General features: G+C 43.7%; 1 protein-coding gene across 2 annotated transcripts; it reads left to right on the top strand.

Annotated features, from left to right (window-relative positions):
- Positions 1 to 20,050: 20,050 nt before the first annotated feature.
- Positions 20,051 to 59,885, top strand: LOC147465464 (D111/G-patch domain-containing protein). 2 transcript variants are annotated; one of them, XM_086520317.1, is made up of 4 exons: positions 20,051 to 20,271; positions 20,345 to 20,923; positions 59,250 to 59,315; positions 59,396 to 59,885. In XM_086520317.1, exons 1-4 carry the CDS (start codon positions 20,185 to 20,187, stop codon positions 59,453 to 59,455), a joined length of 792 nt encoding a protein of 263 aa, XP_086376443.1. In that variant the 5' UTR covers positions 20,051 to 20,184; the 3' UTR covers positions 59,456 to 59,885. The 2 variants fall into 2 exon arrangements, with proteins under 2 accessions (XP_086376443.1, XP_086376435.1); XM_086520309.1 differs by having other exon boundaries at positions 20,105 to 20,923.
- Positions 59,886 to 61,574: the final 1,689 nt, after the last annotated feature.

Below are 61,574 nucleotides of genomic sequence, written 5' to 3' on the forward strand. Positions count from 1 at the left end.
CCACATGTATATGGTAACAAATCCCCTCTGGAGTGATGCGGTGAACGAGAGCTTGCACATGAGTAAAGGGAAGTTACATGCCCTAAGGACAAAGGGGAGTAACCCCAAAGCTTTGCGGAAAGCTTCAAGCTTCTCACAAGACAATGCCTTTGTGAAAAGATCTGCAAGGTTGTCCTGTGTTGGCACATAAGCCAAGCTGATCTCTCCTGCTGAGAGCCTCTCCCTGACATAGTGGTAATGCACCTCAATGTGCTTTGTGCGAGCATGAAAAACTTGGTTCCTCGCAACTGCCAATGCGCTCTGACTGTCAGTGTAGATAGTGTTGGCAGTGTCCTGTCCAACACCCAAATCAGCCATAAGGCGTTTGAGCCATACACACTCAACCGTAGTTGTGAAGACTGCCCTGTACTCAGCCTCACAAGTCGAAGTGGCCACAGTAGGTTGCTTCTTACTCAACCATGATATACATAAACTGCCAAGCATGAAACAAAAACCACTTGTGGACACTCGCGTGTCAAAATAACCAGCCCAATCTGAGTCCGAAAAAGAATTTAAGTCTAGCGGAAATGATCCCCCCTTGGGATAAAACGAGCCGAGATGTAAAGTCCCACTAAGGTAGCGAAAAATCCTCTTGACAGCCTGCCAATGCTTAGACCTTGAGCTATGCATAAATCTGCTGACCTGTGAGACTGCAAACTGAATATCTGGCCTCATGTTGCATACATAAATGAGGCAGCCAACAGCAGTTTGGTAAAGAGTGACATCAGTAAGATCGCCAGCATCATGTAGACTCAACTTCAAACCTGTTTCCATGGGAGTGGCAATAGGTTTGCAATCCTCAAGTCCAAACTTACATAGCAATGTCTCTATGTAACTTTTCTGACACAAGGCAATACCACCATTACACTGCTTAAACTGTATATCCAAGTAATGATGCAACAGCCCCAAATCTTTCATCTTGAAAGTAGCATTCAAATCAGCCTTAAATTCAGCAATATGTCTTTCATTTGGTCCAGTGATCAGCAAATCATCCACATAAAGAACCACAATGAGAAGTACATCACCCTCACGCTTTACATACAATGTGCTTTCTGTTGGGTTGTTACGAAACCCTCGTTGAACCAAATGAGTGTCAGCTTTCTCATACCAAGCACGAGGAGATTGCTTCAACCCATACAAAGCCTTCTTACATCTGCACACTTTGTCCTCTTGTCCTTTTATGACAAAACCGCGAGGCTGCGTTACATAAACTTCCTCAAATATGTCACCATTTAAGAAAGCAGTAACAATGTCTGATTGATGTACATCCCAACCAAAATGAGCTGCCAATACACATAGAAAACACACAATAGTCATACGACAAGTGGGAGCAAAAGTCTCTTCATAATCTATGCCGTTTTGTTGTGCATAACCCTTTGCAACAAGTCGAGCCTAATGGCGATCAATCTCACCATCCGGCTTGCGTTTCTACTTGTAAACCCACTTTGTGCCAATGGCCTTTTTGCCAAGAGGCAAATCACATAAAGTCCATGTGTCATTTTCTATAAGTGCATCATATTCTGATTGCATGGCAGCCATCCAATTTTCTGAATTCTGTGCTTCATCAAAAGACAGAGGCTCCTCAACATCATGTAAGCTAGACACAGCCAAAGCATAACAATCTGATGCATAAGATGCATGGCGAGAGCCTGAACGAGTACGGCTAGTCAAAGGTGCATCCAATTTACTGTCACGCAAAGTGTGCACCAGCCATTTTGGCATACCTCTAGCCTGCTCATTTTCAGTTCTTTCCTCATCAAGTACATCATGTACATTTGCATCAGTAATAGGCTGATCTAAAACATTTTCAGAAACCCCCATAGGTTGTACATTTGCCTCATTGGAACTGACATTCGTATTTCCACCACTGAAAAGAGGCAACAAAGTGTCATAAATGTCCTGTGAGCTTACATTATTGTCTCTAGTACATGACAGCAAGGGCTGAACAGAATCTTCCACAAACACTACATCCCGAGAAACCAGAATACGTTTTGTTTGCGGATGATAGAACCTGTAACCTTTGCTTCAGCACTATAACCAACAAAAATACATTTGACAGCCTTATCATCCAATTTTCTGCGCTGCACTTGTGGCACCAAAGCATATGCCAAACAACCAAAAACACGCATGTGCTCAATAGAAGTCTTTCTATCATGCCATGCTTCATATGGAGTAATAGACTGTAAAGCTTTCGCAGGACACCTGTTAAGTACATAAGTGGCACACATGATGGCCTCAAGCCAAAAAGAATGCGGCAAAGCTTGACTTTTGACCATACATCGTGCCATTTCCGTCAGTGACCTGTTTTTCCTCTCATTAACACCATTTTGTTGAGGTGTATAAGGCACTATACATTGTTGTTTTATCCCACGACTAGCCAGAAATGCATTAAATTCATGAGACATATACTCCCCCCCTCGATCGAAAAGGAGGGTGCCCATAGTACATTTCGAGACATTTTCAGCCGTAGCCAGAATCTGTTTGAAGCACAAAAAAACTTCAGACTTCGCTTTTAGCGGGAATACCCATGCATGCCTGGAGTATTCATCAATGAAATTCACGAAGTAAAGGTAATTTCCCAAGGACGGAGTTTGCATGGGCCCACAAACATCACTATGCACAAGCTGCAACCTGCATGTGGCCCGAACTGAACCATCCTTTGGAAACTTAGAACGCTGCATCTTACCCAAAATACAGCCTTCACAAACATGTTTGATAGGTGCTTCAAGAGGCGGCAAAGAAGCAACCATATCAGATTTCTGCAAACGCAGCAAACTGGCAAAATTCAGATGACCAAAACTTGCATGCCAAAGTTTTGCATCTGAAATAGCCCTTGAATCTGCAATAGCATTTGCAAAATTTTGTCCACACTTGTCATACAAAGTGAGCTTATACATCCCACGGCACAAAAGCTCAGATGCAACAATTTCATCACCAAAACTGAGATCATGAACTGTACATCTGTCATCCACAAATTTGACTACAAGTCCAAGTCTAGCAAGTGTGGATACAGACAAGAGATTCTTCTTGATCCTAGGTACATAAAGTGCATCAACAAGTGTGAAAGAACTGCCATTAGCAGTAATAAGCACAATCTTTCCAACTCCCTGAACTGGATAAGAGGCATTGTTGGCACAAGTGACTGAATTCCCATGAGGGACAGACTCGAGAGAGGTAAACAATTCACGATGTGAGGTAATGTGCTTTGTAGCACCTTTGTCGAAATACCACACATGTGAATTTGCAGCAACTGACAAGCATGCATCATGGACAGCAGGATTGTAAGTGCACTCTGCGCTGAAATCCCATTTTGCATCAACATCAGCATTACAGTCTCCTTTCATAGAAGACTCAACAATGGCTGCATTTGTAGTGGAACCACCCTCTTTCTTCTTAGCCTCTTTGGCCTTCAACTTAGGACACGACTTGATCAAGTGATCATTAGCTTTACAATAATGGAAACGCATCTTCTTTTTGCCCTTATCACCAAAATTGCCAGACGAAGTGTTGCCAGCAGAAGCATTAGGAACATAAGTTTTGCCACTCGCAGCAGAACCATAAGAAGTGGCTGCATTGCTGTTACCACCCTTTCTTTCAGAAGCAATAAAAGCCTGTTCAACTGCACGCTGTCTAGTCCTGTTTTTTCTGGAAAGTGACTTTTGCAACAACAATGTGCATAATGCATCAAACTTGACAACTTCTGGATTTCCTTGGGTCATAAGTCTCCAAGTACTAGCAAAAGTCTAATAGGAATCTAGTAAGGAATCAAGAACAATCTGCACAAGGGAACTGTCTGAATGACTTCACCTGCAGAAATAAGCTGCTCATTAATATCCTTGACACTAGCAAGGAAAGTGTCCATATCATCTTCCTCATGCATAATCTTCGACTCTAGCTCTTTACGTAGCAAAGAAATTTTAGCCTCATTGCGGTTTGCATAAAGACCTGCTAGAATATCCCAAGCTTGTTTTGCAGATTTTGTTGAACGGATGTGAGGAACAATGGTGCACTTCACAGACAACACAATCAGTGCATGAGCCTGTGCATCCTTAACATCCCAACGAGCTTGTTCCACCGTAGGCAAAACAACTCTAACAGCAGCAATCCTTGCAACAAGACCTGCAACATCCTCAACATCGCCTACATCCTCAGAACCAGGACATACATCAATGCCCTGCACAATGTTCCAGACGCCCTTTGACACAAGAACATGTTGCATCATATAAGCCCACATAGGGTAATTGTCCCCATCCAACCTGTCCTCAGCAGCAAACATCTTGAACACATCTGTGTTGTTGTTGTCAGCCATGGTAAATGCTACACCTGATTTGAAAACTGCTCGAAAATAGGAGAAATGGAGCGGGAACAACACGTGCTATATAGCACAAACCGTACAAAACTGTAAGGCACATGTTATGCAGAAAACGGCACTAACAGAAATTCTTTACAAAATGAGGAAATAGCCTGTGCAGTACTGCCTGTAGTGGAAACGGAGGCCGAAATGAGCCAAATCGAAAATCTGAGCAGACCAAGCTCTTCGAGCTTACCCGAAGTATTTGTCGACCTATGACGCTCGCCAAAGCTCACTGAAATCGGAGAAAGTGAGCAGGCGTGTACTGGAGCACCTGGCGACTAAGCCCGGAAGGATGCAACCTGCTCTGATACCAATTGTTGGAATTAGGGTTGCAGAGAAACACACACAGCTTGGAGAAGACGAAGGAAGCTCAAGGCACACAATAGAGAGTGTATAACTTAGTGTGCAATGGAAAGATAGATAGCCCTAGAATGATGGGCGTATATACAATGCACGGGGTAAAAAACCTCCTAAAGACGGAAAAAATGCACTGGTGGTCCTAGTGTGTTCACACACATCACTACCACATGTATATGGTAACAGAATTTAATGCATTTCTCGCTAGTCGTGGGATAAAACACCAATGTACAGTGCCTTATACACCTCCGCAAAATGGTGTTAGTGAGAGGAAAAACAGGTCACTGACGGAAATGGCACGATGTATGGTCAAGAGTCAAGCTTTGCCGCATTCTTTTTAGCTTCAGGCAATCATGTGTGCCACTTATGTACTTAACAGGTGTCCTACGAAAGCTTTGCAGTCTACAACTCCATATGAAGCATGGCATGATAGAAAGCATTCTATTGAGCACATGCGTGTTTTTGGCTGTTTGGCATATGCTTTGGTGCCACAAGTGCAACGCAGAAAATTGGATGATAAGGCTGTCAAATGTGTTTTTGTTGGTTATAGTGTTGAAAGCAAAGGTTACAGGTTCTATCATCCGCAAACAAAACGTATTCTGGTTTCTCGGGATGTAGTGTTTGTGGAAGATTCTGTTCAGCCCTTGCTGTCATGTACTAGAGACAGTAATGTAAGCTCACAGGACATTTATGACACTTTGTTGCCTCTTTTCAGTGGTGGAAATACCAATGTAAGTTCCAATGAGGCAAATGTACAGCCTATGGGGGTTTCTAAAAATGTTTTAGATCAGCCTATTACTGATGCAAATGTACATGAGGTACTTGATGAGGAAAGGGCTGAAAATGAGCAGGCTAGAGGTATGCCAAAATGGCTGGTGCAGACTTTGCGTGACACTAAATTGGATGCACCTTTGACCAGTCGTACTCGTTCAGGCTCTCGCCATGCATCTTATGCATCAGATTGTTATGCTTTGGCTGTGTCTAGCTTACATGATGTTGAGGAGCCTCTGTCTTTTGATGAAGCACAGAATTCAGAAAATTGGATGGCTGCCATGCAATCAGAATATGATGCACTTATAGAAAATGACACATGGACTTTATGTGATTTGCCTCCTGGCAAAAAGGCCATTGGTACAAAGTGGGTTTACAAGTTGAAACGCAAGCCGGATGGTGAGATTGATCGCCATAAGGCTCGACTTGTTGCAAAGGGTTATGCACAACAAAAAGGCATAGATTATGAAGAGATTTTTGCTCCCACTTGTCGTATGACTACTGTGCGTTTTCTATGTGAATTGGCAGCTCATTTTGGTTGGGATGTACATCAATCAGACATTGTTACTGCTTTCTTGAATGGTGACATATTTGAGGAAGTTTATGTAACGCAGCCTCGCGGTTTTGTCATAAAAGGACAAGAGGACAAAGTGTGCAGATGTAAGAAGGCTTTGTATGGATTGAAGCAATCTCCTCGTGCTTGGTATGAGAAAGCTGACACTCATTTGGTTAAACGAGGCTTTTGTAACAGTCCAACAAAAAGCACATTGTATGTAAAGCGTGAGGATGATGTATTTCTCATTGTGGTTCTTTATGTCGATGATTTGCTGATCACTGGACCAAATGAGAGACATATTGTTGAATTTAAGGCTGATTTGAATGCTACTTTCATGATGAAAGATTTGGGGCTGTTGCATCATTACTTGGGTATACAGTTTAAGCAGTGTGATGGTGGTATTGCCTTGTATGTAAGTTTGGACTTGAGGATTGCAAACCTATTGCCACTCCCATGGAAACAGGTTTGAAGTTGAGTCTACATGATGCTGGCGATCCTGCTGATGTCACTCTTTACCAAACTGCTGTTGGCTGCCTCATTTATGTATGCAACATGAGGCCAGATATTCAGTTTGCAGTCTCACAGGTCAGCAGATTTATGCATAGCCCAGGGTCTAAGCATTGGCAGGCTGTCAAGAGGATTTCCCGCTACCTTAGTAGCACTTTACATCTTGGCTTGTTTTATCCCAAGGGGGGATCATTGTCGCCAGACTTACATGCTTTTTCGGACTCAGATTGGGCTGGATATTTTGACACGTGAGTGTCCACAAGTGGTTTTTGTTTCATGCTTGGCAGTTCATGTATATCATGGTTGATCAAGAAGTAACCTAGTGTGGCCACTTCGAGTTGTGAGGCTGAGTACAAGGAAGTCTTCATAGCTACGGTTGAGTGTGTATGGCTCAGACGCCTTATGGCTGATTTGGGTGTTGGACAGGACACTATCAATACTATCTACACTGATAGTCAGAGCGCATTGGCAGTTGCGAGGAACCCAGTTTTCATGCTCGCACAAAGCACATTGAGGTGAATTACCATTATGTCAGGGAGAGGCTCTCAGGAGGAGAGATCGGCTTGGCTTATGTGCCAACACAGGATAGCCTTGCAGATCTTTTCACAAAGGCATTGTCTCGTGAGAAGCTTGAAACTTTTCGCAAAGCTTTGGGCTTACTCCCTTTGTGGATTGATCATGTCCTTAGGGCATGGCACTTCCCTTTACTCATGTGCTAGCTCTCGTTCACCGCATCACTCTAGGGGGGATTTGTTACCATATACATGTGGTAGTGATGTGTGTGAACACACTAGGACCGTCGGGGCAGTTTTTCCCTCTTTAGGAGGTTTTTTCCCCCGTGCATTGTATATACGCCCATCACTCTAGGGCTATCGATCTTTCCATTACACACTAAGTAACACACTCTCTATTGTGTGCCTTGAGCTTCCTTCGTCTTCTCCAAGCTGTGTGTGTTTCTATGCGACCCTAATTCCAACATGGACTACCATGAATTTGTCAAGGAGGCTTTCAATGACGTCGTTTAAAAAGTATGTTCCCCTATCGCTCACTATTTTGATAGGTAGTCCATATCTCGTAAAGACGTTTTCAAAAATGAATTGAGCTGTAGTTCTTGCATCATTTTTTTGGGTCGCTTTTGCTTGCGCCCATTCCGTCATGTAGTCTGTCATTGGCCTCAGTGGCATTTCATCTCTCCGTTGGGGTGGTTTTGTGCGTTGACATTCATCACATCGTTTGACATATGTCTCTACATCCATAAACAGGGTTGGCCATCATATGCCTGAGTGTAGCACGAGCTTTGCCGTTTTATCAGCAGAGAAATGTCCCCCTGGCTGTCTTGAGTGTGCTTGATCTAGGATAACGTAATATTCTCTTTCTGTAGCACACAGCCGTAGTTGTTTGTCCTTTCCCCGCCTATACAATTGGTTAGCAACTAGCAGATAGTCTTTGGCCTCTTCTTCTACAGTTTTCATTCTTGCTTTGCCCCATTTCTTTGGAAAGGTTTTGTGTTTTAAGTACTCAAGTATGTGAGTACCCCATTTGGGTGCTTGTACTACTCTAAACAGGGTGGCATGTTCTACTGGAGGTTGTTTTGTACAGCTATCGTAGGATTTTACATATGTATGTACGTTGTGTTCCATGTTTGGCTAGTAGACTCCCAGTCTCTTTAGCCGTTGGCCTGTCTGTGTTTCTCCATTGTGAAATCCTGTATTTTGTATATGAGCCTATATTGAGGTAGTAGGTGGATTCTTCGGGCTGTGCACATAGTCTCAATATCCCATCCTTACCATGTTTGTACAGCCGTCCTGCTAAAAGTTGGAGATTTCATGTTTGATGTATAATTGATGGTTGTCTTTCTATTTGTAATGAGCTGATTGTGAGTAGAGGAATGACATCTTCACTCCATCTCGGTACCATTTCAATGTTAAACAGATACGAATCTGGAAGATCATCATCGACACCCTCAGGTGCTTTTTCATGAAACAATCTTCAAAGATGATCTGCTCATGTGTGTGTAGTCCCCTTTTTCACAACTACCATGAAGTCAAACTCAAGCAATAGTATAAACCAGCGGACAATTCTTCAAGTGTTGCAAGGTTTGTTTACTAAATATAGCAGTGCTTGGTGATCCACGAAGAAAACAAACTTGTTTGCTAGAAGGTAGTGTCTAAATGTTTTGACAGCGTATATCATCCCCAAACCTTCTCTTTTCATAGTGGTATAATTTTTCTCTGCGTTGTTTAGCTGTTGACTAGAGTAGCAAATGGGGAAATCCATTTTCTTCTCTCCTGGCTGGGCTAATATGCACCCGATGGCATACGTTGATGCATCCACATGAGCATGGAAGATTTTGCTCCAGTCAGGGGCTTGCAAAATTGGAGCAAAAATTAATTGCTGCTTCAAGTTTTGGAAAGCCTGCTCGCATTCCTCCGTCCATTTGAACTTAGCAATGAGGGCGTACAACGGCTTAGCTATTACAACATACATATATATGAAACGTCTGTAGTACCTGCAATGTCCCATAAATGCTTGCACTTTTTTCATCTTCGTTGGTCTCGGTAGTGCATCAATTATTTGTACCTTCTCTTGATCCATTGAAATTCCGTTTTTGGACACAATGTGGCCCAAAATTTTACCTTGTCTTACCATGAAGATGCATTTTTCTGGGTTTAAGCAAATACGATACGTTCTGCACTTTTCAAAGACTTTTTTTGAATGAGTGATATGGTCACTTCTTTGATGAGAATGAACACAAAGATCATCTATGTAAAAATCTCCAAAAATTGTCTGAGATATTCTTTGAATGCGTGGCTCATTAGTCTTTGAAATGTAGCAAGGGCATTGGTCAGCAGGCCGAAAGGCATTACCCTGTAGGAAAATACATCCCACTCTGTCGCAAAAGCTATCTTATGCCGATCTTCCACTTTAATTGTCAATTGGTTGTAGCTTGAGAACCCATCCAAGAAACTATAGGCCTCTTTCCTTGCTATCCTCTCAATAGCATGATATCCGTTATTGGTAGTGGATAGTTATCCATGATGGTGGTTGCATTTACCTATTTGAGATTTACACAGACATGCAGTTTGCCATTCTTTTTGGGTACCACCACAATAGGGGACACCCAATCCGTGTGTTCAATCTCGTAGATAAACTCCGCATCCTTCAGTTTTTTAATCTCTTCCTTAATTTTCTTGGCAAAAGTCTCATTGTACGTGTAAGGACGTTGTCTGTGTGGTTTGGCATCACTCTTAAGGGGTATCGTGTGTTGACAAATCTCAGGATCTATCCCCTTGAGATCTTTGTATGACCATGCAAAGACATCTTTGTATCGTCTGAGCGTATCGACTAGAAGTTTCTCTTCTTCGTTAGTAAGGTCCGTGGCGATGTATGCTGGTTTAGGCTCCTTGCCTGGTTCTACTAAGTTGATGCATTTGGCTTTTTCAGGCCCATCATATGAAGTTCCTGATCTTTGGGATCTCGTTTGGGTTTCTGTACCACGATTTTCCTATCCTGAATGGTATACTTCTTATAGTGGGAAGGTGGATCGAATTTATCATCATTCGGTTCCTCGTCAGTTTCCATTTCTGTTGTCCAAACTTCCTTCAAGGCTCGTTTTAGTTCATTGTATTTGATTTTGCACTCCATTTTGGACAACTTTATTGATTTTTTGAAATTGCTCTCTTTTTTGGGTTTTTGTGTGTTTGCCTTTTTTGATTTTGTTTTGGTTGAGTCAGGTTTCATGTATCTCTTTAATATCCCATCCTTGAGGCAATCCATTGCTTGACTAACCTTAAGTACTATGTTTTGTCAGTTAACAGAGGTACTAAGTCCTCTTTGTGCTTATTTCGGTTGTTTCTACGTTTATCTTGATATCTACGTTGTCTTTGAGGATTTTGGTTTGGAAAATCATAGTAGATCACCTGTCGATCCTTCCGTTTGATGCTCTGACTTGAGTTACTAGACAGCTCATCATCTGCGTTATCCTCTATTAACTTATCAGTCGAGTCTTGGAAATCTTCTTCGTCCCTTAGGTCAAGGTCTCTTACTGAGATTTCATCCACTATGCGTTGGCACTCGGCAACCCTCTCCTTGTTAGTGACGTCCCTCTCTAACTTCGGATTTAGGCTAACACCCAGCGTCTGGAATGGAATGATATCATATCCTTCCTCATCGCAGAATTTGGTGAGGTTCACCTCGTTTACAAAAACATCAAGAGTGGCTAATATCTGCTGCCATCCAAAAGGTTTGAACATTTCTTTTGGAAAAGGCTCTGGTATACAGGCCTCGTCTTGTGCAGTCCTATCAAGAATGCAATTTTCCTTTTTTAAACTTCCACCTTCGGAAGCTTCTCCTGTCCACTGGTGAGATTTGTTCTGTAGCCAAGCCGGTAATCCTCCTTCCTGGTCAATTGTGGGGTTCTAGTCTTCTCTTGGGGTTCGTTCTACATCTCTATAGCTATGGTCTGCGACACTAATTTTTGTAGTGACATCCTTGTTCCTTAGATAGATATAGTCGTAGCCCCAATCTTGCACCATTTTGAGCTGACGCATGAATGGTCTGCCCAATATGATATTGAAGTTTCTGCTCTCATCGAAATTCATAAAAGCAAAAGTGTGTTCATATACAACTCCACAAGAGGTTACCACAATCTTCTCCAAGATGCCTATGGGTCTTTCCAGATACCCATCTGCCAATTGAAGTTTCATTCTAGTCTTTCTGAGAGCAGTTTTTTCCCATTTTTCCCACATTGCTTTGGTAGCTATGGCTATTCCAACCCCACTATCCAAAATTGCTATCGACTTGACGTCTTTGTACTCCACCGGTAGGGTAGTATTTCCTTGTTCACCTTCACAATAATCCCCTACCTTGTTTACTGGTACTGGCTCTTGTTTAGTTTGTTTCGAGGATTGTGTCTTTAGCGTGTTTGGAGAATCATTGGGTAGCGGATTACCAACCCTATTTTTTCCAAATTTTTCGCGACCTCATCCCAAAGATTCGGTCTGATGTGCAATAATTCTGACAGAGTAAGTGTACAACGGATAGGGGATGACATCAACTCGTGAAGAGTTTTAGTATCCATCATCTTAGGATTGGCTTTCCATTGAGACCGTAGTTTCTTCACCTCCAATCGAGTTTCATGGTTACCAATAAATGAAGGTAAAGTCTTCAACAACTGCGGTTACTGTCTTTCAATATCGTTGTACCTGCATCATCATACAATGATCTGATGTCATTTGGGTAGAGCTCATGCTCCAAGTGGATCTCTGGGATGGGAGCTGACAAAAGTGTAGCACTTCCATCTTTTCTACTCCTGATCTGCTCCCATAGCTCTTGAGGCCATTGTTCTTCCACTTCCGGAATTGGCAGTGGTACTTGAGAATGTATTCCATCTGTTGTATTGGCTGCCACCCTCGTATCCAATGGTGTTTCGTCTACAAAATCTGGTCGATTTTTGTTTTCAATTCCCCGCCCCTCTAACTCTTGAATCTTTTATTAATACCTCAATTTTTGGAGTAGTAGGAAGTGATGGTTCCATAAGTGCTTGAGCGGCTTGGATGAGCTCCTTGCACATCTTTAGCCTCTCTTTCTCATAGTCCGGATGAGGGTATGCTAACCACCTATCCTCTTGGGTTTGGTTAGGCTTTAGCCTTGCCTCGTAAGATTTCAAAATTGCGTCCAAAGGTTCGAACACCTTGTCTACCAAGACAGATCCTCCCGATGGTATATCCGATGGTTTTTTTATCTCGTTGTTTCCCTTAAGGTCTCTTTCCCTTTGCAATTTTTTCTCTGTTTTCAGTAATTTGGTTTCCAATGCCGTTTTTTCCTTTTCTCTTTTGGCTTTCATCTTGTTTTGTTTTGCCTTCCCGGATTTCCTAGGGGTTCGGACAAATAAATTTTCTATCTTTGTTTGGTTGGCTGGGCTGTTCCTTGCTGCCTCATGTGCTTGAGCTCTAATGACCGCGTTTATCAGAATGTTCAGTCTGTTTTTGATCCACTTGAGCTTGGCACAATCCCCATTTTGTTCATGGTTGCTTTCCCTTTGTTGTCAGGGTTTTTTGGACAGTGTGGAATGAAATGGTAGGTTGTACATCCATCACAGAATCCAAAAAGTTTTACCCCTTCTCCTTTGTTTGGACAAACTCTTGCCCAATGATCACCGCCACATTCATAGCATGGTCCTATAAGTGGTGGAGAAGCTTGTGGAGCCCCCATCAATTGTCTTGCTCTAGGAGGATACCCCCTAGGTTTATAGCCCTGATTTGCCATGAACATAAGCATATTCTCATCGACCAAGTAATGGTTTTTAGTTGGTTGTGCGATGTATGAGGGCTTGGACATCTCCTCAGGAATTATCCATGGATTGTGTCCCTCCGAAGCATATGCATTCCCATCAAATCCCCTTTCGTAAGTATTGTCTGATTCTTCCCGATACGAGACTACTTGGACCATACTCGGTCAGAAGGTGGTTCTATGGGTTGAGAAATCCTTACCATAGCCCTATTTTCCTGGGGTAAGAGAGGTTGATGTCCTAACACAGGTTGAGGTTTTTCCTACCCTAAGATTGCGTTATTTGGCCCTGCTTGGTACCTTGGAGGGGGTGGAAATTTTTGCCCTCGATGTGGTCCATATTGTCTCTCTCTAACATAGTTCCGATTATAGAAACATTTGTGAGTTTCATGGTTTGTCCATTTTTGTTCGGAAGCCCACCACTTCAGTACTCGCTGTGTATTTACTCCTGGACTTTGTTGAAGGTTGCACCACTAGTGGGACGATCTCTTTCACAAGTGTCACATTTTTGGATGGGCGGTTGTCGTGTGTTTGGGTTCGTTCTGTTTCCTTGGTTTATCCTTCTGATCACTTCCTAGATTATTTGATCAACGTCCGGCACAATTGGGTTTTGCCCTTCCAATTTTGTCGTGGACTCACTAGTGGTTGAAGAGGTGCTACTCATCCCCTAATCTGTGTCTTCAATCACCTCCACATATGCCTTGCATTTATCTACCATATACAACGCCTCTTTTGTGACTTGCTCAAAAGTTACACATGCCTTCAAGTGCAAATACTTTTTGAGCGTGTCATTTTGCAATCCTTCTATGAAAAGGACTAATAGTCTTTCATCCTGAGGTAGTTATCGAGCAGGGAATATTTCTATGTACTGCTTGAAACGAACGATGCTTCCTCCACTTTCTCTCTCTCCTTTTGCCTAAATGCATAGATATGGGAGACAGTGTAATGCTTGATCCCTCTCTTTGAGAATTCCTCAGCGAACTCTTGCAGAAGTTGCTCGATACTTGGGAATTCCAAGCTGATTAATGGTTGGAACCAAATCAAAGCAGTCCCTTCTAATGTCAACCCAAAACCTTCATATTATGGAAATCAGTTACCTGTTCCATCCTCAACACTTTTTTGAAGATTGAAACATGGGCATATGGATCTCCAGATCCATTATACTTTTTGGGTATGCATTTTGCCACCCGAGATGGTCGCATACGGTTGGCCTCTACAATCATTCTAACAACACCAGGTCCGCCTGGGGTGGCTTCTCTAGGTTTGTAATCTCCTCTTGGTACTATCAGTGGTATCCTATCCACTATACGTTCATCAAGTCGATCTTGTATAATAGTCAGAGGGATTCTAGTGATGTAAGTGACATCAGGAACATTACTGCTCCTATGTGTGTTCATGGAAGCCCTAGACATCGTTGATCCTAAAGGCCCTGTGTTTGGGACTTGTTCATGTCTAAAAGACTCCTCCACTCTGGTTCTCACTGGGCTCACATGTACAGTCTCAGGTCTTGTGTAAGTAGTCGTGGTTTTTACCTCTTCCGGATTTACATAGTATTGGTGGAGTGGTCCTCCAAAATATGTATATCTCTCTAATTACTTACGATCCATTGGAGAGTACTTTCGGCCATACTTGTCTATTATGACCACTTGAATACTTCTCCCCTCCGTGTACATGTAAACATACAAGTTTTTTTTTATCAGTCAATTCCTTGATGCGGGGCTCATCACATCTGTAATAGAGTGTTTGTTCTCCATTATTGAACTTATAAAGTCCCACATACTTGTTGTCTTTATTAAGACTCTCTGTCTCATTGTTTCGTCTGAGTACCGTGTTCTGTTTCTCCATTTTGGGTGGTTCATCGGCCAGCTCATTATCTACCTTGTCCTTAGTGTAAGTCATTCCCCATTTATCCACAATAAAAGGGTTATGAACCACTAGATATATCATTCTCTCTCGGTTGAAATATCTATCCCCGTCATAATCAACATCTATAAGGTCTTTGAACCCACTCGCCTTATTTTTCAGCTTAACACAATAGAGGTCCATTCCATCCTTATAGATTTTGGCCTTAAGCACATTTTCAAATTGAAACTTCAAATACAACAATTTTACATCAGATGCAAGTTGAGAAGGACCTGCACCCATCAAAGCTGTTCCCTTAGGGTTTGACTTGTTAGAATTTTCAGCCATGAGGCTGTATGATCTCTATGACAAAGTGCCAGAGAAGCTCTCCTCTAAAATGTGTTCCAAAGGCGGCAATGGTCTCTGATTCACACTTTCTTCCGTCAAGTGATTGCTCCCTTGGTCAAAGATGCTGGGATTCCTATTCTGGTACAATCTTCCTGCTCGCAAATTCATGAAAAATTTGGTAATACAAAATCCAAACTGAGCTACCTCATTAAATAGTTTAAATCTCTCGTTTGATCTTGCTTGCTGGGTAGTATCCTCTAGTACTTGCACCCTGTCAAAAATTTGCTTGATAGCTATGAGCTTACAACCGTTCTTGTTAGTTCTTGCTTTTAATCGACAAAATTTAGCTAGGTTTCTCAGTAGCACACAATTCCTCACACACCATCAACAATATAGGTCCAATTTCAATTTTGATAAAATCCACTAGGGTACTGTGGACTAGCTCTTTGTGTGGTGAAATTTTGTTTCTGTTCTGACTCAGAGGTACATGGATCGCGATCCATGTTGGGAAGCCAAATGAGCTTTTGTTGATACCATCAGGTTCAACACGATTATGAGGTCTTATGGTATCAAATTTTTTAGTAATGACCGTCTGGATTGGAAGCTAGGTTGATTCTGTCACTTTGTCTGAGCTTCTGCCAGTTTTGGACTTTTGGGATGGTTTTTTGCATCCATATTCAATTTTGGAAGGACCACTAGACTCTCTGTGATGCCCTCTAGCTAAGGTGCCAGTTTGATATCAAAAGGTGTTAAGGGAACATGGATCGCGATCCATGTTCCTTAGTGTCAATATGCACTGAAACTTGGCCCACAGCTAGTTCTTGGCCTAATGAGGTTGGTTATATGGTTTTTGAATGTTTGAAGTTTTTTAGGTCAGCCAAAAGTCAATTTTAGGGTTTGTTTCAATGGTTTCCCCCTTGATCTAATTTTTGCCCCCTTTTGCCCTCTTTTTGAACTTTTCTGATAAGGGTCCTTTGGGTGAAAGTGCTTCAATTGTTATCACTTTTCTGCTTGCCCATTATCAGCTTAAAATTCCAGAAAGATACATGGATCATGATCCATGTTTGACAAGATTTTGGACTGATACTTTGTGAGTTGGTGACACAAGGTATGGTGATGCTATTCCCCAAATCTTTTTGGATTTGATCTATTTTTTTCAAGTCAAAATTAAGATTTTGTGTCTGTTTTGCGGTTTTTTGCAAACAACTCCTTTTTCATATTTTGGTCAGGTTTTTTTTCACTTTTTGTCTACGGCTCCTTTTGGAAAAGTTGTCTAACTAGTAATCAGTACACTAGTCAAATCTTACTGTCAGATGTCTACCTGGAACATGGATCGCGATCCATGTTGGGAAGCATCTGGACTGGATTTTTGGTTATGTTGGTTCTCTGCTTTTAGTTGATCCCAATTCTCTTCCCTTTTTGAATTTGGACAAGTAAAAGTTCAGTTTTTCCCTATTTTCCTCAATTCCAAAGGTTTTGCTCTGTTCACCCCAATTTCTTGATTTAAATTGGCATATGAAAATTGATTCTTTACTATGCTGGATTGATACTTTATGATCTACAAAATTTATTGAAATATATAGTCTATAATGTTTAACATTTTTTTAACTAGAATATATTTTTGTATTTCAAACTCAAAAGTGATAAAAGATATTAAAAGACAATGTCTTGCACATTATGTGTGGCATGATAATCCTCTTGGTATACAAACTTTTCCCATTCCAAAGGATAAAAAGATAAGTAGTGTCATGTTTGAAGTACAAGCTTCAAATATACAAGGAGCCGATTATCAGTTTTTTGTGCATACACCTCTTCAAAAGGGTATGACTATTCTCCATTATGGTGGTGATTATTTCCAAGAGACTTGGAAGAAGTTGTATATCTCCAAGGGCAGCTAGGCACTCACTTTTGGAGGATCCAAATGTCAACTATATGGATGATGAAGGTATATTGGTAGTGATGTAGAAGATGGAACTTTGGCAGGATATATAAGTAGTGCTCATGGTCTGAATATGAGCCCAAATATATGTTATACTTTTGATCTCAATTTTCACCATGGCATAAATCCACCACAACAAACATTAGCTTGGAGAAATGTGGCTATGTTTGTGCTGAAACCTTACACCGCATAGAAAGTGGTGAATAACTTCTTATAAAATATGAATTTACATGACATTACTTGAATCTCATGATAAACTCCCTTACATGAAAGTTATTGATAATTTTTTTGAGACCGACTCATTATTGAGTATGTATCATGATAGACACTATAAATTGTAACGGTCTTACCATGTTATGCTATGAAAATTTAATTTGATACACACATATGTTCCTAGAGTGATGTCTCTTGAATTTCATAATAATCTTTGAGCTAGCAAAATAGTTCTCTATTTCAAGGTTTATGTATCAAGATGGACATACTCCATACAGACATGTGTATTTCATCGTATAGATTTTATCAGAGCATATACTTATGCATTAGTATTCCCTGACTATTGGATATGCATTATCTTTGTCATAGGGACAATATTTCATCCTATTGTTGCCACCATACTTGAAATAAGGATCAATTTCTTTAGGTCCTTGGGGTTGAAGTCTTTGGAGCATGGGAAATCGAGTCCTCATAGGGTTCGTGATCATGACAAGTAGAGGACAATCACTAGTATATTCATAATAGCTACTCGTCTCCCCAAGATCCCTATGCAAATATGAAAGATCATTCTCCCCATCATAGTAGCTAGCTGTAGGAACCAGACTTATAGTCTTGTTACCCTTGTCTTCAAGCACTACATCCACGTACCTTAGAGTAATAGCTCTAGGGAGAGGTGGTTGTGCCCTAAGAGATGACAAGAGTGGGTTGAGTTGTTGAGCTCCCTCCCCCCCCCCCCCCCCCCCCTTCCCCCCCAAACTTGTTTAGCACCACGCCCTTGGTCTCGCACCTGGTCTTATCTCTTACTAAGGTCATTTTCCTACATACTTCACATCAGCACCTTGAGATGTTCATTCGTGTTTTGCAACTCCCCATGGTGTGGTTATCTACACAAATTTCGTAGACATATGCTCTTGGGTATGGGGCTTGATTCCTCATATAATAGCTTTGTACCCTGGTTTCTTGCGGCATTCTCTCTAGCACGTGGTCCACTCTAACTTTGAATTGACATGTTTAGACTCTCATCCTTACCTTGGCAAAATCTACATCCAGAATTTCCTAAGGTGTATCAAGTTTATGGCTTGTCTATCCAGTTTCCCTCATTGTGGTGGATAGTCCCTCGAGTCATGTGAAGGACTTGGAGGGATTATGATTATGTGTCTTGTGGACCCAATGTGGCTTGTCCTCATACAAAATGGAATAGGGGTAGTCAACATATACCCTCCTCACCGACATCTCCCCAATTAAGGTTGGTAGAAGGGGTGAAGGAGGAGGAGGTGGCATGGGAGTGACTTTAGGCCCTTGTTCGTACTCTTTGTGGGTTTGAATCCAAACAATGAGAGTGCAAAACATTCTAAGCTCCCAAATAGATACTGATGGAGATGCCACCGTAGATGTGGAAGCAATTCTGGTGCCATATCTTAGATGTGTGAAGTGCTTCAAAGTTCCCTAGTCCTCTTTTCTCTTGCCCTGAGGTAAAAAGAATTGTGTTTCTTTTTAGGATTTTGAAGGATTTTCTTGGGTTTTTATGGATGCTCAAATATGGGTCGATATTTACTTTGGGTGCTCAAAATATGCTTGTTACAGTCCTTGGACGGAGGTCAAACTTTCTTGCTATGACTCAGGTCATTTTGGGCTGTAATCAGGTGCTCAGATCGTTTTGGGGCACCAATAGCAGCTCAAATCCCTTTGTGGACATAGTTTTTCATCACTAGTATGTTCTAGACCTTGAGAGGAGAGCCCAAAAGGCACAATGAACCAAAATTTTGCTAGAAAACTCTGATTGCCATGGTAAGAAATTGCAAGGTTGAAGGCCTCCATGTACTAATTCACTAGATCCTAGATATTGCTCATATTTTTTTTAGAACTATAGTTTAAATGAGGCTTTGAGCATACATATGTGTCTCCAAAGGTCCAAAGGCAACACTAACTAACTTTAGGTCCAAAATCTCCCCTATTGCCCAAAACGATCACAACACAACATAGTTGATTCTAGTGCTATTATCCTATTTTTTATGAAAAAAATTCTCTTTAGAACTGAGTTTAGTTTTGATGAAGACAACTAACCACTTGTTTTTGAATTTGGAAGTGCAAAAACAAGAAAAGTTAGTTTTTGACCCATTTTCTTTAAAACTTTGTGCAAAAATATGAAAAGGCAAAATTTTTTGAACACTATTTCCTATGCACTTAAATAATCGAAAAATTATTTACATTCAAACCTAGACCGATCCTTCTCAACCTAACCTAATTGGTGGAAGAAGATCTGAACCACACGCGTTTTTTAGGGTTTGTGAGCCTCCCACAACTCAAAAACCACAATTAATCATAAATCTTAATCTAACCTAATCTCATGAATGATGATTCAACCCAATAAGCATGCAATGCAAGCAACCATGCATCATCCTAGGCTTTGTTCTTTTTTCATTCCCGATAATGGTGCCAAAAGAAGGTTTTGCAGTCGTGGTATAATAGCGGTGCACCAACGTAACCGACTAAATTGTTGATTCAATGAACTTGGAAGTTGACCCTAGATTAGTCTAGTGCAAAAGCTATCTACACACGACACTAGATTAGATTTCTGGAAAGATGCATCTAGACAACATTGCAAGCTTAATTGCACCTACTCCACTTTTCATGGTATAGGGCACCTTGTAGCTGTTGGAGTGATATGGGGTGCTTCTAATAGAGTTCGAGCGCAGTCCTAAGCCACCTTTGGAGGGCCTTTGGGAAGAACTCTAACAAGCTGATGAACTACAGAGTCCACTCATGCTGCGTCTTTGATTTAGTTCGAATGCTCTAGACCAAAGACCTTTTTCGGCAAAAGGGCTCTACAGGCCTTGAGGATTTAAATTACCCTTCCGTCTACTAAGTGATTGGCTACGGTGCTCATGCGTGAGAGGTTCCGTGCATTTCGAACCCAACGGTTCGAGAAGGAAAAATTACGACGTCAGAGAAAAACTCTGTAACGCGAAGATGGCCAACAACGACGACGACGACTACATGGGCGATCTCTCGCGCTTTCTACAGCCTCATGAGCTATTGCCGTCTGTGGATAATCATGTTAGTAGCCTTCTCACCCGGAGAGAGAGAGAGAGAGAGAGCGAGAGAGCGACCTCATCCACCTTTTGAGCAGGTTCAAAAACGATCTTTTGATACGTCCGAGCTGAGCAAGCAACAAAGAAAGAAGCTACGGCTTGCACAACAGCAAAAGGAAGAAGACCAGAACCGTTCAGAAGGATTGGGATCCGCCATCTCTTCTTCCAATAAAGGCTTCAAAATGATGCAGCAAATGGGATACAAACCAGGTATTGCCCTTGGCAAGCATGGGCAAGGCAGCTTAGAACCCATCAATGTGGATGTGAAGCGGTCACGCTCTGGACTGGGACGTGATCATGTAGAAAAAGCACAAGAACAGTTGAAAGCCAAACTTGCAGAATTCAAGCATGATATGGAGAAGAGGAAGCAAGCAGAGCTGAAATCTGAGTTTCAAGAACGGAGAAAAACCTCTTGGAAAGGCAGGAAGATAGTGCGTGACTATATAAAAGCGCAGACTGCACTTCAGCATTTAGAAGATGTCCAATCAAGTGTTGAGCTTGGACAAAGTCACAAAATAGCTATGCTAGAAAGCACAGAACTGAAGAATGTGTCAAATGAGAACATTGAAGAAAGTGTTGATAATGAGGATGAATCAGAGGAGGAAATAGAGCTACAGGTTTGCGAGTTGCATTTTAACTTTATCTATCTTGTCCTCTCGTTGGCATTGGGGTGGGTTGAAGAACAACCACCGTGAGTCTATAATTTGCACTTTGCTTTAAGGAAAATTTGGGACTCTCCTGGGTTCATTTAGGAATGACATTGTATCTTATTTTAGGATTTGAGAGATTTCACTTTTGGCTCATGTGCATGTTGTTGTGAGTTTTTGAATTTTAGGAATCAATTATTTGCATTGTCTCATATCCTTGGCGTAAATGATTTTATAGTTAAGCTTCTTTTGCTTAGCTCTTTGGTTGAATTCATTCTTAAGAGAAGTCGTTATCCAACTTAAATAATATATACCTTTAATAAGTCTGTTACTCTATTCAATAATGAATATGCTTTCTTTTGTATGCATCCTGATGACTGCATGTGCCATGTTTGCCTGACTTCCCTCCACTTTGACTTCCCTTCTTTCATGAATTCTCCTTGTTCTCTCTAGGCTACTTTTACTGATCCTTGGATTCTCCATCCATGCGACTAAGGCAGTACTGAATTTGGGATGGAGTACCCTTGGTAGAGTTGGTATGGGATCTGGGCAAGTAGCAATGACCCTCTGTGCAGACTGATGGGGAGCCAGTCTCCTTCTTTGAGTACACTGTTCACGTTGGGTGGCCAATTCTTTTGAGGCAGCAGCACTCCTCTTGCCGCTTTGTGGACATGGGAAGGTAGGCGGCATAGCTGACTTAGGATCCAGGAGAGTGGATGTGGCCTTGTAAGACTACATGAGCTTCTATCTCTTTTCTCAAGTATTTTGTGCACATCGGGGATCCATTTTGCTTCATATTGATAGGGCTCCCTACCGTATAACATGTGGAGGCTAGCGGGAATTACTTGTTGGCACTGCGGCTGCTCAGCCTTTGGCCTGGACTTGACTTGACTTGTTAACGATGTACCTTAATAGACTCTTTTAGGTTCACTCTGGTGTAGGTTGTCACAAAGTGATGACGTGTCTGCCTGAGAGCATGCGGGAAACCCTAGCCCTGACTGCTGCTAAAAACTCTAATTCTGCAAACCCTAACCCTAAAACCTGCAAACCCTAAAATCTGCCAGAAACCCTAACCCTAACCCTAACCCTAAAACCTGTCCTAAACCCTAACCCTAACTTTAAAACCAGCGGATGAAAATCCGAAAATGGCGCTGGCTGAATTTGCGGCAGTTTTGTTGTTGCTTTTGAGTCAACTTTTGCTTTATTCCTCCATGCAAATTGTGTGTGTGTGAGAGAGAGAGAGAGAGAGAGAGAGAGAGAGAGAGAGAGAGAGAGAGAGAGAGAGAGAGATTATTTGCTTTATTTTATTAAAACTCTCTTGTGTGTGAGAGAGAGAGGATTTTGCTTTTGGAAATGAAGCTTTTGGGGCTCTGCTTTTGGCATCCCTTGTAAACAATAAATAAGCGGTTTGGGCTTACACTCTGCAGAGCATCTGGACGCAGAGTCTGAGAGTGAAACCCTAACCGCTCTCTTGTACTTTGACATTGATTAATACATAAAGAAATACCGAAAGGGCGCCAGTCTTTGGGGTTAATATCTCTAGGCTCGGAACTCCGCCGGGTCAGTGCAAGTCTATTGTGATCTGTGAATTGTGTTGAAGTGGTTATTTGGTGCTGTCGTGATTGATTCTTGACTTGGAGTGTCCAAGTCTGTTACAGTGGTATCAGAGCACGGCCGATTTCTCTTCTACGGGAAATCCGATCCCCAATTTTTTTTCCGCGGCACCTATGGCTTCATGCAAGGATCAGTCGACTCCCTCTGCATCAGGAGATGCGGGCAGGGATCACAACGAAGATTCTGGCAGAGAGTATGGCCTCGGCCTACTCAAGCGGAGCAAAGAGAGATGAAGCATCGTCAATTGATCGGCGATGCAACAAAGATGATGCTTAGTTTTGCAAAGGATCCGAAATTGGCAAAATATATGAGTGGGACTTCTTTTCAGGAAGTGCATGCGCAGTGGCAGAAAACCACAACACCACCCCCGAAACCCGCTCTCAAGAAACCTTCTGATCACAAGCAATATTCAGAGAAGGAATTAGAACAGGTGGTTGATGCACGGATTGCTCAGCTTTTTGACACACAGAAGAAAGCCAAAAAGCAGAAGAAAGACTGACTTTTCGGGTTGTTTGGGTCGTCAATCGAAATTTGACAAAGCAAAGAAACAGAAGAAGCATGTTCACTTTGAAGGAGTACCCAGTGCTTCTTCTTCTTCTTCTTCTTTTGACAGTTCTTCTAGCTCTTCATATTTGAGCGAAGAAGACAGAAAAGGCAAAAAGCGAAGCAAGAAACAACGCTTTGGAAAGTGCGAGAAAAAGGCAAAGAAGTCTAAATCTTGCCCAGTCACTGACAGTTCTACAGAGGACTCGTCTACAGACAGTTCAGACTCCGATGACGGAAAATTTTATGCGAACAAGAAGAATTTTTATAATGCCAACCAGTATGACTTTCTGGAAGATAAAAGCAAGAAAGTCCGAGAGTTGAAGGAAGGTGGACAATCGATGAAATTTGACACTTTTTCAGGATACTTAGATGCTTCGAAAGCTTTGTCTTTTATATAACAGTTTGACATTGCTTTCACGGGAGGACGCTACTCAGAGCACTCCAAGATTCGGAGAGCTGCCTCTTACTTTAAGGAGAATGCTCGAACTTGGTGGTCCACGCTTCTTTTAAACAAGACTGCGCCAGTTAAATGATTGAAATTTAAGAAGCTTTTTATTTCTTCTTGGTTGACGCAAGAGTATGAACGCGATATATGAGCTGCTTGGAACCATCTTCGGATGACCAAGAGAGATACAATAAATGCTTACTGTGAGAGATTCTGGAGCTCTTTTCTACGCGCCTCTTCATTCAAGAAGATCTCGTTCAGAGAACAGATTGAGCGATTCACCTTGGGTCTACCTATAGAGATCCGAGATCACTGCTTGGAACTGAAGTCAGCTTCTATTCAAGAGTTGATGAGTCATGCGAAGCGGGGCTTTGCCATTCACTCTGGCAGTCTGACCTACCCCATTGATGAGGCCATGACACAACGAGCCAAACAGACTTCTGGGAATGAGAGTAGAAAGAGAAAGAGCAACCCAGAGAAGAAGGATGCACGACCCAAGCTTACTCCTCAGGAGCGAGCTCGCTTCATCAGGGAGGGGAAGTGCTTTGGATGCGGGGAACATGGACATATCTCCGCAAAGTGCCCTAACAAAGCACCAAATGAACAAGATGAAGAAAGGCCAGAAAGTTAAAAAGCAGTTGAGAGACGTGGCAAAAAAGGCAAATAAAAAGCAGAATTGGTACCACATGGCGTGGGACCTGCACCGAATCAAATGAATGAAAGTATAAACTTTGCCGCTTTTAGGGCAAAGTGAAGGATCAGGAAGCTCTTTTGAAGGAGCCAAGGCCAACTTCTTTTCGCTTGAAATTGGCGGCTCGATTTGGAATTACGCCCGACAGACTGACGCCACAGGCGAAGGTAGTTCGACAGGCACCCGGATACGGGATGTTGCCATTACACCGAGCATTGGCAAACTTCGTTTGCAATGACAGGGGTGTTTAGGGCACGCGAGTTGACGTTCTACTCGAATCCCTTGGTACCACAAGAACTACGCCGTGGTTGACTACCGGGCCGAGAAAGCGACTTTGACAAATGAAGGGCTCAGAGATTGTACTTTATGAACTTCAGTTTCTTTACTAATTCTTTTGGGAGAGAACTGAACGATGGATAACCGTCGAATATGTTTTGACCTGAACAAAAGAACGCCAAGATTTTCTCCACACTCATGCCTATTGCTTTTTAGAGGGCCTGAAGATCATACCATTGATCCATACCATTGATCTGATACCTGGAAGCACGCTACCGAATCGGCCACCTTACCATGTGAGCCGAGCATTGAATGAAGAGATTATGAACCAAGTGAAAGACCTCTTGGAAAAGGGTCTTGTCCAGCCTAGTACTTCACTGTATTGCTCTCCAGTGCTGTTGGTTTTGAAGAAAGATGGATCTTGGAGAATGTGCATCGATTTTAGAGCTCTCAACAAAATCACCATCACGAACAGATTTCCGATTCCTAGGATCGATGATATACTCGACAGATTACAGGGATCCTCGTGCTTTAGCAGGATTGATCTGAAAAGTGGATATCATCAGATCAGAATCGCGCGGGGAGACGTCTACAAGACAACTTTCCGGACGACTTTTGGGTTATTTGAGTTTTTGGTGATGCCTTTTGGCTTAACCAATGCTCTTGCGACATTTAAGTGGATGATGAACAAGATTTTTCGAGAGTACAGGCTATTTGTTGGCACTTTCTTTGATGATATCATTGTTTTCTCCAAGAATGAGGCAGAACACAGAGATCATCTGCTTCAGAGATACACTTTTTGGGACACATTGTCTCAACAACAGGAGTGCAAATGGATTCGGCCAAGATAGACACTATCCGTGATTGGCTTGATTTGAAGAATGTCGATGAAGTTGGAAGCTTCTTGGGACTGTGTTCGTACTACAGGTGGTTCATTCGAAAGTTTTGCAGAGGTTGCTTCCCCTTTGCATATCTTGACACAGAAAGGAGTCCCTTTCTCGTGGGGATCCACAGAGGTGACTGCCTTTCAGACATTGAAAGCGAAATTGACTACGGGACCAGTTTTGACTTGGCCGGACTTGTAGAAGTCATTTGAAGTATATTGTGATGCTTGTGGTCGTAGTCTGTGTGCGGTCTTAATGCAAGAAGGCCATGTCATTGCTTACGAGAGCCGATTGTTCTCAAGGCCGGAGATGACAGCACAGATTTATGAGAAAGAGCTTTTGGCGGTTATCCATGCTCTTACTCAGTGGCGGCATTACCTACTCGGAGCAGATTTTACTGTCTTTATAGACCATCAGAGTTTGCGCTACTTGTCACAGAAGCAGTTTTCGTAAAAGCAGATGTAGTGGGCGAACATCTTGTCACAGTTTCACTTCCAGATTGTCCATGTACAGGTACAAAAGAATGTGGTGGCAGATGCTTTGTCTCAGAAGCCGTTGGTTCTGGCTATTTCCGTGATACATCATAGGAGCTTCGAGGATATGGTCGACCAATATGCCACAGATACAGATTTTGTAGACGTTTCCACATAGATACGGGATGGGGAGACAGCAGTAGGATACTCCATTCGGGAAGGCTACTTGATGAGAAAAACCATGTTGTGCATTACACAGCCGTTGAGGGAAAAGGTTATGACTGAATGCCACTGTCCACCTTTTACGGGTCACCGCGGCATTGCTACCACCATGAAAGGGGTAGAGAGATACTTCTTTTGGCCGGAAGGTCTGCAAACCCTAACCCTAAAACCTGTAAACCTTAAAATCTACCAGAAACTCTAACCCTAACCCTAACCCTAACCCTAACCCTAAAACCAGTCCTAAACCCTAACCCTAACCCTAACCCTAAAAGCAGCAGATGAAAATCCGAAAATGGGGTTGACTGAATTTGCGACAGTTTTTCTGTTGCTTTTGCGTCAACTTTTGCTTTATTCCTCCACGCAAATTGTGTGTGTGTGAGAGAGAGAGAGAGAGAGAGAGAGAGAGAGAGAGAGAGAGAGAGAGAGAGAGAGAGAGAGAGAGAGAGAGAGAGATTATTTGCTTTATTTTATTAAAACTCTCTTGTGTGAGAGAGAGAGAGAGAATTTTGCTTTTGGAACTGAAGCTTTTGGGGCTCTGCTTTTGGCATCCCTTGTAAACAATAAATAAGCGGTTTGGGCTTACACTCTGCACAACATCTGGACGCAGATTCTGAGAGTGAAACCCTAACCGCTCTCTTGTACTTTGACATTGATTAATACATAAAGAAATACCGAACCAGAATTGCACCTGTTCGTTATTCCCTTTGAGGCGTAACCATGCCGAATTCTTAGAACGGAGGTGGTCAATCTGATGATGCCCTTACTCTCATCAAGGAGAAGATGGCCACACTTTCCACAAGCCTCGCATCACTTGACACTCGTTTGGATCAGATGCAGACGCAAAACACTTCTCGAAGTCGTCCTGCTGCTTCTCAGACGACACATGTAGCATCTTCCACACCTTCTTCTGAAGCTTCAGTGGACGAACTGAACGAACCAGATCCAACTGAAGAGGTAGACAATCGCGAACTTCAATTACTTTACAAAATTTTTAGTGTTGCACGGAAGAAGAAGCTTGATGTTAAACTGTTGGAACCGTATAATGGTCGCCGTGACAAGTGCATGGTGGACCAATGGCTATTCAAAATGGAGGTCTACTTATCAAACACAGACTTGGACGAGAGTTGTCACAAGGCGGGCACCACGTGCCAATGGAAAAGAACAGACTGAACAGACTTTTAGCACTTCATTAACAATTGAACCGAGAGAGAGAGACGACACGCGACACGGAGTGGCGTATTGGCCCCAAACCTTGGCGCCCCTTTCGGTATTTCTTTATATTGCATCAACATAGTACAAGCCGGTACTCAAGACTCTGCACCTTCTCCAGGAAGCATGCTAGAGAATGAGCCCTAACCTCATATTTAAAGGCCCTTGGCCAAAAAAAGCAATTACAGTGAAAAGCCTTCAAACTTAAAAGCATCTGGTCCAAAAGCAAAGCCAAAAAGCTGCCAGCGTAAATCACGGAAATCCGTACAACCTGCCACGTCATCAGCCAGCTCAATTTTTGAAAATCTCCCTACTGCCCTTAGGGTTAGGGTTAGGCTTTTTGCAGTTTTAGGGTTAGGGTTTCCAAAATTAGGGTTTTAGCAGTTAGGGTTTTTGGCAAGAATTAGGGTTAGGGTTTCTGCTCTCGGGTAACCACGTCATCACTTTGTGACACTTCTTCTGTTACTTGTTCTTCTTAGGGTTTAGGCCCCTCGGCCGGTAGCTCCGTTCTTCAGTAGGTCGACATGTCAGCAGTTTGTTACATCTCCCCTTCTTGAAAGAGAGTAATCGTCCTCGCTTACAACATATCTGCAAAACAACTCAAGTTAGCTCAAAAATTTCTGAGGGTCATTCCGAGGGACATTTTTGCTCTTTTTATTAAGGAGTTAGCTTCTCCTTTCTGCTCTTTGATCAAGGAGTTAGCTTCTCCTTTCTGCTCTTTTGATCAAGCTTCTCCTTTCGGCTGTTTTGATCAAGGAGTTCGCTTCTCCTTTTGTCCAGATCGGAACTCTTGATATGCCGGGGTAGTAAAATTAGCCATCACACCCAGACCGTACTGATCTTCCACGGGTGTCTTGATGCACTAAAATTACATACCCAGGCAATCTCATCCAATTAGGAATATTCAGTAATTGGCACATCACAATGCAACACAAATGCTTACATATGCATGTTACAAGACACAACAAACAGCGCCGCTGAGCACTCCCCCGAGACAAACGGTCTGCGGTATGAAGCCACTCAACGACTACCTCGTCACTCCCCCCGCAAATAACCTAAAAAGATCCGGGCCATGAGCTCAGAGGACTGTACAACCAAACGCTCCCCAGACCGCAGTCTGCGTCGCTTGGAGGTTCAAGCATACAACCAAACGCTCCCCAGGCATCGGCCTGCGTTGTTCGGAGGTTTTCGAGCATACAACGAAACGCTCCCCAGGCATCGGCCTGTGTTGTTCCGAGGTTTTCAAACATACAATGAAATGCTCTCTAGGCATTGGCCTGCGTTGTTCCGAGGTTCAAACAATACCACAACAGTATTTCTCACTTCTCCACCCGGGAGTAAAATCACCAATCGTTGAAACCAGTATCAAACCAGAGTCAAACAATTCAAATTGGCACCAAAACAGGTTCAAAACAGATACCATCCATTTCAAACAAATTCCAAACAGGATCACCAAACAAGATCAAACAGAACTCAAACTTAAAAAGCAATCTCAACATCAGTCGAGCTTGAAAAGTCGACCGAATTTCCATCTTGAAACCTGCACCAAAAATTAGGGTTAGGTTCCTTCCATGAGGTCGTAGCCGAGCACAGCATGGTCATCAGCTCTTGGACAGACAGTGTTTCTTTGGCGGCGATGGTAGTTCCAAGAGATAGCAATCACACCGAACCTCCTAGGTCATCTGCTCGTGAAGAGACATCTACTGAGAGATGTCGATAAATTTCAAGTTATAATCTGCTAGGGTTTCCATGGCAAGCATTTCAGGATACCCCACTCTGCCAGAAGTTGCACTCCGAAGGAAGATGACAGAAACCATATAACCTCGGTCAAAATTTTTCTTGAAAGCTTGCCAAGTCCTTGGAGTGTGCTGCTTGGTAGCTATAGACATCACCATCTGTATGGCACTGGTTTTGTGAAAAACAGTGACTTGAAACAAATCTGGATCCTTCTCTTGCAAGTGATCTTAATTGGCTTATGCCCTGTAAGACATGAGCGGTGAAGACGGGAGCGCGCCCGATGCACGATGAAGTAAGGGTGGGAGTCGCTAATAAGTTCGGGTTGGAGGGCGAAGATACCCTCAAATAAAATTCCAATAGCTCTGTCTGCTCTTTTGTAGGACCGGTATGCTTTCAGAAAAGCACACGCCTGATGCTCTGATACCACTGTCACAAGGCGGGCACCACGTGCCAATGGAAAAGAACAGACTGAACAGACTTTTAGCACTTCATTAACAATTGAACCGAGAGAGAGACGACACGCGAACGGAGTGGCGAAATTCCACCCGAGAGAGTATTGGCCCCAAACCTTGGCGCCCCTCTCAGTATTTCTTTATATTGCATCAAGATAGTACAAGCCGGTACTCGAGACTCTGCACCTTCTCCAGGAAGCATGCCAGAGAATGAGCCCTAACCTCATATTTAAAGGCCCTTGGCCAAAAAAAGCAATTACAGTGAAAAGCCTTCAAACTTAAAAGCATCTGGTCCAAAAGCAAAGTCGAAAAGCTGCCAGCGTAAATCACGGAAATCCGTACAACCTTCCACGTCATCAGCCAGCGCAATTTTTAAAAATCTCCCAGTTGTCCCTAGGGTTAGGGTTTCTAGAATTAGGGTTTGCAGGTTTTAGGGTTAGGGTTTCTAGAATTAGGGTTTCTAGAATTAGGGTTTCAGTAGTTAGGGTTTTTGGCAGAAATTAGGGTTAGGGTTTTTGCTCTCGGGTAACCATGTCATCACTTTGTGACACTTCTTCTGTTACTTCTTCTTCTTAGGGTTTAGGCCCCTCGGCCAGTAGCTCCGTTCTTCAGTAGGTCGACACGTCAGCAGTTTGTTACAAGAGAAAAAAGTTGCACTTGCTAGTTATCTCTTCAAGGACATAGCATTGCTTTGGTGGCAACGACAGGTTATTGATGATAAACACACACCTTCTTGGGATAAATTTCGACGTGCTATTGGCAAGGCGTTCAAACCTGCCAATGCAGATTTTCATGCCCGGTCCTCTCTTCGCCGCTTGAGCCAAATAGGTTCCTTGGCCGCGTACATCACACAGTTCCAAAGGCTAACTCTAGAGATAGAGACCCTTAGTTCCTCTGATAAACTTCACAGCTTTATCTAGGGACTCTAACCCAACCTGAAGGACGATGTGCACAAATACAACCCTGACACCTTGGATGCTGGAATGGCCTATGTGGAGCGTCTTGGCGATAATCGACACCCTACACCGAGTTTTTTCCCTGGTGATAGATCTTCAAATAGCGCTCGCTTTTCACAGTGCGATCGCAGAGACAGCTATAACCAAAGTTAGCAACATCAATCTCAGTTGAGACAGCAAGCGAGAGCACCTTATTCAGCAAGATCAACAATCTCAAAGCGGATCTTCTTCAAATGTTGCTTCACTTGATCGTGGTAAAGGACGTGATTTTTCTCAAGATCGGCTTCCAATACTCAGCAAGGCTCTTCGTCAAATGCTTCTTCGACTTTAAAGAAGGATGGTTTACGTACAATTTGCGGTAGTGAACATAGATGGTATCAATGTCCAAAGAGACCAAATCCGTCTAACTTGAAAAGAAATTCCAACACGGAAACATCATCGAATTCTGAACAATCAGCTTCTGCTAAGGATAACGGAAAACCTGCGGTCAATACAATTCGTGTCTTAGAGGATACGACTATTCTTAGAGGTACAATTCTTCAGTTTTGGAGTGTCACGTGACACATCCAACCCTATGTGTCCGTGGACAAGCTACAGTATGATCAGGGTTAAGTCAGTCCAGTCAGTCTAGATTTAGTAGTGATTTGGCACTTTTGTGAGTCTATTCGTAGACCGTGCATGCCCAGACACTTAGTGTAGATGCATATCTATCCTGTGGTTGCACACAACATGATCATAAGCATTCCCATGAGAATCCATCAGAATCGTTCAGGAAAATTTTCCAGTGCATTTAGCCTATTTTACCTATTTTTGACATTTTTCACTTATTAATTTTAAGTGCCTTTTGTTGGAAAGTAGGTAGGGCAAATTGAGTAAGTTTGTGTATAAGCAAACCTAGGCTAGCACTAATTGGCAGAAGAGGCAGCAAGAGCACCCGCTCAACAGACAACTTCTCAGCAGAACCCAAGAGGCATAGCGTTTTCTGCATCAGCAAGACAGCCCTAGCGTTTTTCATCTACAGACCGGCCTTGGCGATTTGTGCACAGCAGATCAGCCCGGCGTCAACACGACACAGCAGATCAGCCTAGCGTTTTGCATTTGCAAAACATCTGGCGATAGCAGCACCATTTTCAGCCCTAGCGTTTTTGATTTGCACATCAGCCCCGGCGTTTTGCAGATTCACCGCGATGGAACATCAAGAACCACCAGCGTTTTCAGTTTTCAGCCCTTAGACACCGCAGATCAACCCCCGAACCTCGTAGATCTCACCTTCCCGCAGCAGTTCCTCGCCACACGGTCAGTTTCTGCAAGGTTAACAGTTTCAGCCCGGAAAACGCAGATTTCAGCGTCTGCGTTTTCAGCGCGTTGTCGTCGCATCATCGTCACCGACATAGAGTCAGAATTCAGCAAATAAAGATTTGCAGATTTCAGCCCTGCAGTTTCAGATTTCAGCCCGTCTGGTCGTCGTCCTCATCGTCGGCAAGTCCAAGCATTGTAGAGATTTGTGCAATCATAAGTAGACCGCTCTTGCCATAGAGAGTGGGGCCTTCGGAGGAGGGTTTTACAACACACATTTCCACAAGTACTATTGTATTTTTGCTAAATATTATGAGAGAATTGTCTTATAGATGCTCTATAAGCTGGTCCATAAAGATGTATATTATTACAAGAATTCAATAAGAGAGAGAGAGAGAGAGAGAGAGAGAGAGAGAGAGAGGCTATGCATATTCTCTTCTCTCTCTATCTCTCAGTCTCATACACTTTCACGTACAGTGTCCATTCACTTTGTTTGTGATCATAGCACTCTCTTATTAAGAACGGAAGGCTCTCGCTTCCATGAGAACGAAAAGGAACCTTGAGCACAGTTCGGAGCACTCATCTTGAGCAAAGCGCAAACATTCATTCCGTTGCACCTAACATTGGTATCAGAGCTTTGGCAGTGTTTTGTATCACTCAAGGAAAGAACCACAAGAATCACAAGATTTTTTTTTTTTTTTTGGCTTGTTGCAGTCGCACAAACCCAAGTTCTCTTGGGCATGTTGATTCCTAGTCGTGTTTTTGAAGAGTGACAGGAATCCGAGGAAAGAAGGGCTTGTCCAGCCTCCCCTTGTGCCTCTTTTCACTCATTGAGAGCGGACCATGCACTTAGCGGCCGGCCAATCAACGTGAAGTGGGAAAAAGCAACCTTGGTGTGAGCGCAAGGCTCTAAGGGGTGTGCCCACGGAAAGGAGTAGAACTCGGGTGAAGAGAAGATCCTTCTCAAACACGGTTTGCAAGCGAAAGAAAACCTCAAGAACCTCAAGAACCCAAGACCCTCAAGAACCCAAGCTCCTCATGAACTTAAGAACCAAAGATCATAGTGCATGGTCATCACCCGAAGCGGCATGGATACGTAGCTTGGAGGTGATGAGCGTGAGAGAGGCGAAGAAGAATTTTCCCCACCAGGAGTTTTTTCCGATCCTCCCCCTTCCCCATCTACGCCAAGGATTGCACTAACTCTTATGGAGGAGTTGGAGCAGATGTTTATGGAAAGGAGGTTAGAACGCGAAGCAAGACATGCAGAAAGAATGGCAGAAATGGAACGCAGACACGCACAAAGAAGAGCAGAAAGAAAAGCAGAAATGGAGCGCAAACACCAAGAAAGGATGGCAGCCGCCGTCAAAGGAAAGAGTGACCAACACATGAAAGAGCTCTTGCGACTCTTTTCTATTGTGCAGGCGCAGTTTGCACAGGCTCAGGAAAAGGAGACTCTCGTAGTCTCTTCTTCTCCAAAGCAAGACACATGATTTGCATGATGATTTGAATGACAATGATTTGCATGATGATTTGAATGACAATGATAAGCATGAAGAAATGCATGACAATGACAAGCATGATGATTTGCATGATCAAGATGTGATTTCTCACGAGCATGATGATTTGCATGAAAAAGATGTGATTGTTCACAAGGATGATGTGTTAGTTGATGCTTTTTCTAGCGAAGCTAACCTCGTTACAGATTCGATCAATCATGGCTTTCGAGTCGAGGTCCACAGATCCCCCACAAGAAGATTCAATAGGTCCCGAAGAACCGATCTTGGCTCTCGAGCCTAGGTTCAAAGAACCCTCACAGGAAGTATTATGTGTTCGCATGATTAGTATGCACGCATTGTACGAGTGTTTCATTCGTGATCGTTTCCTGTATTTTCGTCAGCATCTGTATGAGATCCCTTTTACTAGGCATGACATATTGTATGTTGAGCACGTTTCACTCATGGATGAGCACGAATATATGCGGATTTTTCATGAAAAGCTGAAAAGTATGCATTAAAGAAAGTCACATTCCATGTCTCTTCCTTGGCATGACACAATTGTAGAAAGAGCACATGAAAGGATGAGCACCAAGCATGGGCATTTCCGTTGTGAATTGCCACGGTTGATTGCTTTAGATCCGCACAGAAAGATTCGATCTCATGGTTTGCGTGTGTGTGGTGAACGGTTTGGCACTCCGTCTATTTGTTCATCTACATTGCATGCACAATTTTTAGGAAGACGAGATTTTTTCGAGTCACTTTACATGGAATAGGTATGTTCATGGTTTTGTGTTGAAAATGGTTTCAGGAATTTTCAACCATGAAGATACTTGAAGAAGAAAGAAGTATGACTCTCGACGAAGTTGAAGCATTGAAGGAGCCACAGAAGACTTTGTGTCGCTTTCGGCGCGGTCCAAAGAAGCAAGCGTTGCAGACCTTTATGAAGTTCAAGTACTGCACGACCCACACATCAGAGTGGGCCGACGAAGAGTCCCTTCCAGGATTCCGGATGCTATTGGCGATCTCCCTCGACGCCATACAGTTCGGTACCAGTACCTCACTTTGAAAAGGAGGGGATGTCACGTGACACAACCACAAGCTACAACATGATCAGGTTCAGTCAGTCCAGTCAATCTAGATTTAGAAGTGATCTGGCACTTTTGTGAGTCTATTCGTAGACCGTGCATGCCCAGACACTTAGTGTAGATGCATATCCTTTGGTTGCACACAGCATGATCATAAGCATTTCCATCAGAATTCTTCAGGGAAATTTTCTAGTGCATTTAGCCTATTTTACCTATTTTTGACATTTTCCACTTATTATTTTTAAGTGACTTTTGTTGGAAAGTAGGTAGGGCAAATTGAGTAAGTTTGTATATAAGCAAACCTAGGCTAGCACTAATTGGCAGAAGAGGCAGCAGGAGCACCCGGTCAGCAGACAACTTCTCAGCAGAACCCAAGAGGCCTAGCGTTGTCTGCATCAGCAGACAGCCCTAGCGTTTTTCATCTACAGACCGGCCTTGGCGATTTGTGCACAGTAGATCAGCCCGGCGTCAACATGACACAACAGATCAGCCTAGCGTTTTGCATTTGCAAAACATCCGGCGACAGCAGAACCATTTTCAGCCCTAGCGTTTTTGATTTACACATCAGCCCCGGCGTTTTGCAGATTCACTGCGACGGAACATCAAGAACCACCAGCGTTTTCAGTTTTCAGCCCTTAGACACCGCAGATCAACCCCCGAACCTCGTAGATCTCACCTACCCGCAGCAGTTCCTCGCCACACGGTCAGTTTCCGCAAGGTTTACAGTTTCAGCCCGGAAAACGCAGATTTCAGCATCTGCATTTTCAGCGCGTCGTTGTCGCATCGTCACCGACATAGAGTCAGAATTCAGCAAATAAAGATTTGCAGATTTCAGCCCTTAGCAGTTTCAGATTTCAGCACGTCTCGTCGTCGTCCTCATCATCGTCGACATCGTCGGCAAGTCCAAGCATTGTAGAGATTTGTGCAATCATAAGTAGACCGCTCTCGCCATAAAGAGTGGGGCCTTCGGAGGAGGGTTTTACAATGTCTCTCGTGTCGTGTTCTCTTCTCTCTCTATCTCTCAGTCTCATACACTTTCACGCACAGTGTCCATTCACTTTGTTTGTGATCAGAGCACTCTCTCATTAAGAACGGAAGGTTCTCCCTTCCATGAGAACGAAAAGGAACCTTGAGCATAGTTCGGAGCACTCATCTTGAGCAAAGCGCAAACATTCATTCCGTTACACCTAACATGGAGCTTCTCTCAAAGCAAGTTTTGAGTCTTTGGAACTCTCAACGGTTGTTCCATCAATGTTTGGTGGACAACGGATGTTCTAATAATTTCGTCAGCACTCAGATAGTTCAACAGCTTGGTGCCAACTCAGAAGACATCTCATTTATATGATGTGGAATTAGCACATGGGTCAATTTTGACTTGTGATCAGACAATTCGACAGTTACAGTTCGGTATTCAAGATTATGCAGATCAAATGGATTTCGAAGTTATGCCTTTGTCTTACTACGACATGATTCTTGGTCAGCATTGGTTATTTCAGGATGATCCCGCAATTAGCTTTCGAGGACATACTACCAATTTGTTCAAAGATGGACCTAAACTGATTTTACACGGCTTTATCATGCGGAACGAGTGATTCAAGCCTCACGTGCATAAGTCAAACAGCATGATACAGTGGATTATGAAACGAATATGATTTCCGATGCAGATGCATAAATTATTATTGATGAAAAAGTTTTTCCAAGTGATACTTCGTTACTAGACAAAGATAAGGATATAGTTGCAAATTCCGAGTCTGAAGACGATTATGCTTTCTTTGATTCTTTGTTGGATGATGATATGCCAATTGCAAGTCATGAAATGGCAATTTCAGAAGACGGTTCTCAAGAATTTTGGGATTCATTATTGGATGATGATTACACTCTCCAGCCAAAATCCTTTCCAGTGATTACTAAAGTTGAAGTTACCCCATCTGAAGAGTGCCTTGAGAATATTTCCTCTTCACCAACTATTTCGCAGTTATTGAAAGATCTTAAACCAGAAGTCTTACATCACGCAAAGGATTTTGAAAATCAATCTCTTGTTGCAGTCAACCTGACTATGCCATATTCCTCTAAAATGTCTTTGAATAATGCAATGACATGGGGTTTAGTAGTGAAAGAAAAAAGGTTTCGCAAGAAGCAAAGGTTCAAGACAAAGGTGACTGATAACTCAAAGATTGAAAATTTTCAAAGATTCAATGCTTTTCCAGAGTTCTATCAACATCAGAAGTCATTTCTTCGACATGGGCTCTTATTTTAAATGGGAGGGAATGTCACATTGTGACTATGTTGCAGTATTACATACACTCCTAGTTGGAGATTCGCAAAGTGCCATGCCAACGAGAACCCCTCCGCTTAGATGGTCACGACCCTTCGCTCAAGACGTGCCTCTTCTCCAAAAGCCACACTCCTTCGACGACTGGTCACACCTCTTCGCTCTACGGGTGCGACTCTTCGCCCAATGGTTGCAGCTCTTTGCCGAAAGGATGTGTCTTTACGTCTAAAGTCGTGTCTCTTCACCAGGAGATGTGTCTTTTTATTTGTGTCTCTTCGTCTCCTATATAAGGAGCCCTTGTATCACACAATGAACCAATCAATCTTCTGAGTCTTGTTTCTGAATACAGTTCAAGTTTCTACAGTCTTAATCATGAGTTTAAGTCATAGTTACATGGGACGGCGGGTCGGGGCCAGGAACGGGGACGGGACGGCAAAAGTCAAGAAACAGGGACGGGGGTCGGAACAGCAAAAAAAAAAGGAGTTTTTTTTGGCATTTTTTGACCTACACACATGCCACACACATAGAGCATCACTTTGACCATAGATTTACACTAAATAGGCCAAAGAACACGAGTCATATAGGCGGAAATGTGCTAATAAAACATCGATGATCGATGGATACAAAATGAGAAGTGCATGCCACAAGGGCTCAAGAGTCAAAAAGCCTAAAGGACTTAGGACAAGCCTGAGGCCTCAAGGATAACAAAAAGTACAAAGGGCTATGTAGTAGGTAGAGTCGTAGACTCAAGAGTCTAGACTCGAGAGTCGAGTGATCAATGATCATCAAACTCAAGAAGTGCTCGCCTGCTGAATCTCCATATTGTCGTCGTAGTCGAGGTCGTCAGCGACGTATGAGGGCTCGGGAGGCTCGCATTGAGGCTCGAAGTCCTCTAGCTCCTTCAAAAGAGTATCGGCCATAGATGGATTCTCTTGTGCCATCTCCCACTCAGTGAAGGGATCTGCCATGTGTGTGACGCTCTTGGCAAGCATGCGCAAGTTAGGGCTCACAAACACCAAATCATTGACCCTCTGAACCCCAAGGCGATTCCTCTTCTTAGAGGCAATGTGGCTGTACACACTCCATAGTTGCTCCAAGCAACTAGTGGTACATGCTTGGCTAAGGACACGAACAGCCAAGCGCTGCAAATGTGGGCCATCTCCTCCATAGTCCTCCCACCACAAAACCGAGCCAATCTTGTTGCGATCAAACTGTGCATCTACACATCCATAGGAGCCCTTCTTTTGCCTATAGTTGAGTAGCTCGTCTCTAATCTTGCGCCTAATGTCATTGCTAGGCTCAAGGCGCTCCAATGCAAGCCACCATCCTTTGCTCACCTCCTTGTCGGTCTCTTGACCCCTTCCCTGAAACTCAGGGTCAAGCACATAAGCTGCCGCATGAAGTGGAGAGTAGTATCCAGTCCACCTCGACTCACACAAGCCATGAATCAGAGTATACTGAACAGGGTCAGACACAAGCTTCTCAAGTGCCTCTATCATCCGATCCATGGCTTTGTAGACTTTGCCAATGCATGGCTGCAAGCCATCCACCACTCGAAGTAGGTGTAGAATAGGCTTGAGCATGGCGTCAAGAGTCTTCACCTCCTCCCACCAAGCGGCGTCGTCGGCCCATTCTCGGCATTTCAATTCTATTGCTGATGTAGACTTCGGCATGGCGTGGAACTCATCACTGAGAAAGAGGCCCCTTAAGGCTCCGCCACATGTAGACAAGCGGCCTAACACAAGCCAATTGAATGCAAATCTTGTCTCTGAATATTTGAGCAAGGACAAGTGGCTCCTCTTTGAGAATTCATGCCACATGGTGCACTTTTTGATGGTTGAGCACAAAGGAGACAATTCGAGAGGCGTCACCAATGGTGGGTGAAATCCATGACAAGTTCCCTATGTCCTTCAGGAGGTTATTGAGGCAATGCGCCATGCAAAATGTGACATGGATGCTGGGATACATGCCCTCAATGATAGCTCATCCCAATCTTCTTGGATGCCTTCCTCAAAGTGTAGAGGAAAACAATTTGTCGAAAAATTCAGCCTTGAATTGAATCCAAGTCTTGTTGTAAGTTCCTTGCAGAGCTTTGGTATACCACCAAGTACTTGCAATCCCCTTGAGGTGTTTAATCACATGCCTCATCTTCGACGCTTCTCAGAAATTGCCGTTTGCAAAGGCAACTTCAAACTGTCGAATGAAAGCAGTAGTTTTCAGGACATCTTCCCTTCCGTCAAAAGTATCAATCTTGACTGGTCACCGAAGTGTTCCTAGGTCTAGAGACCTTATTCATATCCTTCCCGAAATGACGGGATTTCATGGCTATAGTTCTGGTTTGATGTTCATGGACATTTTCTGGATTCTGAAGGATCTCGAGCATTCCGCTGCTTGGATTCTCTAGGTTCTTGAGCATCATGCTCTTGTCGCCTTCTCAGAGAATCCCAAGTCTTGTGTCGACTTCTTGCAGAGAGAAATTTTTTTTCCAGCTTTGCGAGCCTTTCCTGTAGGACTTAGGTTTCCGCCTGCTTACTTCTCTCTTGGCTTGTCATGGCTTCTTCCCGTATCTTCCCAGAATCGTCCTCCTTTACAGAGAAAGAGAGGAGACCATGCTCCGATACCACTGTCACAAACGGGAACGCATAGCAATATAAAATATACTCGGATAAATAAAATTTATCACTTAATATTGAAGCCAGAGTATATAGAGAGAAATAGATAGAGAGAGAGATAAAGTGAGAAGATCGACACAGTACTGGGGACCAGAAGATGGGCTGGTCCCCCCCCCCCCCCCACGTAATAGTATCTTTATTACTGAGGAGAAGTCTATACAAGCACTTGAACCGAACGTATTACCACGTTCGTTCTAGAATAAGACTTGATGGTTCCCGGAAGCTTGGGCTTCTGAATCCTAGGGCAAAACCCTATTCCAAGGAACTTCCGTTCCTTATTCCAAATCCTTGAGAACCAAGGTTCTCGCCTCTGGATCTCACCTTCCAGACTCAGGGCATGACATCCCCGCAACTCTCTTTTAGAACTCTATTTCCAGAGTCCTCCTCCCGCAGAACAACTCTGCTTTCCCGGACACAAAGTCCTTACTTGGGAATCCAAACTTCCGGATCGCAACTTGAGAGACTACCTCTCTCCGATCCGTGGATCTACTTCCCAAACTTGGGTACGAAACCCCTGGGCTGATCTGGCTCTAGTTCCTCAAAGCGCTTTTCTCCCGCAGAGGCTCATACCTTCCTCTGCTCCTACTCCCTCACTAAGAGGAAGTACACCTGCAAACAAATACTCAGAGTTCATAACATGAAAATCGTTACCTTCAAAGTCTCGACGCTCGAAACGCAACTCCGTTCTCGAAAAGAAATTCCCCGGAAGAGATCTCTCCATAGAAAATCCTCTCTTCCAATCCTACACACAAAAGAGGTGTGTTCTTCGGTTCCTTCTCATAAATCAGCCCCGTCTACGACGTTTAGGGGCTGAAAACAGAGAAAAACAGCAGCTTGTCGCGATGGAAACACGGTCCGTAGGCACTTCTTCGCGAGGAAACTCGCGCACTTGGTCTTGGCGACATCTGGTACACTTGGGGCAGCCATGGGCATCACCTGCAACGTCTTCTTTACGGCTGAAATTTGCAGCAGCATCTCCTCCTTGCAAAGATTGGTCCTCCCCTCTGAGTAAGGGCATGTGATGCTTTTATAGCTCCTAGCCACGGGCACGAATAGTTGCTCGCGTAGAGATCGCGGCCTTTTTTTTTGTTTAATATATTTTTTTTAATTTTATACAATTTTTTTTCTTTTTTTTTTGCTGCTCTGCCAAAAAAAAAGAGAGAGAAAACGCTGGCTGATCTGTTGCCTTATTTATCAGATGGCTGCCCACTTATTAAGTGGGCGGTCGGTCACCTTTAAAAATGGTCAGAATCTGTCGAGAAACTCAATAAAACCTTATAAGTTAACTTTGATAGCACTTCCCAGGCGTCCCTGGATGCAATCACATGTATAGTTGCAATGCAGACATAGACTTCCTCGAGGGAAAGCATCTGCTTTCCCGAAAGGCAATCCCGCTTTCTCAAAAGCCATCTGTTTTTCCTCAAAGTTTCCTCTGAACCCATCTTCATTCAAGTGCTTGCTTTTTCCTTGTGCACAATTCTAACACAGTTCGGAATTTCTTCCCGAGTATGGATATTTACTTTCGGATGCACCCGTCTCCCACCTTGTGATGCATCAAGAATACCCATCACCTAGTCCTTTCCTACCGAACTTACGGTACAATCTCCTTCGCGATGCTCTGTCACCCATCCTATGACGCATCAGAGATGTCTGTTCTCGGATGGTCGAATACTTCTTCCCGATGCTCCCCGTCAACCATCCGATGTGACGCATCAGAAGTACCCGTTCCTGGTGATCTTACAGATATTCCCGTTCTTAGTGCTCCCGTCATTACTTTGACTGACGCACTAGGAATACTCTGTACTTGGATGTCTCCAGTGAGAAAAACCCTCTCACTTAAAATTCCAATAATTCATTTAGAATTATTTTTCCTAATGTTCCAAGCGAGAAAAACCCTGTCACTTATAAATCCAATAATGCACTTAGAATTATTTTTATGTCAGATAAAGCCAATTTAGCAACATCCCTCTGATTGATAAACAGTTGTCCTCAACTGTAGAGGTCCAACTGAACTGCCGGGGAGAAACCGGAAAGATTCTAAATCTTGCTCAATGGTAAGTTGAGCTAGTTCTTTCTCAAAAGAGAACTTAAAAATTAAATTACTTAAAAATTCAATAATTCAATACTTACCTTACCGGTTCATGTCCTTCCTCTAGTACCTCGAGGATATCCTTCACCAATCATCAAACTTACGAGCCATGTAAGAACTCGTCATTCGCGTCTTTCCAATAGATTGGAAGTTTCCTCATCCGAGAATCTTTTAACTCAATTCCACCTTCTCAATTCCGAGAAGAATAATCCTCCTAGAAATCAATCTAGGTCTATGTCCTTGCGCATAACCTTGCGCTATTAGTCCTGAGGATATCAAACCTCTTGTGTCCTCCCGCATAGGGCATGTCGAGAGCATTAAGCTCATGTGAATTGTCCTGTGGCAGACAAAGTGTGTCATCTTACCAAAGTAAGTTCTTATTCCGGGCCTTTGCTTTGGGTAGGTCAATTGTTCTGATCCAAAGTTTCCTTATCCGAGACTCTATTAACTTGATTCCGTCTTCTCAAATTCGAGAAGAATAATCTTCCTAGAAATCAATCTAGGTATCTGTCCTTGCGCATAATCCTGCGCTGTTAGTCCAGAGGGTATTAAACCTCTTTTGTCCTCCCACATAGGGAATGCCCAAGTCATAGAGCATTAAGCTCGATGTCTTTCTTTCACAATTTGCGATCACCTTAAAGAAGGTTCTTGTTCCGGGCCGTCGCTCAACGTAGGCGGATGGTTCCAATCCGAAGATTCCTTGTGCACGGCGGCACATCCCTTCAATCTTATTCTCTCTTGGAGTTATTACCACTAGCAGTGTTTTCTCGACGCCCATTAGCGTCTCTTTCTTGCAAAATCATAAAAAATGATTCACCTTGCGAGCATCAATGACGATTTGCAAAATCTCAGGCAGATAGGATTCTAGCCATAGCATTTTCTGAACGTACGTTCAAACCCGGTTCACAATAGAGCGAACCCTCTATGATTCTCAGGGATGTTCTCCCATATGTAATTTTTACCATTTTGAAACGGTTGGCGAACTATATTCTTACGAACATAATAGTTCGAATTTATTCCAGCAGCGTGTAAATGCTACTTGACCTGCTCATGGAGAAACATATACCGCAACCAAAAGTTGTTACTGTAATGGTAAAAGCACATAGCGTACTCAATGATCAACGACCATCAGAAAACCTCTTCTCCGTAGAGAAACTCAAATTCCTTCTACCAAACACATCTCAAATAGAGATTGTCGTGTCGGAATAGCGGAGCTACCTTGGCAAAAGTGAACCACTACTTGCTTTGACTCACTCGTGTTCCTATTGGGCAAACCCATCCCAATCTTCTTGGATGCCTTCCTCAAAGTGTAGAGGAAAAAACTTTGTCGAAAAATTCAGCCTTGAATTGAATCCAAGTCTTGTTGTAAGTTCCTTGCAGAGCTTTGGTATACCACCAAGTACTTGCAATCCCCTTGAGGTGTTTAATCACATGCCTCATCTTCGACGCTCCTCAAAAATTGCCGTTTGCAAAGGCAACTTCAAACTGTTGAATGAAAGCAGTAGCTTTCAGGACATCTTCCCTTCCGTCAAAAGTATCAAACTTGACTGGTCACTGGAGTGTTCCTAGGTCTAGAGACCTTCTTCATATCCTTCTCGAAATGACAGGATTTCATGGCTATAGTTATGGATTGACGTTCATGGACATTTTCTGGATTCTGAAGGATCTCGAGCATTCCGCTGCTTGGATTCTCTAGGTTCTTGAGCATCATGCTCTTGTCGCCTTCTCAGAGAATCCCAAGTCTTGTGTCGACTTCTTGCAGAGAGAAATTTTTTTTCCAACTTTGCGAGCTTTTCTTGCAGGACTTAGGTTTCCGCCTGCTTACTTCTCTCTTGGCTTGTCATGGCTTCTTCCCGTATCTTCCCAGATTCGTCCTCCTTTACAAAGAAAGAGAGGAGACCATGCTCTGATACCACTGTCACAAACGGGAGCGCATAGCAATATAAAATATACTCGGATAAATAAAATTTATCACTTAATATTGAAGCCAGAGTATATAGAGAGAAATAGATAGAGAGAGAGATAAAGTGAGAAGATCGACACAGTACTGGGGACCAGAAGATGGGCTGGTCCCCCCCCCCCCCCCACGTAATAGTATCTTTATTACTGAGGAGAAGTCTATACAAGCACTTGAACCGAACGTATTACCACGTTCGTTCTAGAATAAGACTTGATGGTTCCCGGAAGCTTGGGCTTCCGAATCCTAGGGCAAAACCCTATTCCAAGGAACTTCCGTTCCTTATTCCAAATCCTTGAGAACCAAGGTTCTCGCCTCTGGATCTCACCTTCCAGACTCAGGGCATGACATCCCCGCAACTCTCTTTTAGAACTCTATTTCCAGAGTCCTCTTCCCGTAGAACAACTCTGCTTTCCCGGACACGAAGTCCTTACTTGGGAATCCCAACTTCCGGATCGCAACTTGAGAGACTACCTCTCTCCGATCCGTGGATCTACTTCCCAAACTCGGGTACGAAACCCCTGGGCTGATCTGGCTCTAGTTCCTCAGAGCGCTTTTCTCCCGCAGAGGCTCATACCTTCCTCTGCTCCTACTCCCTCACTAAGAGGAAGTACACCTGCAAACAAATACTCAGAGTTCATAACATGAAAATCGTTACCTTCAAAGTCTCGACGCTCGAAACGCAACTCCGTTCTCGAAAAGCAATTTCCCGGAAGAGATCTCTCCATAGAAAATCCTCTCTTCCAATCCTACACACAAAAGAGGTGTGTTCTCCGGTTCCTTCTCATAAATCAGCCCCGTCTACGATGTTTAGGGGCTGAAAACAGAGAAAAACAGCAGCTTGTCGCGATGGAAACACGCTCCGTAGGCACTTCTTCGCAAGGGAACTCGTGCATTGGGTCTTGGCGACATCTGGTACACTTGGGACAGCCATGGGCATCACCTGCAACGTCTTCTTTACAGCCGATATTTGCAGCAGCATCTCCTCCTTGCAAAGATTGGTCCTCCCCTCTGAGTAAGGGCATGTGATGCTTTTATAGCTCCTAGCCACGGGCACGAATAGCTGCTCGCGTAGAGATTGCGGCCATTAAAAAAAAAAAAAAACAATTTTTTCTCAATTTTTTTATCGCTGCTCTGCCAGAAAAAAAGAGAGAGAGAAAACGCTGGCTGATTTGTTGCCTTATTTATCAGATGGTTGCCCACTTATTAAGTGGGCAGTCGGTCACCTTTAAAAATGGTCAGAATCTGTTCAGAAACTCAATAAAACCTTATAAGTTAAAAACAATGCTTTCACAGCACTTCCCAGGCGTCCTTGGATGCAATCACATGCACAGTTGCAATGCAGACATAGACTTCCTCGCGGGAAAGCATCTGCTTTCTCGAAAGGCAATCCCGCTTTCTCAAAAAGCATCTGTTTTTCCTCAAAGTTTCCTCTGAACCCATCTTCATTCAAGTGCTTGCTTTTTCCTTGTGCACAATTCTAACACAGTTCGGAATTTCCTCCCGACTATGGATATTCCCTTTCCGATGCACCCGTCACCCACCTTGTGACGCATCAGGAATACCCATCACCTAGTCCTTTCCTACCGAACTTATGCTACAATCTCTTTCGCGATGCTCTATGTCACCCATCCTATGACGCATCAGAGATGTCCGTTCCCGGATGGTCGAATACTTCTTCGCGATGCTCCCCGTCACCCATCCTATGTGACGCATCAGAAGTACCCGTTCTTGGTGGTCTTACAGATATTCCCGTTCTTAGTGCTCCCGTCATTACTTTGACTGACGCACTAGGAATACTCTGTACTCGGATGTCTCCAGTGAGAAAAACCCTCTCACTTAAAATTCCAATAATTCATTTAGAATTATTTTTCCTAATGTTCCAAGCGAGAAAAACCCTCTCACTTATAAATCCAATAATGCATTTAGAATTTATTTTTATGTCAGATAAAGCCAATTTAGCAACAGACAGGGGCTTTCTTTGAGACAGTGAGGCCCCGAAATGCGCATGCCAGGGTCAGCCAGTTGAGGAGGCCTGATGGGTTAGTTGCTTCAGAGCCAGAGGACATGCGTGCAGTTGCCACCGACTTTTACCATGACCTACTGTCTGCAGAGCCTCAGTCAGAGCGTCGGGATGCATGCAGAGAGCAGGTGTGGGCACAACTGCCTTGTCTTGTGATTGAGGAGATGCGCCAGAGGCTTGAGCTCCCTCTTCAGTTAGAGGAGCTCCACGCGGCCCTCACAACAGTTTTCCTGGTAGCTGTCCGGGTGAGGATGCTTTGACTCCCAGCTTTTTCTTAGAGTGCTGGGACTTGCTTGGCTCAGATCTCTGCAACACTTTTCAGTACATCCTACACACAAGAGAGATGCCTGACAGCATGAGTGAGGGCCTAATTTACCTCATTCCCAAGGAGGGTGGCTCCTTGGATGAGATTCGACAGTGGTGGCCCATCACCATCCTCAACTCAGCCTACAAAATTCTCGCCAAGGCTCTGAGTTTGAGGATTCATCCACTTCTAGAGAGCATCATACATGGGACACAGACAGGTTTTGTCAAGAAGCGTAGTATCCTTGACAACATCTTCACTTTCTGGAAGGCATCTGCCGTCGCGCACCTCCGTGGTGAGGATCTGGTGATACTTCTTCTCGATTTTGAGAAGGCCTATGATAGAGTTGATTGGGACTTTTTGGAGGGCACTCTACGTCGGATGGGCTTCGCAGATGCATGGATCAGAGGTGTGTCAACTCTTTATAGACAGGCACACAGTCAGGTCCTTTTGTCAGGTGGTAGAGGAGATCGGTTCATGCTCACACGCTCGGTCAGACAGGGCTATCCTTTCTGCCCCCTTCCTCTTTCTGTTCTATGCTGAGGTGATGAGTAGGTTTCTGGTTTCACAATAGGTTGGTCTACGTGGCTTAGCGCTCCCTATCGCGGGAGATGAGCTACTAGATGCTGAGTTTGCAAACGATAAGCCTTGTACTTGGAGGGCCAAGAGGCCAACCTTCACAGGTTTGAGCAGGCTCTTGAGACCTTTTGTTGTGCATCAGGGGCACTCATCAACTGGAGAAAGACAGTGGCTTTCTCGGTTGGTAGTGCTCCTACGCTTGATTGGCTGCGAGGTGAGGGTTTCAGATAGATTCCCCCAGGTACAACAGTTCGGTACTTGGGTTGCCAGGTTGGCTTGGACTTGTCTCCTGAGCAGCAAATTGCTCCCCTCCTTCTGTACCAGCTTGTGCTTCCTGTGTGTCTGGCTGCTTGGCTTGCTCAGCCTTGGGAGAGGTCTCCTGCGAGGACAGGCCTTTGCCAAATGGCCCATCTGTCTGCAAATGAAACACTGATTCGGGAGGCCCAAATACTCCACGCTCTGACGGAACCAACCCCGACTCACCCGAGGTAGTAGGATGACCTTCGGGAGAGTGTGGGTGTCCCGAACCAGAACACGTACTAAGGGGATGCCGGCCGCCTTGGCAGCTATATAGACTGTCGTGCGAGGTGTGTCTCCAGGATAGTTCCAATCTCTGAGCCTATCCTGGACAAGAGTGGCAGGTACTCCCTCCTCAAACCAAGAAAGCAGACGAAGACGGGAAGGTCTGCCTCCTCTACCAAAACATCTGTAGTTGGATCAAAACCATGCCGCCACTGTCGAGAGTTGGCTCGAACTGCTCGGATGGCCAAGGGGCTCATCGCGATGACCTTGGATGCCATCTCGGAAGTCTCAACTCTACCTGATAGTAGCCGTGTCCAAGGAACTGAACATCCAAGATCTTGCCCACCTCTGCGAGAAGGCGGGCCTGGAGAAGATCACGCACTTCTCCTCTGCTGGGTTTGGTGCCGAGAATCTTGCAGATGACAGAAGTCGCCGGAAGGCGTTCCACCTCTGCGGCTAGGCTCGCTTGCTCTGTCGGTGTGAGAGTAAGTCGAATGCTCGGTTCAACGGGGTCGGGCGAGGGGACTTCATCGGAGTCCCTCTGTGGCGGAGCTTGAGCCTCCATCTCTGTCTGCTGCTGCGGTTGAAGAAGGGGAGACGATGTCGAGGGAGGTACCCGAAGACGAAGAGAAACCCTCAGCCTGTAGGAACCTCGGAGGGGGATGGGGGGCGACTGAGACGGCTTGAATGAGGCAATGTGTGAATGTAAGTGTGTGTGTGTGAGCGGGGGGGAAGGGGATAGACATAAAAATTTAGGGGTTTTTTAAATGGGTTCGGTGATGGCGAGCTGCAACAACAGCAGCGTGAGAGGTGGGAGTGCTGGCGAAAGAGGTGCAGAGGCGGGCAGCACGAAGGGAGAGGGAGACGGGGGGAATGGGCAGGGCAGCACGAGGGGTTGGAAAGCGAACAGCACGAGGGGGCAATGCTGCGCGGGAGAGGGCTAAACGGCAGTGTGCAGGGGTGGGGCGAGGAGAGGGCAGCGCGCGCAAGCAAGGGGGGGAAGGGAGTGGAAGCTAGGCGATGGCGAAGGCAGGCGAGGGGGATGCGCAGCAGCAGCGAGCGTCTTCACCTGCTCATTTGAATTGTGACGTCTTGTTCTCTCTAGCTTCCCGTTGCTGTCCGGTACTTCGGAAACCCATTGAGCGTCTCCTCAGCCATTCCCCCGCCGCATCGAGTGCTCCCATTGCTACACATCATTGGCATCGTCGAGATCTGCGTTTTCAGCCCTTCATCCCTCTCACATTGGGAGTGCAATTCAGCCTGAGATCCACTCCTTGGTGGCCATCCGCAATCTCACATTGAGAATGATCCAAAGATGTATCAAATCAGCCCCGGAGGTGCTTCATCTTGAAGAGTTACCGAGGCGACATTCGCCATTCAAATTAGTACAATCTGCATTGAGGTATTGCATGCATGTACATTCCATTTACGCAATCAAAAGCAAATACCACTTCGACAACGGTGTGGGTGGCCCTTGAGAGGGCTGGTTGGGCCCCATCGGGTGTCATTCTCCTCCTCCTCCTCCTCTCTCTCTCTCTCTCTCTCTCTCTCTCTCTATATATATATATATATATATATATATATATATATATATATATATATATACACACACACATCTCTACCTCTCTCTCTTATTCCCTCTCTTTGAGGAAAGTAAAAGAAACCATCATTTCAAGTTAAAAAGTAATCATTAATGCGAGGAAAGAAGTAAGGATTTGTGGAGGTGTAGAACCTAGATCTTCACCATTTCAATTCCGTTGTATCTAACATTGGTATCAAAGCCTTGACGATTTTGCACTAATCCTCTAATCCCCAAAACTTTTTTTTTTTCTCTCGTGTTTTTGGTTGTGTTTGTAGCTCTTCGGTGATACTGCTTCTACTCTTGGAACGACAAGCGCAATGGGAAGAGCAGGCCTTCCATTGTGTGTGGACCGTGCGCCTTGAGCGTTGGAAAATAGCAAACAATTGTATACAGGGTGTTGCATGCGGGGTGTACCAACGAGGGGATAGATAGTCTCTCGAAGATTAGTCCACGACCTTCTTTGAACCAAGAATGAAAATCCTTGCATGGTCAAGAATCGTAGCGGTATAGAGACCTCCACCAATTCAAAAGGCGAGCAAGTTTCACCTACAAATCCTCCCATGAGTCCTCCCCCTACCCCTTCATCCTTGCCACCAAATCCCATGGATTCCATGATGTGGATGATGATGGAGATGATGCGGCAAGAAAAAGCATGTTGAGTAGAGCGTGTGGAAGCGGTGGAGCGAGAGGAACGTCGATTGGTGGCTGAAGTTGAAGCTCATAGATGGGAGCGCGAGACAGACGTCAAGGCTCGTAGGTAGGAAACGGAAGCCATGCATGATCTCATCACCACTTTGGCGGTCTGCTTTGAATCTCATAGTTATAGGAAATGCCTATTTTCCGGTCTTCGTTCCCCGTTCCCATTCCAACTTTTTGTTCCAAGTCCCCATTCCGTGTTTCAAATGTGAGTATCTGTAACAGGGAATGGCATTTCATGCTCGTTGCCGTTCCTGTTTCCCCGTTCCGGGTAACCATGGCTTTGATACCTCTTCTTTGGAGCCGGATTATGAAAGACTTGCCAAGACCATCGCGGAGACGACCACTGCTACATGGACAGCCAACAAACCCATTCTCAAGAAGATTACGTTTAGTAAGTATGACGGTAAGATGGATACTATTGTTATTTATTCTTGGTTGCATCAATTTACAGCCTATTTTGCAGTTGTTAAAAAGTTTGATAATAACAAAGTTCTCGACTTCCATGCCATCACCTGAAGGGACGAGCAGATGGAGAAGAAGGAGGAGGCCCACAAGCGGCCCATTCCGCGTCTCTTCGTTCCCCTTCTCGAGCTTAGTTGGGAGGAGTCCGAGGAGGATTTAAAAACACGCTTCTTGCCTCCACATTACCTGAAGCGATTGAAGGAGGATTTCCGGGCTTTGTCTCAACAAGGTAAACGTGTGATGTCGTACGCTAATTGTGTGTCTCAGTTAGGTAGACAATTAAGGACATTGGATGAGAAAAGGTTGGAGGCATTTCTCTTTTGATTGGACCACTCGATTAAGTTTGACGTGGAAGCCGATGATCCAAAGACATTGCAAGAGGCAATACGCTTGGCTCAACTCCAACAGATGAAGCACAAGGGTAAGCTCAAGACGGCAAACGGTAATGGTAACTCTTCCTCTCATGACTCCTCTAATGACAAGACAAGAATTCGGTGACAATAAAAAGAACTCTCAAAGTTCTTCTTCTCAATCTACATTTCAATTTAAGAGTGAAAATCTAAGGATAAGGGTAAAAAGGAAAATTTGATAAACCTCAACTCATACTTGAGAAGATTACTCAAGTAATCGTAGGTGGTTGTCACAAATTGCTTACGTGGCATGGCCCTACCTAATAAAGTTGTCCCAACTTATGGCCAAGGGACGAGGGACCCAAGGGACACAAAGACCTGAAAAATTGTGTAGAGGCCTGCTGACGTGGTAGCTGTACAAATTTTCGCAAATCGCGCTGATTGCTGACGTGGCTGTATGAATTTTCGTATATCTGTTGACAGTGCTGACTGGCTATACGGATTTTCGCAGGCTGCGCACTGTTTTTGACAGCTTTTGGGATTAAGTTGCTTTTGAGTTTTCATGCTTTTGGGGGCACCCCTTGTAATGTTTATAAGTGACCCAAGGGGGCTCACTTCTCAGAGCATCTGGACGCAAAGTTTGAGAGCGAGCACCCGCAGGAGTTGTACTTTGCTCAAAGATTAATATAAAAGAAATTTAGAAAGGGGCATCAGTCTTTGGGGCCAATCTCTCTTGGCACGGAACTATGCTGGGCCGTGTCTAACTCTTGAATTGTGAATTGTTTTGAAGTGAATCTCTGTTGTGTCGCCACAGAATGTAGACTTGGGGTGTCCAAGTTTGTTACAGTGGTATCAGAGCACGGCCGATTTCTCTTCTATCGAGAAATCCGATCCCTCTTCTCTCGACACTTATGGATTCCGAAAAGAATCAGTCGACCTCTTCTGCCACCGCTGAGGTAGGAGGAGGCAATATGGAAAATTCAAGCGACTTAGCAGAAGATGAGTACGAGCCACCTCGGCCCACACAGTATGAACTCTTGGAGATGCAACGTCGACCACAGATTGACGAGTGCATAAAGCAGATGCTTCAGTTTGCTAAGGATCCCCAATTTGCAAAATTTTTGACCCAGTAGTCGATGGCTGAAGTGCATACTCATTGGCAAAAAGTCACCGAACCACCAACTCAAACCGGCAATCAAGAAACCTTCTACTCTGAGGATGTTTACACTGAAGAAGACCTTCAAGACTCAAACTCAGCTTTTGAACACGTAGAAGCCATCGAAGGGGTAATTGAAGAAGCGCAAGAAGGGGATTGACTATCCCGGTTACCTTGGCCGTCAATCTTCTTTCGCATCTGTACAAAAACAGTAGAAATATGTGTGTTTTGAAGGACTGCCCAGTTCTTCTTCCTCTTCTTCCGACAGTTCTTCTAGCTTTTCCTCTTCCGACTCGAGCGAAGAGGATAGAAAGGGCAAGAAGCGAAGCAAAAAGCAAAGCTTTGGAAAGAACAAGAAAAAGGCAAAGAAGATCAGATTCCGACGAGTTTCTAATAGTTCTATGGAGGAGTCATCCTCTGACAGTTCCGACTTCGACGATGGCATGTTTTATGGGAAGAAGAAGCACTTTTACAGAGTCAACCAGTACGATTTCCTCGAAGATAAGAACAAGAAGGCAAAGGAATGTTAAGAGGGTGGGACAATCAATAAAATTTGAATCCTTTTCAGGATTTCGAGATGCTCCGAGGTCTTTTGGCTTTCATTCAGCAGTTTGCCGTAGTCTTCTCCGAAGGGCAAGGGGATGCGCCCGCAGGGAAGAGTCGAGCTCGGGTAAGAGAAAAGACTTCTCAAACACCGATTGCAAGCTATAAAACTCAAGAACCTCAAGAACCCAAGAACCTCAAGAACCCAAGTTCCTCGAGAACTTAAGTACCCAAGATCTCAGTGTATAGTCATCACCCGAAGCGGAATGGATACTTTGCATGAAGGTGATGAGAGTGGAGCTGGTGATCGAAGAATTTTTCCCATCAGGAGGATTTTTTTTCGATCCTCCCCCTTCCCCATCTACGCCATGGGTTGCACCATATCCTATGGAGGCTTTGGTCAAGTCGATGATGGATACGATGCTACAACAAGAGGTGCAACGCGCCGCCTTGGATCGCGAGCGCGATCAAGCATGCTTGGTGGCCGAAGAAAGAAAGGCAGCTATGGAGCTTGAGCGTGAGCAAGCACGCGAAGCCCAACGCATAGCGGCCGAAGAAAGGCGAGCAGTCTTGGAATTAGAGCATGAGGCACAGAGAGACCAACGCATACAAGAGTTGGTCCTACAGGTACTCACCTCGAAATCCGAGCCGATCAAAGATGTGGGCAGTTCATCAGGTAGCACGAGTAGAGATGCGGACTCCAACAATCCAGTCACTGAGAAGTTGACGTTTAGTAAGTATGACAGTAAGATGAATGCTAATGTTATTCATTCTTGGTTGCATCAATTTAATGCTTACTTTGCGACAACTAAGAAACAGGAAATAGCAAAGTTTTGACGGCAGCCATGTATCTTGCCGGTGATGCCTTTTATTGGTATCACACATGGTAAGAGGCACAATTGGCCACGCACCTAGAGGACTTAGAGGAAGCCGATGAAGGCGTGCCCCTTTCTTTCAATTGGGCCGACACCTAATACAAGCTCAAGGTGCGGTCTATGCCACCTCAATACTTAGCGTGGTTGAAAGAAGGTTGGCACAATCTCAAGCAAAATGGTATGCCAAACATGTCTTTCTCTAACCGTGTTTTGCAGTTCGGCACCCATTTACGTAAATCGGATGATGATTGTAAAGAGACATTCTTTTTCGGTTGGACGAGTATATCAAGTTTGATGTCGAAGTTCTCGACCCCATGGATCTCAACAAGGCGGTAGCGATTGCTCTCGCACAGGAGATGAAGCACAACAAAAGAAAGCCTAAGGTGAACAAGTCTTCTCACAGTACCTCTCAAACTCCTCTGAATCCACAGCACGGCAAGAACGGTAAGAATGGTAACTCTTCTAGCCAATCTTCCTCTAATCCTTCGGAAAAGAACTCTGAAAATGAATCTAAGGGTAAAGCTAAAACACCTAAGCTAACTCTAGATGAAAAAGCTGCACAAGGAATTATAGGAGGATACATAACGTTAAAAGAACAAGTCATTTATGCTAAGGAAGGTCGATGTTATCAATGTTACCTCAAGGGTCATATTAAGAAGGCTTGTCCTCAGACAATACCACATAAAGAACCCAAAGCACCGATAGCTACCACAAGCACTTTAGTGAACCAATCTGAGTCTCCACATGTTTCTGACACACACGTTGATGAGTCTCTCTTTAATTGTTATGGTCATGTGAAGGGTCAACTTTTTGTCATATTGTTTGATTCAGACAGTATGCATGATGTGATTGGTGACTCTCTTGTAGAGAGAGTCCGTAGCCAGACAACTCCTCTTGAGGTGTTGGGCTTCGCTCCCGGTATGGACTCTCTCATTATGCAAGAGTGCTTTGATGTGTTATTCACTGTTCAACAAGCTTCCTTTCGTCGAAAATTTGTTGCGTCTTCTCTCTCAAGATGTGATATGATTTGAGGCATTAGATGGTTTTGTGAGCATAACCCTCTCATTGATTGGGCCAACAATACGCTCACTCTAAATGCCAAAAGTGACTCTTCCATGTTTGATCATTCGTGGTGAGAAGGGTCTGCATTCTTTACCTCTCATTTGTCATGTGCAGGCGAAGCATGAATTACGAAGAGGAGCACAAGCGGCATTCATCTATGCCTCTCCAGTTACCCAAAGCATTCAGGCTCCAGACAGGTATTCAACGTTGTTTACCAAGTATGAGCACCTCTTTTTGCAAGTTGATCTTCCACCCCGTCTCCCTCCCGAGCGGCCGGAGGACCATCGCATTGAACTCACCAAGGGGGCATAGCAAGCCAGTAAGGTTCCCTACCGTTTGAACAAGACTCAAGAAGAAGAATTAGAGCTGCAACTCACGGAGTTGGTGGCCCGAGGATTTATACGTCCTAGTGTAAGTCCTTTTGCTGCTCCTCTCTTATTTGTCCGCAACAAGGATGGTTCGTCTCGTTTGTGTGTTGATTACAAGGCATTGAACAAGATGACCGTCAAGAACAAGTTTCCTATGTCTCGCATTGAGTATATCCTCGATAGGCTCAATGGGGCAAAGGTTTTCAGTAAGGTCGATCTCAAAAGTGGATACCATCAGGTAATGGTATTTAAAGGCGACATCTACAAGACCGCTTTTTGCACAGAGCGCAGGCAATGGGAGTATGTGGTTATGCCTTTTGGATTGACGTGTGCCGTGGGTACGTTTAACCGTCTCATGGTAGGCCGTTTTGGCGATATGGTTGACGTGTGTGTGTTTATCTTTCTTGATGATATTCTCATTTTTTTTGCATCGTGGGAACAACATGAAAAGGAAGTTTAAAGGGTTTTAAACCGTTTGCATAAGTGTCAGCTGTACATTGCAGCTAAGAAATCTGAGTTTTGTATCATTGAAGTTACTTATCTAGGTTACATCATTTCTGCAGAAGGTGTCAAGCTCGATCTTGTGAAGGTAGAACAGGTTGGTAATTGGGATTTGCCGAAAACTGCATATGATGTGCGTTCTTTTCTTGGTTTATGTCAAGCATATAGTTCGCACATAGAGAACTTTGCACGCATTGCCGTATCCATGATCGATGTTTTGAAAGGTGTAAAAACTTGCCGACAGCGCGTAGATTTTCCCGAAGTGGCCATTGAGGCTTTCACAGCTCTCAAGGTTGCAGTGACCGAAGCGTCGTGTGTCTGATCCTTGCCTCTTGGGACGACCCCTTTGATGTATGGATGGATGCGAGCAATGTCGCCATAGGAGCTATGCTTCAGCAGCATGGCCGTCCAGTTGCATTTCTTAGTCGGAAGTTAAATAGTGCAAAAAAGAACTATTCAGTTTATGACAAAGAACTTTTGTCTGTCATTCACTCTCTCAAGCATTGGAAGTGTTTTCTGTATGGTAGAGAGTTCACAGTTGGCATAGATCATCAAGCCCTCAAGTGGCTCCAGTCTATGCCTAGTGCACATTGGAGTGATCGCCAAGCATGGTGGTCACAATTTTTTAAGCAATTTGGTGGTTTGATTGAGTATGTGCCTGGTAAAACTAACCCTGTTGCAGATGCATTAAGTTGCAAAGTATAAATCTCGGTTCTTGAGTCAAGATCCACAGTTTCTATTCAGGGTGTCTCTTTCAACAGCATGAAGAACCAATTTGCAGATTCTGAGTTTCGTAAGCAATAATTGCAGACTCTTGCTTCCCAAGGGCCCAACAACTATCTCATTCGTGAAGATTTGTTGTATTTTCGTCACCGTCTATGTGTGTTTCCCTCTCTCAGGGAAGCCATATTGCACGAGGCTCATGACTCTCTCACAGGTGGGCACAAGGGAATGAACATTACTTTGGAAAAAAATAGAAAGATTCTTTTATTGGCTTAAAATGTGGAAAGATGTATTTTGTTATCACACAGTGCACCATTTGTCAAAAGGTAAAAGCTCCTCGGGATAAGTAGCAATGCCTCTTGCTACCGTTGCCTATTCCCGACGGGCCTTTTCAGGATATTTCTATGGATTTGTGCCGAACCTTTCACCTAGTTTGTATTCAAGGAACACTCAATGTTTGACAATTGTTGACTGTTTCAACAAATTTTGCATATTGATTCCTTGTAAGGCCAGAGTCACCGCACAAGATGTAGCACGGTTGTTCATAAAGCATTGGTCCCCCTCTGTGGTTTGCCAAAGTCAATCGTTTCAGATAGGGATGTTAAGTTCACGTCTAATTTTTGGCGTTTACTCTTTGAAAATATTGGCACTAAGTTGAAATTTTCATCGGTTTTTCTTCCATAGTTAGATGGTCAAACAGAAATTTACAATCAGTTGGCTTTTGATGTTTTGAAGTCTTATGTGCATGATCAACAGTCTCATTGGGAGCTCTATCTCCCTTTGGTCCAAGCAATTTTGAATAACTCTTATTCCTTTACCATTGTTAGAACTTAGAACTTTGTATGAGGCAACTTTTGGCCGTCCGTTCCAGTCACTTTTGACTCGCATGGTCAGTCAAATGCCTGGCGTTGTAGAAAAGCTTCATTCACTTGGGAGTCTATTGAGGCATCATGTAGCAAGTGTAACGCATCCCATCTTCCAAACCACTTCTATATATCTTTCATCCATCCTGTGGTCAAGATCTTGCTTTTATGCGTCTTTTGAAATTTTTTCCTTGCTTCCCATGCAATTGTAGGAAGTCGATGTGAGGGGTTTTGATGCATCATTATCATGGACTCCAGAATCCTTTCCATGCCCATAACCTCAATTGAAAGAGATTTCGACTCAAGAAGTAGGAGCATGTATGGTGTTTGTGTCTTAACTTGGAGAAAGTTTGTAAGAAAACGCTTTTGGACATTCTCAAACTCTTTCCAAGTAGACTTTGAGATGCTCCCGCCCCACCCTTCAGCTTCATAAAGAAGAACCGGTGTCACCAATGTGTCAAAAAGGTACTTCTTGAGAACCCACACTTGATGTTTCTCGCATTACACATGTTCTCAAGTGCATAATACGCTCTCTTTCCGGCTTCCAAACGACGCATAGCACATTCATGCCACTTGTGATTGGCCGTAACCTCAAGGCAAAGGTACTTAAAGCTTTCAATGACTTCAAGTGTCTCATTGTTGTACACAATGCATGACTTCTCCTTATGGTTGGTTTTCACAAGCACAACCTTTGTTTTGGATTCATTCACAATCAGCCCACTATGCAAGCAAAAGTTCTCAAGGACAACCATAAGCTTTTGTTCATCCTCCAAAGTGTGTGCTAGAAGCACTACATCATCCGCATACAATAAAAGCATGATTACCGCATTGCAAATAGTGACCTCTTCAATGTCTTCTTCTTGCATAAAGTCAAGTACCGTTTGTTTCAATTGATCGATGCATAGACCAAAGAGAGTTGGTGACAACGGACATCCTTGTTTAACCCCAAGAGTGCTTGCAATAATTTCTGAAATTTTTCTTCCCTTGCGCAATTGACACATCAACCTTCTCATAGATTCGAGAAACCGAAAGCATAAACTCACTTTGCACATGGAGTTCTTCCATCCTTTTGATTTTTAACGTCTTGGAGAGGTTGAACATTAGGTTATAGCTAAATCTAACTAATAGGGTGTATAATGAGTGATGACCATGTCACAAGACGGGCACCACGTGCCAATAGAAAAGAACAGTTTGAACAGACTTTTAGCACTTTAATAACAACTGAACTGAGAGAGAGAGAGACGACACACGACATGGAGTGGCGGAATTCCACCCCAGAGAGTATTGGCCCCAAACATTGGCGTCCCTTTCGGTATTTCTTTATATTGCATCAACTCAGTACAAGCCGGTACTCCAGACTCTGCACCTTCTCTAGGAAGCATGTCTGAGAATGAGCCCATGGCCTCATATCTAAAGGCCCTAGGCCCCAAAAGGAGTTTCACATGAAAAGCCTTCAAACTCAAAAGCATCTGGTCCAAAAGCAATGCCCAAAAGCTGTAAGTGTAATTTATAGAATCCGTACAGCTTGCCACGTCAGCATGTTAGTGCAAAACGTGGAAATCTTTACGGCCTACCACATCAGCACTGCTAGCGTAGTTTTCGGAGCGTACTGTTGCCACGTCATCTGTTGCGTGTGCGTGTGTGGGTCTTCCTTTATTTTAATTCCTTTATGTCACTGGGGTCCCATCGGACGGGGTCCCCATAAGCTGGTAGGATTTCTTCTTCTGTTACTTGTTCTTCTTAGGGTTTAGGCCCCTCGGCCGGGATCTGCAAGTTGGCTCCATTCTTCGGGGCTTAGACACGTCATCAGTTTGTGACAGACCACGATCGATGGTGGGAGGATGGAGCTCTACTGCCAGGGCTCGAAATGTAGGACTATATGCAAAGGGTATACAAGTATGATATGCACTCTAGCTAGCTCCATCTTGTTTTATACTGAGGATGTAGTATGGTGTACATTGAAGATGGCAGTTTCAACAACCTTCTAAAGAATATGCTTGTGAGCTGAGCCAAGTAGCTCTGCATTCTCCTGGTGAAGCTCCTACTGGCTCTGAATGTCTATGCTCTCTGGAGGGTAACTTGTGTTGTGGGGGTTTCGGAGGTGGGGTGGATCTTTGAGAGAAAGTGGCAATTTGTGTCTTGATCCCCCCCCCCCCCCCCAGCTTGGTACTGTCTGGGCTTGTAAAGAGATCTCTCTGTGTTGCTGAATCTTCCCTAGCACTAGCTGGTTTGCTGATTCTAAGAGCTGGCAAAGGGAGTGCTGCTCTATGAATGGGGAGGGGCATCTCGACTGATGGCAATGTAGGCCCTGCAGTTGCATACATAGTGCTCCTCATTCTACACCTCCCCCTGTTGGTCACCATCCACCTCCTCTTTGCATAGTCTGCATTATCCTCTTTTCTCTAGGGATCTTACCTACTTTGCCAGTCTATCTCTCAATGTGATGTGACGAAACCTTGAGCTGGCCAATCCCCACCCCAGAACGAAGCCCTCCATGTATCGGGTCTCTCTATAAATGTGTCCTCCGATATGCTCATGAAGCGTTCTCTATAGTATAACATCTTAGAAGGAAGGGGCTACCTGGGAATATTGACGTCTCTTGTAGTAGCATCATACTTAAATTTTGTTGCAACCAATTAATTTTTTTGAATTTTGTGCTTCGTCAAATGACAAAGGTTCTTACATACTTGACATAACCAAAACATAACAATTTGATGCATAAGAGGCGGGTTGAAAACTTGAATGAGTACGATGAACTAAAGGTGCACCCAATTTACTAAAGGTGCATCCAGTTTAGTGTCACAACAAGTTTTATCTGCTCCTATCCTCATCAATTACATCTTGTAAATCTCTATCAGACAATGGCTACTCAATACCATCATTTGAAACCTGCATCGGCTGCACATGTGCCTCATTAGGACCTACATTAGTACTCTCACCTTTAACACAGCCAACAACATAACATATAAATTTGTGATTTGCTAGCAAGCTGGTTACAACCAAATTTTTTTTTCACTTTTGTGTGCATAATGCTGGATCCAGTTGATCCTTCAACTCACAAAACCTTTGCATCTCTCTTTCATGTGCTGTGTGTGATCTATGGGGATCTTTCTGTTTGTGCTACAGGATTGAACTCTTCTTGCAATGGTTTTCAGTTTTTACTGTCTCACTGTAGCTCTTGAAGCACTAGAGTAGAAGGCTGTATTTCTTTCTAGTAGAGGTCAAATTGCCTATTCATAATGGGGAGCCCCGGTTTTGCGCTTCACTTTTCTGATTCTTAGTAATCTCACTGTCGGATTTTTCATCATGCAGGATCTTCAAGACTTATTGCAGAGGCTACGCTCCGAGTACTTGTACTGTTTATACTGTGGGTGTCAGGTATGTTTCTGATACATGCTCGCAGCCTTTTCAGCATTGATTTAATAATGCTGGACTCGTGATAATACTGTGGTTTGCAGTATGAGTCTGTTGAGGCACTACTTGCCAATTGTCCGGGCTTGGATGAAGAAGATCATTGAGGCGACTTTTAAGGCAGGATTGTGAGGATTGCATGCACTTGGTGCTTGAGTTGCAGATTTTCAAAGATCCCTTTGCAAAAGCAATTAAGTACTAGCGGGTGATGTCAACCATTCTTTAAGCTGTACTCCCATGTATTGTGTCCTTTATAGTCAAGATCATCATGAAGCTCGTTTACTTTACAGCGAAGCTTAACACAAAAGTTTAGGCAGATGGGACTATTACTTCTGGGAGATGGAGTTTCGTCTCGGTAGCTCTAATGTAAGTCATCCACAACAAATAGGAGTGGACGTGTATCTCGACAAGTATGGGCCTATTGTCAGACAGGCTTGAAAAGAGGCAGGACATTCAATAGTTTAAGAGGGGCAATATCCTCTCAATGTATAGAAGAATGTTAGATTGACTTTTGATAGTTTATAACATTGTGGCCTACACTCTCTTTCTGGTAAGTTTTTGCTGTAAGTTTAATCACCCTTATGATTGGATGCACACATTGACCTTGAATCACCTTTGAAAGTGTATAAAGTATGACAAAGTGTCATAGGTCCAATAGCAAGGTGATTGGTGTAGAGAGAAGAAGAAGAAGAAGAGAGTTTTAGCGTCGTAGGAAACTATCCCAAGGGACCTTCAATATCTAGCCGACGAGGATAGTTGAACTCAAGACCTGTTATGAGAGAGAGAGAGAGAGAGAGAGAGAGAGAGAGAGAGTTCTTGAACTTGACCAAATACCGTCGTGTCAGCTTACCTTTCACTTTCCTTCCCTTGTGAGCTAGGACTTGTTCTAGAATGAGTATCTCTTCCGTCTCTTTCACGATTGGTTGCTCATCTAGCTCCATGCCCACTAGCACTTTACCTTTGGTCTCAATAGACTCACATGAAATGCATTGTGAATCTTCTAAGTATCTGGTAACTTTAGTCTAAATGATATTTCATTTTTCTTTTCCTGTACGTGGGAGGATCTATAGTATCTTATATTGAACTTTGAAAAAAGACTCTCCTTAACCTTCTGCTTTTGTGAATGTGCTTTCTCAAACTTGAGCTGCATCGGATCATTTTTTTTTCAAGTACAAGTCACGTGGATGCTTGTCTGCTACTTTCTTATGATGTGCTTGAACCTTTCTGGCACCCTTGACAATCTCAACTGTCGCCTTTCCTGTAGATGTATGAATTATGTAATTGTAAGCAAACTCCACCAGAGACCAAAAACTTTTCCCGTTGAGTCTTCTTATCATAGATATATAACTTTAACAAGTCTAAAACTAATGAGTTGACTATCTCCAATTGCTCATTTGTTTGTGAATGGAATGGGGAGGAGAATTTAAGCCGTATACTATATTCTCCCGTATTGCTCTCCGAAACAAACTTGTAAATCGAGGATCTCTATTTGACACTACGATTTTTGGCATACCATGTAATGTGAAAATTTGTGAGACAAATTGCTTGTGTTTGCTGAATTGGTTGATGACACTTCAAATGTCATCATGCTTACTTTGAGTCTTTGGAAGATCAAAGATAAAGGCCATTGCTATACTCTCTTAAGGATGGATAGGAATAGGTAAAGGTTGTAGTAGACCTGGTGCCTTGTGCTTGTCAAACTTGACCTTCTGACACACCAAACAAGTGCGTACTAACTCATCCCCATCCTTTTTGAGCCTAGGCCAATAGAAATGCTTTTCCACACCTGTCAAGGTACTCTTGATCTTTCTATGCCCAACAAAAGGTGGATTGTGACACTGTCAATACCTTGTTACTCAACCCTTGTTCCCACACAACATGGTCTTTCGCATCAAATAACCTTCCTTTAGATCAAAGCGTGCAATTGTCTCCCTACTCTGCAACCAATCAAAGATGTTTGTGAAATTTGAATATGTAGCGTGTCGATAAATCATATCTTCAAAATTTTGATGATGTATCGCCTAGATGGCTAATGCCTGTGGCTTTTGAGACAACGTGTCTGCAAGTGAATTCTTATTTCCCGTATGTCACGAGACGAACACCACGTGCCAATGGAAAAGAATAGACCAAACAAGTTTAAACACTTCAAATAACACCTGAATTGAAAGAGATAGAGAGTTCGACACATGAGACGAGGAGTGACGGAGTTCCACCCCAAGAGATAGC

Source organism: Adiantum capillus-veneris, chromosome 1 (genome assembly GCF_014529385.1).
Source record: "Adiantum capillus-veneris isolate H3 chromosome 1, ASM1452938v2, whole genome shotgun sequence".
NCBI classification, from domain to species: domain Eukaryota; kingdom Viridiplantae; phylum Streptophyta; class Polypodiopsida; order Polypodiales; family Pteridaceae; genus Adiantum; species Adiantum capillus-veneris.

Excerpts from the sequence above, each read along its gene's own strand:
- LOC147465464 (XM_086520309.1), top strand. The coding sequence starts at position 20,243 with ATGAGCTATTGCCGTCTGTGGATAATCATGTTAGTAGCCTTCTCACCC. Across the intron at positions 20,924-59,249 it reads AGGAGGAAATAGAGCTACAG|GATCTTCAAGACTTATTGCA; the intron begins GTTTGCGAGTTG and ends TTCATCATGCAG. Across the intron at positions 59,316-59,395 it reads GTTTATACTGTGGGTGTCAG|TATGAGTCTGTTGAGGCACT; the intron begins GTATGTTTCTGA and ends TGTGGTTTGCAG.